At 43.0% G+C, this 71,558-nt stretch overlaps 1 protein-coding gene and 2 pseudogenes across 4 annotated transcripts, besides 6 other annotated features; 1 reads left to right on the plus strand and 2 right to left on the minus strand.

Annotated features, from left to right (window-relative positions):
* RNU6-643P (RNA, U6 small nuclear 643, pseudogene) lies at window positions 5,463-5,569 on the minus strand (annotated as a pseudogene).
* Window positions 7,882-8,439: an enhancer, noted in NCBI's record as "NANOG hESC enhancer chr6:41272623-41273180 (GRCh37/hg19 assembly coordinates)". NCBI's record gives its function as "activates a minimal SCP1, AML or CMV promoter by ChIP-STARR-seq in naive H9 embryonic stem cells {active_cell/tissue: H9 hESC(naive)}" and the evidence as "EXISTENCE:reporter gene assay evidence [ECO:0000049][PMID:30033119]".
* Window positions 8,907-10,106: an enhancer, noted in NCBI's record as "P300/CBP strongly-dependent group 1 enhancer chr6:41273648-41274847 (GRCh37/hg19 assembly coordinates)". NCBI's record gives its function as "activates an origin of replication core promoter dependent on BRD2, BRD4, P300/CBP, MED14 and CDK7 cofactors, with strong dependence on P300/CBP, by STARR-seq in HCT116 cells {active_cell/tissue: HCT116}" and the evidence as "EXISTENCE:reporter gene assay evidence [ECO:0000049][PMID:35650434]".
* On the minus strand, window positions 11,120-11,623 carry RPL32P15 (ribosomal protein L32 pseudogene 15; annotated as a pseudogene).
* Window positions 21,919-21,988: a silencer, noted in NCBI's record as "silent region_17176". NCBI's record gives its function as "represses an Ori minimal core promoter by ATAC-STARR-seq in GM12878 lymphoblastoid cells {active_cell/tissue: GM12878}" and the evidence as "EXISTENCE:reporter gene assay evidence [ECO:0000049][PMID:35858748]".
* Window positions 22,197-22,738: an enhancer, noted in NCBI's record as "H3K4me1 hESC enhancer chr6:41286938-41287479 (GRCh37/hg19 assembly coordinates)". NCBI's record gives its function as "activates a minimal SCP1, AML or CMV promoter by ChIP-STARR-seq in primed H9 embryonic stem cells {active_cell/tissue: H9 hESC(primed)}" and the evidence as "EXISTENCE:reporter gene assay evidence [ECO:0000049][PMID:30033119]".
* Window positions 37,223-37,352: an enhancer, noted in NCBI's record as "active region_24505". NCBI's record gives its function as "activates an Ori minimal core promoter by ATAC-STARR-seq in GM12878 lymphoblastoid cells {active_cell/tissue: GM12878}" and the evidence as "EXISTENCE:reporter gene assay evidence [ECO:0000049][PMID:35858748]".
* On the plus strand, window positions 38,605-53,886 carry NCR2 (natural cytotoxicity triggering receptor 2). 4 transcript variants are annotated; one of them, NM_001199509.2, is made up of 6 exons: window positions 38,605-38,925; window positions 39,084-39,425; window positions 44,791-44,926; window positions 44,997-45,146; window positions 45,915-46,021; window positions 53,675-53,886. In NM_001199509.2, exons 1-6 carry the CDS (start codon window positions 38,874-38,876, stop codon window positions 53,698-53,700), a joined length of 813 nt encoding a protein of 270 aa, NP_001186438.1. In that variant the 5' UTR covers window positions 38,605-38,873; the 3' UTR covers window positions 53,701-53,886. The 4 variants fall into 4 exon arrangements, with proteins under 4 accessions (NP_001186438.1, NP_001186439.1, NP_004819.2 ...); NM_001199510.2 differs by having other exon boundaries at window positions 45,033-45,146; NM_004828.4 differs by lacking the exon at window positions 45,915-46,021 and having other exon boundaries at window positions 45,033-45,146.
* Window positions 48,210-48,259: a silencer, noted in NCBI's record as "silent region_17177". NCBI's record gives its function as "represses an Ori minimal core promoter by ATAC-STARR-seq in GM12878 lymphoblastoid cells {active_cell/tissue: GM12878}" and the evidence as "EXISTENCE:reporter gene assay evidence [ECO:0000049][PMID:35858748]".
* Window positions 53,887-71,558: the final 17,672 nt, after the last annotated feature.

Genomic DNA, 71,558 nt, shown 5'->3' on the forward strand with positions numbered 1-71,558 from the left:
ACTTGGTGACAAGTGAGCTCTCACTCTGAGTTCACACAAGATCTGGTCATTTAAAAGTGTGTAGCACCTCCCCCAGTATCAGGGGAACCAGCCCCCAATATTTCAACGTAGATTCATTTCTATTTTCCCTAAGTGTTGGCCAGTCTGAGAAATAAAGAGAAAGAGTGCAAAGAGAGAAATTTTAGAGCTGGGCCTCCAGGGGTGTCATCACATATTGTTAGGACCATGATGATGACCCCAAGCCACAAAACCAGCAAGTTTTTATTAGGGATTTTAAAAGGGGAGGGGGTATATGAACAGGGAGTAGGTCACAAGGATCACATGGTTCAAAGGGCTATAAAGATCACAAGGCGAAGGCAAAATTAGAATTACTGATGCGGGTCTATGTCCCGCTGTGCACGCATTGTCTTGATAAACATCTTAACAGGAAACAGGGTTTGAGAGCAGAGAACCAGTCTGACTAGAATTTACCAGGCTGGAATTTCCCAATCCTAGTAAGCCTGAGGGTACTGCAGGAGACCAGGGTGTATTTCAGTCCTTATCTTAACCACATAAGACAGACACTCTCACAGCGGCCATCTATAGACCTCCCCCCAAGAATGCATTCCTTCCTCAGGGTATCAATTATTAATATTCCTTGCTGGGAAAAGAATTCAGCGATATTTCCCCTACTCGCATGTCTGTTTATAGGCTCCCTTCAAGAAGAAAAATATGGCTCTATTCTGCCCAACCCCACAGGCAGTCAGACCTTATGGTTATCTTCCCTTGTTCCCTGAAAATCACCATTATTCTGTTCTTTTTCAGGGTGCACTGATTTCATATTGTTCAAACACACATGTTCTACAATCAATTTGTACAATAGTGGTCCTGAGGTGACGTACATTCTCAGCTTACAAAGATAACAGGATTAAGAGATTAAAGTAAAGACAGGCATAAGAAATTATAAGAGTATTATTAGGGAAGTGATAAATGTCCATGAAATCTTCACAATTTATGTTCAGAGATTGCAGTAAAGACAGGCATAAGAAATTATAAAAGTATTAATTTTGGGAACTGATAAATGTCCATTAAATCTTCACATTTTATGTTCTTCTGCCTCGGCTCTAGCTGGTCCCTCTGTTCAGGGTCCCCGACTTCCCATAACACCCCACCATTCTCTCTTGCTTCTGCTTTCACCATGTGACATCCCTGTACCCCCTTTACCTTCTGCCATGATTGTAAGCTTCCTGAGACCTCCCCAGAATCAGATGTTAGCCCCATGCTTCCTGTGTAGCCTGCAGAAACATTAGCCAATTAAACCTCTTTTCTTTATAAATTATCCAGTCTCAGGTATTTCTTTATAGCAATGCAAGAATGACCTAATACATTGGCCACTACAAAAATGCACTTAAGTACATAGACCATTGACACTATTGAGCAGCCACACAAACAAATCTGCATAATAACCAGCTAACAATGTGATAACAAGATCAAATCCACACATATCAATATTAACTTTGAATGTAAAAGGGCTAAATATCCCAATTAAAAGTCACAGAGTGGCAAATTGGATAAAGAAGCAACACTCAATGGTATGCTATCTTCAAGAGACTTATCTCACACACAATGAGACCTATCAGCTCAAAGTAAAAAGATGGAGAAAAGGTACCAAGCAAACAGAAAACAGAAAAAGCAGAGGTTGCTATCTAATTTCAGACAAAACAGAACTTAAGCCAACAAAGATCAAAAAAGACAAAGAACATTACATAATGGTAAAAAGTTCAATTCAACAAGAAGACCTAACTATCCTAAATATATATGCATCCAGCACAGGAGCACTCAGATTCAAAAAGCAAATTCTTAGAGACTTACAAAGAAACTGAACTCGACACTTGACCAAATGAACCTAATAGACATTGACAGAACTCTCCACCCCAAAACAACAGTGTGTACATTCTTCCTACCTGTACATGGCACATATTTGAAGTCAACCACACAATCGACCAAAAAACAATCCTCAACAAATTCAAAGAAACCAAAATCACACCAACCACACTCTTGGACCACAGCACAAAAAAAATAGAAATCAATACTAAGAAAATTGCTCAAAACCATACATTTGCATGGAAATTAAATAACCTGTCCCCAGATAACTTTTGGATAAGCAACAAAATTAAGGTAGAAATCAAGAAGTTCTTTGAATCAATGAGAACAATGATACAACATACCAGAATCTCTGAGACATAGCTAAAGCAATGTTAAGAGGGAAGCTAATAGTACTAAACACCCACATCAAAAAGTTAGAAAGATCTCAAATTAGCAACCTGACATCACACTTAGAGGAAATAGAGAAACACGAGTAAACCAACCCCAAAGCTAGCAGAAGACAGGAAGTAACCAAAATCAGAGCTGAACTGAAGGAAAGTGAGTCACAAAAAAGATATAAAAGACCAATGAATCCAGAAGTTGGTTATTTGAAAGAATAAATCATATATATATATATATATATATATATATATATATATATATATACATTCTTAGCTAGATTAATAAAGAAAAAAGAGAAGATCCAAAAAACACAATCAGAAATGAAAAAGGGGACATTACCAGCAACCCCACAGAAATACAAAAAACCCTCAGGGACTACTATAAACACCTCTATGCACACAAGCTAGAAGACGTAGAAGAAATTAATACATTCCTGGAAACATACAACCTCCCAACATTGAACCTGGAAGAAATCGAATCCTTGAACAGAACAATATGTTCCTAAATTGAATCAGTAGCAAAAGGCCTACCAACCAGAAAAAGCCCAGAACCAGATGGATTCACAGACAAATTCTAAGAGATGTATTAATATAAAGAAGACTTGGTACCATTCCTACTGAAACTATTCCAAAATGTTGAGTAGGGACTTCTCCCTAACTCATACTATGAGGCCAGCATCATCCTGATACCAAAAGCTGGCAAAGGCACAACAATAAAGGGAAACTTCAGGCCAACATCCTTGACAAACATAGATGCAAAAATCCTCAACAACATACTGGTAAACCAAATCCAGCAGCACATCAAAAAGCTAATCCACCATGATCAAGTAGGCTTCATACCTGGGATGTAATGTTGGTTCAATATATGCAAATCAATAAATGTGATTTATCACATAAATAGAACTAAAAACAAAAACCGCATGATCCTCTCAGTAGACGCAGAATTTTGATAAAATTCAGCATCACTTTATGTTAAAAACCCTCAACAAACTCAGCATTGAAGGAATACCTCAAAATAATAGGGACCATCTATGACAAACCCACAGTTAACATCATACTGAATGGGCAAAAGCTTGAAGCATTCCCCTGGAGAACCAGAACAAGATAAGGATGCCCTCTCTCACCACTTCTATTCAACATAGTACTGGAAGTCCTAGCCAAAACAATCAGGCAAGAGAAAGAAATAAAAGTCATCCAAACAGGAATAAAGGAAGTCAAACTGTTTCTCTTCACAGATTATATGATTCTATGCCTAGAAAAACCCATAGTCTCTGCCCCAAAGCACTTTGATCTGATAAACAACTTTAGCAAAGTTTCAGGACAAAAAATCAATGTGCAAAAATCAGTATCATTTCTATACACCAACAATTTCCAAGCTGAGAGCCAAATCAAGGACATAATCCCATTGACAATAGCCACAAAAAGAATGAAATACCTATGAATACAGCTATCCTGGGAGGTGAAAGATCTCTACAAAAGAATTACAAAACACTGCTCAAAGAAATCAGAGATGACACAAATAAATGGAAAAACATTCCATGCTTATTAATAGGAAGAATCAATATTGTTAAAATGGCCACACTACCCAAAACAACTTACAGATTCAATGTTATTCCCAACAAACTACCAATAACATTTTTCACAGAATTAGAAAAAACTATTTTAAAATCCACATAGAACCAAAAGCTTGAATAGCCAAGACAATCCTAAGCAAAAAGATTAAAGCTGGAGGCATCACATTACGCCCCAACTTTGAACTATACTACAAGGCTACAGTAACCAAAACAGCATGGTGTTGGTACAAAAACAGACACATAGACAAATGGAAAATACAGAGTCCAGAAATAAGGCCACATACCTACAACCAACAGATCTTTGACAAAGTCGACAAAAACAAGCAATGGGAAAAATCCATTTGGCTAGCCAATTACCCTAGCATCATTTATTGCACCATTTATTTATTCAATAAGTTATACCGGCTTAATTGGCTAGCCATATGCAGAAGACTGAAACTGAGCTGCCTCCCTTACACCCTATACAAAAAATCAACTCAAGATGGATTAAAGACTTAAATGCAAAACCTAAAACTACAAAAACCCTGAAGATAACCTTGGAAATATCATTCTCAATATAGGACCCAGCAAAGACCCAGCATTTTCATGACAAAAATGCCAGAAGCAATTGCAACAAAAACAAAAGTTGACAAATGGGATCTCATTAAACTAAAGAGCTTCTGCCCAGCAAAAGAAACTATCAGCAGAATAAAGAGACAACCTACAGAATGTGAGAAAATATGTGCAAACCACGTACCTGACAAAGATTCAATATCCAGAATCTATAAGGAATTTAAACAAATTTACAAGCAAAAAACAAAGAGCCCCATAAAAAAGTGGGCAAAAGATATGAAAGTGATTACTTTTCAAAAGAAGACATACACATGACCAACAGGCATATGAAAAAACACTCAACATTACTAATCATTAGAGCAATGCAAATCAAAACCACAGTGAGACACCATCTCACACTAGTCAGAATGGCTATTATTAAAAACTCAAAAAATAAAAGATGCTGGAGAGGTTGCAGAGAAAAGAGAATGCTTATGCACTGCTGGTGGGAATGTAAATTAGTTCAGCCATCGTGGAAATGGTTTGGGGATTTCTCAAAGAACTTAAAATAGAATTACCATTCAACTCAGCAATCCCATTATTCGGTATATGCCCCTAAAAATATAAATCACTCTACCACAAAGATGCATGCACACATATGTTCACTGGAGCACTATTCACAATAGCAAAGACATGGAATCAATGCAAATGTCCATCAATGATAGGCTAGATAAAGAAAATGTCATGTATATACATCATGGAATACTATGCAGCCATAAAAAGAACAAGTTGATGTCCTTTGTAGCAACATGGATGGAGATGGAGCCCATCATCCTAAACAAACTAATGGAAAAACAGAAAACCAAATACCTCATGCTCTCACTTTTAAGTGGGAACTAAACATTGAGTACATATGGACACAAAGAAGGGAATAACAGATACCTGGGTACTGTGCTTATTACCTGGGTGATGAAATAATCTGTACACCAAATTCCTGTGGCATGCAATTTACCTATGTAACAAACCTGAACATGTATTTCTGAACCTAAATAAAAGTTACTTTTTAAAAAAGAAATATGGTAATAAAATTAAATCCTTACAGTTTAAAAATACATATATAAAATGCTTCACGAATTTGCATGTCATCTTTGCAAAGGGGCAATGCTAATCCTCTCTGTATCATTCCAATTTTAGTATATGTGCTGCCAAAGTATGCACAGGACTATTAAGTTGAGGTTATTAGGTCATGGGGATCTTCCCTTATGAATGGATTAATGCTGGTATTGGGGAACTGGATTAGTTATTGCAGGAGTGTGTTCCTGACAAAAGGATGGTGATATGGTTTGGCTCTGTGTCCCCACTCAAATCTCATGTTGAATTGTAATACCCAATGTTGTGGGAGAGACCTGGTGGGAGGTGGTTGGATCATGGCAGAGGATTTCCCCTTTGCTGTTCTCATGTTGGTGAGTGAGTTCTCATGAAATACGATGGTTTAAAAGTGTGTGGCACTTCCCCTTTCACTCACTCTGTCTCCTGTTGCCATGCGAAGACGTGCTTGTTTCTTCTTCACCCTTCTGCTACGATTTTAAGTTTCCGGAGGGCTCCCCAGCCATGCCTCCTGTTCAGCCTGCAGAACCAGAGCCAATTACACCTCTTTTTTCCATAAATTACCCAGTCTCCAGTATGTCTTTATAGCAATGTGACAATGAACTAATACAGATGGATTTGGTTATCTCTTCCTCTGGATAGGATGGTTCCTCTCAATCCTTCCTCTTTCTGCCATGGGATGATTCAGAAAGAAGGCCATGATCAGATGTGCCCCCTTAGTCTTGGACTTTTCACCCCCAAAACTATCAGCCAAATAAATTTCTTACCTTTATAAATTTTAAAAAGATTGTTAAAAGAAATTTTTTAAATAACTGAATAAATGGAAAAACACTCCTTGTTCATGGATTATAAGACTTAATATTGCTTAAATGGCAATATTCCCTAACTTGATCTACAGAGTAAATGCATTTCCTATCAAAATTCACTTAGTGTAGAGATTGACAACATGCACTGGCATTAATATAAAAATATAAATCAATGGAATAGAATTTATGGTCTAGAAATAAACCTATACATTTATGGTCAACTAATTTTTGATAGGGGTAACAAGTTAATTCAATGGGGAAAGGATAGTCTTTCAACAGTTGGTTTAGGACAACTACATGTGAACATGCAAAAGAGTAAACTTAGACACCTACTTCACAACATATATAAAATTAACTCAAAGTAGATCAAAGATCTAAATGTAAAAGCTAAAACTATAAAACTCTAGGACAAAAAATACAGGAGTAAATCTTTGTAACCTTGCATTAAGCAACAGTTTCTTAGATATGACACCTAAAGCAACCAAAGAAAGAAAAAGATAAATTGGACTTAATCAAAATTAAAAACTTTTGTGCTGCAAAATTTTACCATCATGAGAGTAAAAGGACAACGCAGAGAATAAAAGAAAATATTTATAAGTCGTATATCTGATAAAGGTCTGGTATCCAAAATATGAAAAAACTCTAACAAACCAACAATAAAAAGACAAATAACCTCATTTGAAAATGGGTTTCCCAAAGAAGTATACAAGTGACCAATAACCATCGTTCTTGAGTCATTCCTATTCAATGAATGTTTAAGGTAAATGTTTAATAACCAGCTCTTTAAAAGATTTCCTGATTTGTAGTGACTGCCAATTTCTGTGGTGTAAATACTCTCACATGGTTGATTTCAAGCTAGCAACATGGCATCACTGGATGTGGAGTTGGAAAGAGAGGCTTGCAAACAATTTTTGTGAGCCAGTGCAAGCTGGCTCCAGCACTTCACTTCTTATAATAATTTTAAATTTCATTTTGGTTATATAAACTCTTCCTGATGCCCATGTTTGTTGATTTTTAATTCAGGAGCATTCATGCTCTATTAGCTAACTAATCTTACTTGTTTTTTGTGACTAGTCCTTACTTCATAGTAGCATTTTGCCACTGAAAGATAGTGAAGTTGGCTCTGCAAGTCCAGATTATGAACTGAGTGGGGAAGAGTGAGCAGTGTACTTTGTAAGCCTTTCATGTCACTTCAGGTCTTTCATGTCACTTCAGGTCCACCTGAAGTGATGACTTAATGCATGTTAATAAGCAGGAATCGCCACTGAACAAACTCATTTTGCATTCACTATTCACAGCAATAGAAATTCTCGTAATGTAAGTGGAATATAACATAAATTTATAAGTGGACTTTCAAAATTGTTGGTTATTAACTTTGACACAACTGCAAATTGGTATTCAAGTTAATGGCAAAGACCAAACCAAACAAAACAAAAAATAGCATATACAATCTTCAAGTGCACTTTCAGTTGTATCCAATTCAACTTTAACTTTACTCTGTCATTTTCTATTGTATCTTGATATGAAAGCATATTAGTTAGATTTCTCCCTTTCATGAGCTTTTTTCTTGCTTGTCAAAAGCATTTTAAAAAATTTTCAAACAGTATATCATATATTACCTTGCCATCCTATATTTTGATTATACTTCTGTTGAAAATATGGTAACTTTAGGGCTGTTCACAAATCTTCAGCCACTTCTCATTCCTGCCCATTTCTTTGCACTGCCTTGCACCCTTTGCAGGTAGGTATGGCCTTGGGATTTGCTTTGGCCAGTGAATTCTGAGCAGAAATACATATCGCTTAGTGCGAGGCTTTAAGAAACATCACAGAATGCCCTGTGTTTCCTTTCTCTCTATGGTGGTTTTCGAAGTTTCTATCAGTGGGATCCCAAAGTGTCTTTGATGCGCAGAGCTTTAGTGGCCCATTTGCATCAGAATTGAGGTATAAGTGAGAAGTAAATTTTCGTTGGCCTAGCCATTGAGATAGGGTGAAGAGTGAGGGGGAAGGTTATTCTTGCAGCACAATCTAGCCCCGTCTAACAAGTACAATAATTAAATCTTGTTCAAATGTTTGATAAGATAATGCCCACAATAGATTTGTTTCATAGGTATGAATAAATTCATAGGTATGAAACTCACAGGAATGATATGAGAACTATGCATATTCTTTTTCATTCTTAGCCCAAATATCTTGGCATTTATTTTACATTGTATTTATCCAGAGTATTCTCCCTGTTAGTATTACCTAACAACATACCAGTAAACTGAAAAAAAAAAATTCTGTTCTAGCCTCAGGGAGAGATTAGGGAGGGTACCTAATAACTTTAGAGAGAATTCCATGTGATAAATGAAAGGGAGAGTATAGACAAGATTACAGCCAGTATAGCTGGGATTACAGCCATGTACCACCACGCCCAGCTAATTTTTGTATTTTTAGTAGAGACGGGGTTTCGCCATGTTGGCCAGGATGTTCTCCAACTCCTGACCTCATGTGATCCGCCCACCTCGGCCTCCCAAAGTGCTGATTACAGGCCTGAGCCACCACACCCAGCCAACAAGACCCAATTATACAGACATCAGCTACTTACACAATAATCAGTTCAATCATGGTACTTTTAAATTATGAAAGAATTCTATCATAAACCCTTAGCCATTTAAGTTTTGTAGGGGGAAAATGCCATTCATTCAACAGTAAGTGCACTATTACAAAAAAAAAAAAAAAAGAAAGCAAAGTTGCTTTTTTTTTTCGAGACAGAGTCTCACTCCGTCACCCAGGCTGGAGTGAGGTGGCAAGGTCTCGGCTCGCTGCAACCTCCGCCTTTTTGGCTCAAGCGATTCTCGTGCCTCAGCCTCCTGTGAGTAGCTGGGATTACAGGCGCTCCCCACCACACCCGGCTAATTTTTTGTGTGTTTTTAGTAGAGACGGGGTTTCACCACGTTGGCCAGGCTGGTCTTGAACTCCTGACCTCAAGCATTCCGCCCACCTCGGCATTCCAAAGTGCTGGGATTACAGGTGTGAGTCACCACGCCCGGCCTACACAAGGTTACTTTTTAAAGACAAAGGTAAACAAAAAATTAGTTTTAAAATTTCCAAAGTCAGATTTTTTTTTTTTTTTTTTTTTGTCCTAAAACAAAACCAACCAGCAAAACGCTCAGGTCGCAACCGTTTATAAATCCAAAGTCACCACCAGAGGGAGCAACTCACCTGGTTTATCTCTGATTTCGCTCCTGTAATTTCCTAAGGCCTGATTACCTGGGAGGAGATCTGCGGGGACAGTAGTTTTTAGACACCTTATGCTCAGATCTCAATATTCAAAAATTTTATCCTTGGAATACCTTCCACACTAAAATAATTTGTGCCTAAAATAATTTCCTTTTTTTCTTTCTTAAATAGCAGCTGGAGTTTGCAAAGAGCTCTTCCCACAGAAACCCAAGGTTGCCTTCCTGCCTACCCGAATCTTGGTGGACATACAGGGTTTATGATCTAGGGAAGCCCCAAGGATGTGAGATTCCTCTGTAAATGGGTCATAGGACTTGTTCTGATTCCGTTAGAATTAGCAGGCTGGTATAACAGAAAACTGCAGTAAAAGTGGTTTAAGCAAAAGAGTAGTTTGTTACCTCTCACTTAAAAGTTCAGTGATAGGCTCCTCAGGGCTGGCATTGAAGCATCAGGGACTTTGGCTCCTTCTGTCTGTCCCACCGTCTCAGTTCATGACTTCCAAAATGACTGCTGGAGCTCCAGTCATCACATTTGCTTTCCAGCAGCAAGAAAGTTTTCTCCTCACCACATCCTTAGCTTCAATGGGTCTTCACCTCCTCTCTGGGGGTGACAGGGCTTGTTATCCCTACCTTAGTGGTTTGATGCTTTTGTTTAATAGAGGATAAGAGTCTATTTTTCCACTCTCTTTCTCCATGTTTTCACCACTGAGGGACCATCTCTCATTGCTCAATCCACCTTCAGTCTTTCTCATAAGCACCTGGTGGAGGTCCCCGGGAAAGAGATTAAAAGTGACTGTGATCATTCCTTTTGTGTCCTGGGATCCCAGAAGTACTATACGGTCATGCTGGCCTGCACCTGACCTTTAACAATTTGTTAAAGTCTTAGCTGAATTGTTCTTGACACTTGTTTGGTATTCCATAGCTCTTCCTCCTTTCTGTGAGACAGGTGAGCTGGTGCTCATATCCCAACTCTCTTTGGAGTGGCCTTGGATTCTAGATGATTTGGGTGCCTTGCAACTGCAGCTCTCTAATAGGGTCAGGAAAAGTTATGGCTTTGCAGTTTACCTGGCTTTGTCTTCTTGTGCGAATGGGAGCTGCACTCATTTGAGCTTCCTACATCTGGTACATAAACTGAACTTCAGAGGCCGTATGTGATGATGTAGTGGCTGAGAATTTTCCGGAGGTTTGAAAAGTCATTAAACCACAAATACAGATCATCATAAACCAAGCAATATAAGCAAAAAACAAAAATCCTCATCGTGGCATATTGTAGAGAAATTGTAGAATACAAAGCAAAGAGGAAGCAGCCAATCATTTATGAAGAAATTTAAATAGCAGACTTGTCAACTGAAACAACACAAGCCAGAAGGTGGTGAAATCATATCACCAAAATGCTTAGGAAAAATCACTGTTAAACTAAAATTGTGTACCTGACAAAACTCTGAATAGTGAGAGTTGTATTAGGGTTAGGTTCATCTATAAAGAACAGAAAAACTCCAAATAACAGGGCTTAAAACTGCTTCAAGTAAAAATCCAGAGGTGTGTTGTCTAAGAACGAATGGGGTCCATGCTCCATGAAGTTCTCAGGGCCTCAGGTTTCCTCCAGCTCAAGATGTGGTTCTTTTTTTTTTTTTTTCCAGCTTTTCCAGTTTTATTTAAACACAAAACATGAACTGTGTACTCATTGTCTTCGCTGCACAGCTTGGCATTGGGGTTGGTGACTCTGATGGCCAGCTGAGCAGCTCTTTCCACAATGGCTTTGTGGTCCTTGGAGGAAACATTGTGAGCGATCTCAGCACAGTAAGATTTGCTGCGCATCAGCAGTACTTCCAGCTCCTTGACGTTGTGGACCAGGAAATTCCAGAAGCCACTTGGCAGCATGTGCTTTGTTTTTTTGTTGCCCCATAACCAACGTTGGGCATCAAGATCTGGCCCTTGAACCTTCTACGAACCCTGTTGTCAGTACCTCCGGGTTTCCGCCAGTTAGGCTTAATTTGACGTATGGGTCAGACTGGTGCCATATGAACTTCTTGGTTCGCTTTTTGATGATCTTGGGCTTCACAAGGGGCCTGAGGGCAGCCGTGATGCCGAGGAAGAGATGGCTGCCACCTCCATAGGCAGCACCGAGGAAGAGAGAGGGGCAAGATGTGGTTCTTCTACCACCAAGGCAATGTTCACAATTTAAATACGTCTTTTCTTTTAGGAAAAACAGTGGTCCTAGAAGATGAAAGTAATTTTTTTCTGGTAAAATAAAAATTTGGCCTATGTCAGCAATGTGACATGTTTCATGAAATGCTATTCATCTGAAGAATCCACGTGTCTGGAAGCCATGCCTCAAGTCTAGAATGACCAAGGCTTAAATTTACATCCAGTGGTGGTGGGAGTGGGACCAGGGCCTCTTCTCTCTTTTTCCTTTAGACTGTAGGACATCTGAAAGAATATCAAAGCAGTTGTCTACTAGTCTTCCCAGGCTTGGAGACACTGCTTCAGTCACCATCAGTTACTTCTATCATTCCAAAGTGTGCACTAAGAATTCCCCTCTATATGCTCCTAATTGTTTTGCTCCATATTTCACAGCTGCCCAAGCAAGTCATGCTCAGAGACCATTTGATTTCAGGAGCTTCTACTGCTCCCGGGACTGAGGACTGACTGCCCAGGGCTTTCCAGAGCCCCCACCACCAAGTCCATTCTGAGTTAAGGGTTAGGAATACTCTGAGCCATTGTTGTGATTGGTCTTCTCAGAGAGATCTCTGGACTGTCACCAGGCACCCTGAGGACACAGGAGAGAGTGACCAGAGTATTGATCACTGGTCATAGGAAGACGGATTTCCTCTTATTGTCCTTGTTCATGGACCCCTGGGCTGAAAGAAAGGAACAGAGACAGAGCAGGAAAGAGGAAGATCAGGAAGCAGGAACAGAGTCAGAGGAAAATTGCAGGCTTGATGGGAAGGGGCAGGCTTGGGGGGCTCTAGAGTTATTGATTTTTCAGCTTGATCAACTTTTACTTGTTAGGATGGAGTGACAATTTTCAAGCTCCTTACTTGCCAGACTGGGAGCTGGAAATCCTATTGTTTTTTACATGCATTTAACTTTAATCAAGTTACCATAACACCTCACTGACTCCAAAATAAGTTTCTATCTCAGCATGGCATTCTTTCTCCACGGACTGACCCACCCACCACTCAACCTTATCACTTCTTATGCTTTTCTAAGAAAATAGCATGGGACCTACAAAAGAGTAAAAAACTGTCAAGATTTTGAAGAATGCTCTATCCATTCCAGCCTTGCAGCCTCAAACATGCAAAAGTCAGCCACACGTGTTTGTTCTGTTGTGTGATTTAACCCTACATGTAGAAATGGAAATGGAAGAGAATATGACATGAGAAAACCAAAGGACATAGCAGTATTATATGTTCCTAAATGAAGCTGAGTTTATGTGTGTGTGTGCAGGAATGTGCCTTCACGTATAGCTCACAGGTATGCATGTGCATTTGTGTACCTATGTGTGTGCGTGTATGTGGGTTAGCATGCATGTGTATATGTGAGTGTGTCTGAGTATTCTTACCCCCAATGCTCCAAACATAACATTGATTAAAGTCCACAGTGAGTGAGCTGAGTTTGTGGGGTCCTCTGTAAAACAGAAGGAAAAATCCATTTTCAACGAGAGAGGGATGTTTGTGAGCTCCCCAAGAACACGCTGGTGGTCCTAGGGCAGCAGGATGGTAACCTCCAGGGTTCTTGACAACAACGGACCAGGGAAGCCAATAAAGGATCTGTCAGTGGTCTCCAGGGCCTGCAGGCAGTGCCTCTGGCAGGCCATGCTCTCTGGTCACTGGGAAGATGGACCCTTGAGAAGGTCACAGCCATCCTCTAGGCTCAGCTCCACCTTGGTGAGTGTCCCATAAGGTCAAGCCACCCTCACGGGATAGAATATGAGCTCTCCAAGCCAATTTCCAAGACCCTTGGGCTCTCCTTTTCTCAGGTACCTCCAGTCCCAGGAGTGGTGGGGGGAAGCAGCAGACCCCAGTATTCTGGCCTGGGAGTCACATAGCCTCTAGAGAGCTCACCAGAGCAGAGTAGTTTAGCAAAAGTCAACTTCCCATTCCCTTCAGGATCAGTTTGCCTATTGAGAAATGTTTCTGGGAAACCTATTTACCAAGTGGAATGGTTTCATACAAAATACTACGGGTATAGCTCTTCTAAAGATTTTTTCAATCCCTTAGGTATCTTTTTCTATTGGATATAATTTTAAGGAGTGCCCACAAATACATTTTGAACTAGTTTTTACTTATTTTTCTACTTACACTAAGTACTTATCCAACTTTTAGTATAACATATGCAAGTTATCAGACTTCATTAACCCTTGTTGAGTGGTCTAGCCTTTTTTGGGGTTAAAAAAATTATTTTCTGGGCCAGGTACAGTGAGTCATACCTGTATCCCAGCACTTTGGGAGGCCGAGGCAGGAGGATCACTTGAGCTCAGGAATTTGAGGCCAGCCTGGGCAACATAGGGAGACTCCATCTTTACAAAAAAAAAAATTAAAAATTAGTCAAGCAAGGTGACACATGCCTGTAGTCCCAGCTACTCAGGAGGCTGAGGTGGGAGGATCAGCTGAACCCAGAAAGTCAAGGCTGCAGTGAACTGTGATTGTGCCACTGCACTCCAGCCTGGGCAACAAAGCAAGACCCTGTCTCAAAAAATATATATTATTTTCTGTATGACATGGCTGTATTAAAAATAAATGAATAAAATGAGGAAAGAAATATATAGATTCATTTACACTTCTACCGTAGTTTTCATGACACCTAAATCACAGTGCCATTGCTGTGGAGTCCCTTGCTTGCATTTATAATCCAACTCGGCCTCTTATGAGCTGCCTGAGTTGAGTGATTTACAAAGCTTCTCTAAGTCTCCATTTCTCAGTTCTAAGTGTTTAGTGGCTCCCTCATTGGGTGTTTTGAAGATTAAATGAACTAACCCTTTCAAAGCACTTACAGCAGAGCCTGGTACACACTAAATAAATACTCAACTAATTCCAATTTAGGAAATACTTATTACCTACTGCTATACATCAAGCACTGTTCTAGGACTGGGGATATGGGAATACAAGGTAAACGAAGACCCTGTCCTCATAGAGCTTCCATTCTCATGGAAGGATGGAGACAAAAAAGTGAGCCATACGTCACATGGGGACAACTGCTACAGAGGGAAAGGGTGGTGGAGAGAGAGAAGGTGCACAGGGTTTGTGCTACAGCAACTCAGATAAGCTGGAACTGCATTTCTGAGGATCCACTTACCTCTATGGCTCTGTGTTGGGTTTGCAAGAGAAACTTTCATGAGATTTGGAAGGCAGAGGTGAAGTGGCAGGTGCGATGTTCTGAAGGTTAGTGTAGGTGCTAGGGTCTCTCAGGTGCATTGTTGCTCAACTCACCTTGTTGACATGGGCAGCACCTGCCTGTAGCTCCTCCTACTCAGCCTCCCTGAGTCCTGCCCAGCACATGTGCAGCTTTGCAGCCAAGCAGCAGAAAAGACAGAAATGAAGGCAGAGAGGCAGAGCTACAAGGTGCTCACAAATACCTATTTTCTTCTCTTCCTAGATGCTCAGGTAGACCCATCTTAGCCCATGCAGTGAGGGCAGAAGTGATGGGCACTGTTCCAGACCTGGCCTATAAACACACCCATGTGCCATACTTTCTCTTTTCTCATCCACTCCTGGAGGCAAAGAACTCTGAAGACCTGGAGGTCAGCAGAGCCACAGGACAGAAAGCCTGGGCCCCTGAATGGTCCTGCGGAGTCACCATCCATTAGACGAGTAAGAAATCAACTTTTACTCTCTGAGATTTGGAACTATACTGTTAAAGGAGCTAAGATTATCTTAGTTAAGATAGGCAGAAATCAAATAAATAGAGAAATATATGTGTGAAAGAGAGAAGAGGGAGTGAAGAAGAAACAAAATAAAATACTGCCCTTGAAAAAAAAAAAAAGAACAAGATATACAAATCTGTAGAAAGACTAATCAAGAGACAAGTTTAAAAGTGCAAAGAGAAAATAAAGAGAACAGGCCAGGCACATTGGCTCACGCCTGTAATCCCAGCACTTTGGGAGGCCGAGGTGGGTGGATCACTTGAGGTCAGGAATTTGAGACCAGCCTGGCCAACATGGTGAAACCCTGTCGCTACTAAAAACACAAAAAATCAGCCAGGCCTGGTGATGCACGCCTGCAATCCCAGCTACTCAGGAGGCTGAGGTGGGAGAATTGCTTGAACCCAAGAGACAGGGGAGGTTACAGTGAGCCAAGATTGCGCCACTGCACTCCAGCCTAGGCAACAGAGTGAGACTCTGTCTCAAAAGAAAAAAAGAAAAGAAAAGAGAACAAATGAGAAATACCTGAACACCCAAAAGAGACTTTCACAATAACAATACTATGAATAATCATACACTAATAAATTGAATAACTTAAATAAAATGGATACATTTCTGGAAGATATAAAATATTAAAATTGGTGTTGAGATTAAAAGCTTGACTAGAGCAACAACAATTCAAAAATCAACATCCAGTCATATAACCATCTCAGCTGCTAGAGAGGTGAGGGGAGGGCAACTTCAGGCACAGAAGAATTTTCAAGGTATAGATATTTCTTAATTCATACAATTTATTCCAGGAAATAGAAAAGAGGGGAGAAGCTGCTCATATAATTTCTGTGGCTAGAACAATATTAATACCAAAACCACACAAGGACCAAATAAGAATAATGGGTTATCAGCCCATTTTTATTTATGATCATAGATTCTGTAATCTAAGATCATCGTTCAGATTCTCAGGGAAAGATGGCAGATGGAACATACACCTTTATTTCTGTTCGCTCCTAAAACCCACAAAAATGAACATAAAGAAATGCAGGAAACATAGGAACGAGGGAAACTAGAAGGTAAAATAGCAAGAAAATTTGGGGAGCTGAAAAAAATATATAAGTAAGTGGGAAATGACTTAGAAGTGAGAAAACAGAACCTTTCATCAGAGTTGAGGAAGGCAGAAGTCAAGTCTTATTTACACAACAGTATTGCCAAGATGGCTGAGAAAGTGGAGGTGGTTTAGGGGAGTCCGATTAAGAAGAAATGGTAGAAAGTTGTTTAAGAAGCAATGAGGAACCCAGATCCCCTTGCCACTTTCTGTAGATGAGCGACCTTGACCCACCTTGGCAGACAACTGGGAATGAATGCCTTAGAGAGGTTGCAAAGAAGGCTGGGTTTCTGTGTGTGGTAGGGAAGGGGTGGGCAATAGGTATAGGTGAGGATGGTGACAATGTCCTGAAAACCATGGGATTATGTGAAGAACATGTACCAGAAGCTGAGAAACACTCCAGCCCTCTTCTCCTATTTGGATTCCAGAAAGTTGGCAGCCAGATCTTCTTCCTCCAGACAAGAGATGGGGTGAGTCTTCCCTGGGGATCCTGAGCAGCCCAAGAGAGAAGGCTGAATGATATTGACAAGGCACTTCCTCAAGCAAATGGCCAAGGAGTCACCCTCCTGTGAAACTCCCAGGGCACCAGCCCCACTGTGGGCTCACAGCATCCAATTATCTTTAGAATTTTGTTACCCAGGCCTGAGAAAAAGCTCTCAAGTGAAAGAGAAGAAAGAAACTAAACAGAGAATAGTGAAGGCAACTGGGAAGAAACAGAGACCACCTAAGGAACCATAAATAAAAACAGAAAACTTTTTCTCCAAGGGCTGTTTCCAAAACAGAGGGAGGCAGAGAGAGAATGAGAACAACAGAGAAATGGGAGAGAAAAAAAAAGAAAAAGACAACTGATCCAGGAGGTGAATGCTTGAATAAAAGGAGTTCTAGAAAGACAGAACATAGAAAACAGAGAGGGGAAAATCATGCATGAACTAATTCAAGAAATTTTCCTGTGAATTTCTAGATCGAAAAGGCCACTCACTGTGCGGAGCAAAGGGATGGAAATAGACACACTCCAAGGCTCATCCCTGTGACATTCCAGGACACCGAGAACAAAAAGAAAACGCTGATAAAGTGAAGACAACAGATCACATATTGCCATAGTTATCATAATTGCTCCTGACTTTTCAACAACAATAGGAGCAAGAAGGTAACATAGCAATGCCTTCAAAATCCTGAGGACAAATTGTTTCCAACTCAGAATTTTTTATATCAGTCAAACTGTCATGGTAAAACAGGCATTTTTAAATATAAAAGTTGTCAAAATGTATTTTCCATTCCCCCTTTCTCCCGTAGTTACTCAAGGATGGGTTCCACCAGTACAAAGGAGTAAACAAAGATCCAAGAATCAAGAAAACGTTGTAGAGGAGACAAAGAGAAGCCCCAGAAACATGAGGAAGAGACAGCTGTGTACCAACTGGTGGAGGCAGTGCATCCATACAGGGCAAAAAAAGGCTGCAGGCATGACTTTTTAGGAAGATGCTCAACAAAATACTTGCTGAGAAAAAAAAAAACAAAACTTAGAAATGCTGGTTCCAAAACATGTGCTTTTGTTTGTTTGTTTTTTCTTGTTCTGACTTTTAATTCATTACACCACTGCTCTCCAAGAAAAGGCTATCAATTATTCCCTTCCAACAATGCATAAGAATGACTTTTTCCCTACTTCTCCAGGACAGAATATAATTATCATTTATTTTAATCTTTTTTGAACTGTTAAAAAGATAAACTGAGGCACAGTAAAATTTTAAAGAGTTTTGGTGAGTTTTTTTTAGCATGAACAATTTATGAACTGAGCAGCTCCGAACCAGAAATAGTTTGGGAGCTCCACTGAGGAACACAAAGAGGAGACTTTTATAAGACAGACACAGAAGTAAAGCAAAGTATTTAATTGGTTACTGTTATACAATTGCTTTTTTTGGTCTCTCAACTTGGAAAGCCCCTCGTTATCTAAGTTTGTATAAATAGTAACTTCTGATTGGTTGAGCTTAAGTTCTGCTTTTAAAAATATATATATAGATATAGATATATATAGGCATTCACAAGAAATAGCTCAAGTTAAGTTTGGTTATGTTTGCAAATCAAGCAAGGTTTAGGTCACTTACAAATCATAACTTCTTTTGTCCCCTCTGGGATTCTTCAGGTCTGGTCTCCATTTTAATTTACTTTAACAATCCCACCGCGTTGGGTCACCCTCTCAGCAAGCTAAGAAGAAGGTGGTAGCATTCCTCTCAGTTACCACTAGTGAAATAGTCACTGGAACAAAGAGTCATGTAATCTTATCCTCAACAGTTGTATTGGGATATAAGATTACATGGCATCATTACCTGCATCATGGGCTTCAGTGGTAGGGTTGTTGAGTTCTTCAAGTCAATTAATGATGATGGCAATCATTTGATGTGTGAGTGCCTTCTGGAAAGCTTTGAAATCCTTGAGAGGATAAGATATAGTAGGATGGTAAACAAAATGACTACAGAGAGAATAATAGCCAAGGATTTTTAAATTCCCTGGAGCACAGATTCCCAGGAGCCAATATTTCACCAATAAAATAAATCAGTGGAGGAGGCAACACCTGTCTGATAAAAGACATATTTGTTCCTTAAGATCCTTTAAATTGGGCTCAACAATTTCTAATTTATTAATATAGAAACAATATTTTTTTTTACAAATAAGAGCCTCCTTGTTAAGTTGCTAAGGTATCAAGGACTTCTATTTTGGAGTACTATTGAGGTTAAATTGTTTATTTCAGATAGTATTGCTTGAAGGGAATTCAAGGTAGCATTCTATAAAAACAAAAGAAAAAAAAAAGGTTAACATTAGGAACAAATTATGATCTTAGTCTTTAAGTCCAGAGAGCAGCCTGTCAAGATTTCTAAATTTGAGTTTGAAGCATTTTTAGATGATGGAATGAGGATGGCAATTGCAACCTGATGGATTTTCCTGGCTTGCAGTTTGAATGTCTCTGGAAATATCATCAGGTGTTCCAGTGAATTCTCCAAGTGACCCACACAGCAGCAGCATGAAAATTTTCCATACATGGTCTGTTGTAGTAATTTTTCTGAATTTAAAGTCATCCAATTTCAGCTGGCAGGGCTTCGGAAAAAAGCAGTTTTAGTTTCTAGTGAAACTAGAAAATGTTAGGATTCAATCCAATTTACAAGGACATAACAAAGACCAGAATTTGATGATGGGTGCTATAGTTTTCTATTGAAATACAATCTTTTTTATGGTCATTCCAAATTTTTCCAAAAATAATCATGGTTAACTCTTCTTTTTGTGCAAAATCAGTAGTCTCATTAAACTTGATCTGATTATTTACATAAGTGCAACAAGAAAAGTGATTCTATGTATGCATATTTTTAAAATACATCATTTTGTCAAAGTTTTGATAATATCCAAGGGGCTTTATTGACTTTGTATAAGTCAATCTTAGTTATTTGTTCATTTTATTGTTTGTTTTACTATTTGTTAACAAGGAATCTCAGATTAGACCTTTAAAAACCTCTCTAGGCTAGGAGGCCAAGTTAAGGACTTACCCAATTATGTCTTGTTATAAGAACAGATTCTTATTGAACCTATGCAAATACCTATATTGCCATGAAAATAAGAATATTCAATAAGTGCTTCCAAATTATGGGGTGATCAGGTAGGGAGGAAAAAAACGTTTTCTTTTTGTTTACAAAAGTATATTTTATCAAATTGTTTTAAGTTATAGAAAAAAGTTTTCCTAAATCTAGAAAGCAAGACATTAAAGAACCAGCAATGTTTCAAACGAAAAGTTATAAAAATTATAATTATTCTCATCAGTTAATTTAGTCTCACATAATTAATTTTTGTTTTGCTTGATCTTGGGTTAGCAGATTTATAAATACATTACTTTTCCATTAGAGGTCTGGAAATTCTTACCTAGCCTTATAGTATGAGCTTAAAATTATCAGAAACCTGTACTCATCAGCCTTTATCATGAATCTCTTACAATTCTGTGTCATGCAACTGACAAGGGAGTTTGGTTGCTTTGGTAACATACGACATTTTAACATAATAATTAAAATTATGGATGATAACATTATACTAGTACATATCAGATTTCTAGGAATTTGACATAATTTCTGGAACACTCATCAATAACAAACATAACTTAAAGAAGGTTTAGCATCACCCATTATTTGACATTGCTTCTCATGCAATTTAACATATCAAATAAGCCTCACTAGTTTAACATGTCTGTTTTTACAAGAAGAGAAGATAAATTCTTTTGAGATATTCCAGGGACCCTTTTGGACACTCCCAAAGTTGGTTTGAGGTCAAAAAGACCTATATGGCATGGCCAGTTCTAGGGGTAAGGTTGTGTCCATGCCAGTGTGTGGCATATGGCGATGTTCAGCTAGCATGAGTCTGAATTAATTACCACACATAGGAGCCAGAGTAAAGTGTTCCCAGGCCATCTACCCCCAACCAATGTCCCCACTTATTACTGCAACCTCTTACATCTTCTATAACATGCTCCAAAAAGTACGCACAACAGTAATCCCCCAAATGCCAAATACCACATTATTTCACGTTGAACAGTCTTGTTAGTGCATGAGTTCGTGTGCAGCACACGTGGTATTGTACACAAATTATATTTCCCTTCTACACTGTAATGAACATGGAGTGTGATGTAAATAACCATGGAATACTGAGTTAAAGCTAGAATTTTATCTAAATTAGACCTGAGTTTGTCGTGCCCCCAGGTGCCTGACAGAACTAAACAGTGAGAACCCCAGAACCCTTTCCAATGGGGAACGTCAGAGGCACCACAGCCACGGACCCTCCACTCTCTCCTGCACTCATTGCACCTTGACTGTCTTCCTTGGTGCTTGCAGACGTTTGTCATAGTGGATTTTTTTAATCAGATCGTGAATTTTGGGCAAACTTTCTACAGTTCGTGGGAGTAAATGTTTGAATGGTTTGAGTTCAGACCGTGAGACAGATCTGCATTTTCCATTCTGAAGAGGTTACACATGAGCTAGCAGATGGGATCGAATTTCAATTATACGGAAACAAGGTAGAAAAGAAGGGACCTCAGGCAAACGAGTAAAAGCAAGTTTGCAACTTAGAGTTTACAGTGGCTGGTCACAGGAGTATCTGACCCTGGAATTCCCAAACTTCTCCGCACCTTAGAATTACCTGAGGAATATTTTTAAAATGCCAAAGCCCAGGCCACACCCGGACCAATTAAATTAGGCGCACTGGGGTGGAATCCGGCATCTGCATTTCTGAAGCTCCCTAGATGATCCCAGCATGCAGAGGAGTCTGAGAATGACTAGTCTAATTTCATTTCCACAATATGCTTGTGAAGCGGTCGCCACTATCCCCTGTGATTCCCTTAAGGTTCCCCCCAGTGAATTTGTGGCATCAGGAGCCCAGCCCAGCACTCCTTCCACTGCACGTGCCGCTGTCCTGGAGGACAGGAAGCAGAGCCAGGGTGCTGCGTACGTGGCTCTTCAGAGGGCTCTTCAGTGTGCCTCCAAGGGCGCACAGCCGAGTTGAGCCGTCTGATTACGCTCCGGGGTGATGGACAGGCTGCCCCTGCCCCCTGCTGGCCAGAGGCTGCTATTGCAGCCAGCGTGCACACGCGTGCGCGCATCTTCAGCCACCTGCAGTTTCTCTGATTCTTCCCTGGTCTCCTCTCTGCAGTGTCGCCAGAACACCTTCGCACACTCTATTCTTTGTGGCCCTTCTGACTTTCTCTTTGCCGTGTGACAGGGGAGTCCTCCCTAACCAGCAGACAGTGAAGGTGGAGTCCACGTTTCTCGGCCTCCACGCATAGCGAGTCTCAGACCCCGCAAGGCTGCAGACAGTGCTGTGTAAGTGGGCCTTCAGTCCTGTGGGGAGCCCAGGTTGAATCCCCAGGAATAGAAGCTCCAGAGGAAGGTCCCCAATCAGTCCGTGGTCCCCAATCCTGAGAAGGGTTGCCTTTTCTGGGAGGAGCCTGGGTCTCATCGCTATGCGGGAACAGGGCTCTGGGAGGTGTCCAGGAAATGTGAGACCGGAAGTCGCCGTCAGGGAACGGAGTAGTCTGTGGCCCTGTTAGAGGAAACAGCCCTGGGGGGTCCCCAATTGCTTCTAGAATCTATTCTGTTTACTCTTCTAGGGAATACCTGTAACTTCTTTCCTTGGAACCAAGATTTAGCACATGAGAAGAATCTGGAAGAAGCTGAGCCCACAAGGGTCCCAGGAGGGCATTCTACCTGCCCACTGACCGTCTCAGCATGCTACACCCTCGAGGGAACTCAGGTTCCCTGTCTGTAAAATGCAGATTCTCTCCTATGAAATCTCTGAGGTGAATAGCTCTGGATAAACTTCAGTGGCCTTCTTTTAGATGTTTTTTGTTTTTGTTTTTTGTGGGTTTTTTTTCCCCTTGGGTCTTCCTGCCTGGGGCCCTCTGCCCTGGGTCTCCTGCAGAGGTTCCCACCAGCTCAGGAAAACACTCAAGGGTGAGTGTCTCAGAGCTCAATAGGCCTGAGTTCCTTTCCCAATACCTCCTACCACTCCCTGGACATACACACTAGCACATACATGCACACATGTGTGTGCAATCAAGCTAATCAGAGTGGGGCCTTGATTGAGTCAGAGCTCTTTGCACTCCTCCACATGTCCTCTACAGTGTAGCACTAATTCTGTGTCCTCCGGGGTCAGGGCCAGGTGCAGCAGGTGCAACCCACATTGCAGGTGAAACCTGTGAGTGAAGGAGCCTGGTGGGGGCTCTTGCTGTCATCTAGGTGGAAGGAGATGAAGATCAGGCAGAGGAGGCCGAAAAAGATCTGGAGGGTTTGGTGACAAAGGAAAAGATCTGGAGGGTCTGTGACAATGGATTTGAAAGTTCTTTGTCACTTTCAAGTTCTACACAAATTTGGGACAGACATCATATGATTCTAGCACCATTGTCTCAGATTTCATAGCTGTCAAAATTTTACAATATTCTACAAGAAGCAAATAAAATTACCTTGCATCTTTAAGTTTAGAATTTTTCTTTATATTTTTTTTCCATTTTGATCATTGTTAGGTTTGAGCCCCAGCCGAGGTCCAAGGGAGCAGGTGGACAGGAGGGCAGGGAGCTGGAAGAATACTCAAGAGACAGCAGGTAGATGAGACATGGCTTTATTCAGCAGCTCACTCACACTGTCGGTGCTGCATTTATGCACCTCACAAACAATAGTGGCTCCAAGCCAGGCGATGAGCCTCTCCATGTTATGGCTACATAGCTGTGTTTACATTATACACCAGACTGTGTGCCTGTGCTACAGTCCCGCTGAGTCATGCGGGATGTTTACCTCAGCCTATGCCTATGTGGCTGCAGCTCAGCCATGTTCCTTACAATCATCATAAGGGTTTAAAGCATTGTTTGGGGAAACCCAGGCAATCTTTTTTTTTTTTTTTAGACAAAATCTCACTCTGTCACCCAGGCTAGAGTGCAGTGGTACAATCTCAGCTCACTGCAACCTCTGCCTTGTGGGTTCAAGTGATTCTCCCGCCTCAGCCTCCCAAGTAGCTGGGATTACAGGCATGCACCACCATGCCCAGCTAATTTTTGTATTTTTAGTAGAGACGGGGTTTCACCATGTTGATCAGGCTGGTCTCGAACCTCTGACCTCTGGTGATCCACCCGCCTCGGCCTCCCAAAGTGCTGGGATTACAGGTGTGAGCCACTGCGCCCAGCCCCAGGTAATCATTTTTTGAGCTGAACTTGCCCTTTACTTTGACTCTGCAAGTGTGCTACACTTGTAGCTCCTTGGCAATGAGGTTGTGAAAACAAGTCCAACACACACAGGATAAGGATCCATCATTCTTGCATATTTAGCTTAATACCAGGTGAGGCTCTCCACTCCTCTCTCATGCTCATTTCCCTCTCCAGGCTGCCATCTGCTAAGGTATGCGGTCCCCTCTAGGCCCAGGTCACGGAGCCCGTGCTTCACCTGCTGGTGTCTCCCCTCACCCAGCCTCCAGACCCCACCAGGCCAGCCGTGACTGTCACCACCTGATCATCTTCACTCTTAGACACAAGAAAAAACTTCCAGGTTTTGCATTTCAGGAGTTATGACTTTGGGATCTCTATCCCTTGCTTAAGAAACCCATGAATTTATTTTTTATAATTTTTACCATGCCAGTGTGGGTGGGAGAGTAAAATTCCCCACCTCCCAAGGACATGTTTCAGGAAATAAGGAAACGATACCAGCTATTATCAGATCCTGACATTTCACTGGGGCCCTGGCCTGATCTTGGGGACAGGAGACAGGTGCACACCAGCCCAGGCCTTAAGTCCACTCTTCTTACTTCATTCAACTCCTCTCTTTCTTCTCCTCCAGCTCAGAGAATCTTTATTTGGTCTAGGGTGTTGAGGGTAAGACTAGAAGAGCTGTTTCGGTTCGCACACATATGGGAAAATTTCTACTCAATGTGTTGAGCTACAATTTACTTAAATACATATATCCATATATCAATCATCATTATCAAGATACAGAATGTTTGCATTACACCAGGAAGTTCTTTCACATGCCTTTACAATTAATACACTTCTCCCAAATGTCTTTCAACACGTGAACAGATAAACAGATAGCAGCACATCACACGATGGTATATTACTCAGCAGTAAAAAGGAATGGTCTATGATACACCAACAACATGAATTAATCTCCAAAACCTTAGACCAAGCAAAAGATGACACATATAAAATAATCTGCACTGTATGATTCCATGTATATGAAAATTTGTTACAGGCAAAGATCTTCTCCAGTGTTTTCGTTTGTTTGTTTTGTTTTGTTTTGTGTTTGTGTGTTTGTTTGTTTTGAGACGCTGTCTCGCACAGTCGCCCAGGCTGGAGTGCAATGGCGCAGCTCACTGCAACCTCTGCCTCCCGGGCTCATATGATACTCTTGCCTCAGCCTCCTGAGTAGCTGGGATTACAGGCGCACACCACCACACCGGGCTAATTTTTTGTATTTTTAGTAGAGATGGGGTTTCACTATGTTGGCCAGGCTGGTCTTGAACTTCTGACCTCATGATCCGCCCGCCTCAGCCTCTCAAAGTGCTGGGATTACAGGCTTGAGCCACCATGCTCGGCCATCCAGTGTTTTTATCTAAAAGTTTTCTAGTTTGAACTTTCACATTTATGACTATAATTCATTTAGAATTAAGTTTTCTGTATGGATAACTAGTTGTCCTAGCACCACTTGTTGAAAACACTTTGCTTTTGTCCGTTGAATTGCTTTGGTGGCTTTGTTAAAAATCAGTTGCCCGTATATGTGTGGGTCTATTTCTGGACTATCTAATCTGTTCTATTTATTTAACTGTCTGTCCTTACTACAGTAGCACACTGTCTTCATTACTGTAATTTTATAGTAAGTCCTGAAATCAGAGGTGAGTTATCCAGCTTTGTACTTCTTTTTCCCATTGTTTTGGCTACTCTGTGCCCTGTGCATGTAAGTTTCAGAGTCCTCTTGTCAATTTCAACAAAAATGCCTACTAGGTTTGTGTCTGTGACGTAACCTAGTATTGAGTTTATACATCAGTTTGACAAGAATTAACATCTTAACAATATTGAGTCTCCTAGTTCAGGAACATGGTATTTCTCTCCATTTATTTAGATTTTCTTTAATTTATCTTATCTTCCTGGTGTAATGCAAACATTCTATATCTTGATAATGATGATTGATACGTGGATATATGTATTTAAGTAAATTGTAGCTCAAAATTAAGTAGAAATTTTCTTATATGTGTGTGAACCGACAGAAACAGCTCTTCTAGTCTTACCCTTAACACCCTAGACTAAATAAAGATTTTAATTTAATTTATCTCATCAATATTTTATAGTTTTGAATGTATAGGTCTTGCACATATTTTGTTAAATTCATCCCTAAGCATTTAATGGTTTAGGATGTTGTTTTAGGTGTCATTTTAAAAGTTTTCATTTGTCTATGGTACACTGCAATTATATAGATAGTCCATTTGAGTTTTCTATATTGACCTTGTACCCTGAAACACTGCTAAATTTCAGTATTGGCTGTTATAGCTTTTTGTGTAGATCGCTTAGGATTTAATGTGTATACAATCATGTTGTCTATGAATAAAGACAATGTTCCTTCTTCTTTACAATATGTATGCCCTTTGTTTCCCTTTATTGCCTTATCAAGTAATTAAATCTCCAGAACAATATTAAAGAAAAGTGCTGAGAGAGATAGCCCTGCCTTTTCTCCTAACTTAGATGGAAATGATGGGGTCTTTCATCATAAAAGGTAACTCTGACTATAGGTATTTTGCAGATACCCTTTATTAGGAAAAGGAAGTTCCTTTATTTTCCTAGTTTGCTTATAGTTCTAATTTTTCTAATGTTTTCCTACATTTTTTGATATGACCTTATATTTTGTTTTCTTTTTAATATCATGAATTACACTGATTGATTTTTCAAATGTTAATCCAACCTGGAGTTCCTGGGATAAACCCCATCTGGCCATGTGTATTACCTTTTTTATATACTGCTAAATTCAGTACACGAATACTGTGTTCAGGATGTTCATGAGGGACATTGGTCTATCATTTTCCTTTCTTCTAATTCCTTTTCCTGCCTTTTGTATCAGGCTGATTTGAGCCTTATAAAATGAATTGAGATATGTTTCTAGTTTTCTTAAAGAGTTTAAGTTCAATATTAGCTTTTTCTTAAATATTTATGGCATTTTGTCTTGCTAAAGACTATATTTCTCTTGAAGTTGGAGGCCAAGATGACTTCACTGGTAAATTCTATCAAATATTTCTATGTCTGAAATGGTTATTTTTGTTATAATGGATTATCGTTTATTCGAAATGTTTAACTTAAAATTGACTATCACATTACTCTATTTCTGCATAGGGTTTACTTTTATTATAAGTTTATTAGGTTTTCTTTACCTGCTTATTAATTTTCTGTCTCCTGTCTGCCTTCTCCATCCTACCAAACACCCTTCTCTGAATATGAATATAAGCTCCAAGAGTGAAGGAAACGTGCCCGAGCTCTCCATCTATTCCCTGTGTCTGGAATGGCAGACTCAATAAGCATTTGTTGAATGAATTGTAGGAATGAATGAAGAAACTCCTTTTGTTCTCTTGGTTTTCAGCTAATATGCTTGAGTTTTCGGAAGCTGGAAGAAACAAGGCATGGATTCTCCTCTAGAACCATGGGGACTGTGCAGCCCTGCCAACACCTTGATCACAGACTTCTGGCCTCCAGGCTATGATAGGATAAACTTCTGCTAAGGCACCCAGTTTGTGATCATTTGTCACAGTAGACTTGGAAAACGAATACACCAACTAATTAATATTTCGATTATTATGTAATTATAGAAATATATTAATTCATAGGTTTTCTCATATACTTTATTTTTGTAATTTCCACTAGTTTTTCATTCCTAAAAATATATAGATGCATTCCTTTTACAAATATTTTTCTAGCAGCATATTTATTAATTACATTTGATTTACATTTTTTCACCTTTCTGGATGGACATTCTTACTCTTCAGTATTTGTTCATGTTATATATTTTATACGTGCACATACTAAAATATAAATATGTTCTTGTAAAATATTTAACATTTTATGCATGTTTTAATTTATGCTAATTACATTGATATAAATTTATTAATTTATATTACAACTAAATACATACATATCATAAATGAAAATTATTAGAAATAATAGGAGAGATTGTTAATTTAGATATATATAAGATTCATACACAAAAATTAGTTGCATACATATGAACAAACAACAAGCAATTACAAAATATTATTTGATAAAGACACCACTTTTGGTCACCTTTTAAACCAGAATGCAATAATTATTTAAACTTTGGACTTGTCCCAGTACTTACTACCACCATTTGTCGGCCCTTTAAAAAAATGTAACTACCAGTGGATTGAAGTAAATATTCAAATTATTTCTTTCCAAGAAGGACATTAGTTTCTATCATGTGTAACACCATCTGGTTGTCTTCACAGAGGAAGGATAATAGTGAGACTTAAGAGCCTTGGATGATGCTGCTCCTTGTTCTCTGTAGAAATTGATTTGTTGTCTTCTGATGTTTGGTGTTGCAGCAGAAAGCTCTGAAGCCAATGAGACTTAAAGGAAATAACTTTCTTTTCTCTCCTGTCCTGCACATGGTAGGATTTGTCCTAGATAAATGTGGCGGGTATTGCTATCGCAGAACATCTGTTTCCCCTTTATCTCTGGACAAACAGAAGACTTGTGCTTTTCAGCTCCTTGATGATCTGCTTGGCTAATAAAATATGAGTGGAAGTGACAGTCGCACTTCCAGGGGAACAATTTAAGGACCAGTGCTCAAATTTCCAGCACTCTCTTCCCCTTCCGTGACAATCAGGCAAGCAGGCATTGATGTGCAAGTCCATAAAAGCAATGCACCTCAAATCCTGAGCCAACCCACAGAGGACAGGACCTCTACCCTAGAGAGTCATCCAGTCATGTGGTGGGCTTCCCAGGACTCAGGGAAAAACTTTATGTGAACTCACTGAATGGGGATTGTTTATTATTCAGATGGCCTGTGCTGGAAGACACAATTTGCATCTCAAATTAGTAAGAGCTTCACATATGTCATCCTTCATTTCAGAAAATCTTCCTTCCATTAAGCCTATATTTGTTGCTTGTGTTTACATTCTTCCGGCCACTCCTTCAGAAACACCCTTACATATAGGCTGCCTCTCCATTCTTTATCATCTTACCTCTCTAGGGTCAGCAAACTTTTTCTGTAAAGGGCAAAACAGTGAATACGTCATCGCCTCTGCCACTGTGGCATGGCGCCTTTCACAGAGTACACGGAATGAAGAAGCATGTCTACAATAAAACTTTATTTACAAAATCAGATGTCAGGCTGGATTTGGCTCCAGGGCTATAGTTTACCGAACCCTGCTGTAAAAGGAGGAAATCAACAAAGAGAGCGTTAGATATGGGATCAGGAGAGAGCACTTTCAACACGGGATAAAAGCTATGGGAGTTATCAAGGAGATGGCGAAGGGGTATCTCAGAAAGGGATATTTCAGCTGTGCTGAAAGCATAGAGGAAAATTAGTCCAGATTGCGGCGGGAAGACATTAGACCACATGGGGCTGTGCTGGAGGAATAAAACCAGTCAAGAACTGATATGTATGAATATGTTGACACAAAATTTACATTGTTGATGTAGAGTTTGGAAAGGAATGAATGATGGCACATAAAATATAAAGCAAATTTTATAAATAAGGCAATTAATAATTTCACAGAAATAAAAAGTAGTATCAAAAAGAAAATGTAATCATAATAAACCACATGACTAGGGCTAAGAAAAATATTTACATTGTCATGAAATATAAAATCTAAGTATTAATTGTACTGGTAAATGTATCTGACTGCATTGGGAGGCTAAAGGTAGGGGGAAAGGCACAGGTGTGAGTGGCATGAAAGAGGAACAAGCCTCACCTCCCGTATTATGTGTCTAATGGAGAATAGCTAAAGCTGTAAAACAAACAAGTATCAACATAAGGATACAAATGAAAAATACTTTAAATTGCCTCCAAGAAAAGGGAATTGGGATGTAGTGTTGAAGCATAGAACTGCTGCATTTTTGTTAGTATGCACTTACAGCATACAATTTTTGAAGATGTGTATCTGCATTATTTTGATGAGATGTTAATACTTGAAAGAATACTGCAACGATGGCCAATATACACTTTTTTAATTCCTAGATTAGAATTTCTTAGTCAGAGCTGATTTCTTTTCTAAAATGGGTTTTGATTCATCTCGCCACACTGTCTTTCAGAAAGGTGGTGTCAATTGCTTTTACCCAGCAGAATAAGCAATCACCTTTTCCCTAAAATCTCCCAACTCTGGTTATCATCATTTATTTCAACTTTTGTCAATCTGATGAGAAGAGTGGTTTTGCACTTATTTTAATAATATCCGTTTTGAATACAATTTAACATTTTCATTAATATTTCTTCTACAGAAAAGTGCCTGTTCCTAGACTCATCCCCTTTTTCAATTGAAATGTTCATTTTCTCTTATTGTTTAAAGGACTTGCTTGTCTTTATATGAAATTTAATAACCCTTTATATGTCAAATAGGGAGAAAACATTCACAGTTGTGATTTGTTTTTAAATTTCACTTATTGTATTATTCTATAACATCCAAGTTTTAGTTTGCATGTAGTATGATCTATTATTTTTCCCTGTATAGTTTGTGGCATTGGGATCATAAAGAGAAAGCTCTATTCCACCAAAAAATTAGATAAATTTTACTTTTCTTTTCTTTCAGATCTTCTGTGTACTGCTATTTTATGTATACATATGTATAATCAAAAGTCAAGCAAACTTGATTTTGTGGGTGTTGATTATTAATGACAGACATTAATTGGGGAGATAGCATATAAAAGGCACTTCTATAAATATTGTGAAGTGTTTACTCATTTATTCCCAGAACAATTATATTAGGGGTTCACTAATACCCATTCAAGAAAGAAGGAAACTGAGACTTTTAGAGGTTTAGCAGTTTGCTTAAAAATGTCAGAGCCCCAAAGAGGCAGAGCAGGAACCCAAACAGTGTGTGTATCTCAAGAGTCCAAGGTCTTTACAACACTAGTTTGTGAGTTAGATGCCTTGAAATCTACAACTCAGGGTGTGCACGTGTGGGGCTGATATTCCACTAAAGAACAGACCGTCCTCTTCTGCTGTGAGGACAATTTCAGGAACCAGAAGAAATACGAGTCTGACATGTCCCACTTGCTGCCTAGATCTTATTTTTCAATTGTCGAGACCCCTTTAAGGATAAATCACATTAAAGATATTGTAGTTCTCTTAATAGATCTATACAGTGCTGAAACAAATATTTTTACAATAAAAATAAGCTAGAATTCTTTTACTTTTAGCAATAGTAACTCATGTCTATTACGCACCAAGCTTTTACATACAATATCTCGTGTGATGCTCACAAGGATTCTGTGGGACAGATGCTGTGTCTCCATATTGCAAATGATGGGATTGAGATTCACTTCAGCCTGCGTCCTAGGTGCACTCCTAATGGCTCTGGGTAGATGGGCTGGATGAATTGGCCTAAGATGAATGTACCTTGCCACACAGGCACTGGTCTGCCCTGGAGTCCCCATGACAAATGCTTGGAGGCAGCCCCTACCTTGGATCCCACAAACAGCAATGACAAGGGCCGCTGGAAAGCACAGGATGCGTCTGAAGGCAGCTGGACAAGCCCAGACTCAGGTCAGTGGCCCTAGAGGGTCTTGGGGAAATGTCCCCAGGGGCTGAACAGAGCCTGGCAATGACCCTTCTGCTCCACTGTGGGACCCTTTCTGCAGACTTGCCTGCAGCCCCAGGACCTTGGCTGTGCCAGAACCCAACAGACTGTTGATCACTCCTTTACTAGCTCCCCTAGCAGTCTTCAGCAGCTCTTCTCCTGCCCACATTGCCTAGTGGCAAGTTTGTTTAATTACCCTCTCTGCAGGCTCATCTCCTGTATATTGTGTTCTCACTTATTCCCTTACACTTTCATTTCCAAGTGTATTGCCTCAGAGTCTTTCGGAGAAGCCCCTTACCTTAGGCACAGGAAAGCCATGGTTCATGACCTGTCCTGGGGCCACCACCCACATGCCCCACCAATGTTGGCCCCAGGATCCAAAGTCACTGGGTCCTCTGCTTTGCCCATTTTTTTCATTCCACCTCCCTTTTTGGCCAGGCACAGTGGCTCACGCCTGTAATCTCAGCACTTTGGGAGGCCAAGTGGGCAGATCACTTGAAGTCAGGAGTTCAAGACCAGTCTGGCCAACATGGTGAAACCCCGTCTCTACCAAAAATACAAAAATTAGCCAGGTGTGGTGGCGGGCGCCTCTAATCCCAGCTTCTCAGGAGGCTGAAGCAGGAGAATCATTTGAACCCAGGAGGCGGAGGTTGCGGTGAACCGAGATCGTGTCACTGAACTCCCACCTGGGCAACAGAGCGAGACTCCATCTCAAAAAATAAAAATAAAACGCTTTTTAATACAATATTTTAAATATTATATTCATTACACAATCAACATATATATGTATATATATATAAAGACTTTTTATTAAAAACAAACATTGCAGATGTTGGTCGAAGTGTACAAAGTTTCAGTTAGACAGGATGAATAAGTTCTGGAGATCTATTATACAGCGTGGTGACTACAGTTAATAATAATATATTGTGTACTTGTAAAGTACTAAGAGAGGGCCAGGCACGGTGGCTCACACCTGTAATCCCAGCACTTTGGGAGGCTGAGGCGGGCGGATCATGAGGTCAGGAGATCGAGACCCTCCCGGCTAACACAGTGAAACCCCGTTTCTACTAAAAATACAAAAACAAAACTGCTAAAAATACAAAAACAAAATTAGCCAGGCATGGTGGCAGGCCCTGTAGTCCAAGCTACTCAGGAGGCTGAGGCGGGAGAATGGTGTGAACCCGGGAGGCAGAGCTTGCAGTGAGCTGAGATCACGCCACTGCACTCCAGCCTGAGCGACAGAGCGAGACTCCGTCTCAAAAAAAAAAAAAAAGGACTAAGAGAGTAGATCTTAAATGTTTACACCACAAAAAAAGATAAGTATGTGAGGTGATGGATATGTTAAATCAGCGTGATTTAATCATTCCACCATGTATACATATATCCAAGCATCTTGTAATACACTAAAAATATACAATTTTTATTGGTCAGTTATACCTTACTAAAGCTGGGTAAAGGAACAAACATTGCAACAGACTACAGATAAAGTTCCCTTCACCACTTCTTCCCCAACATTCATCATAGTTATTGCCCCAAAAGACTGCTATTATTAGTTTGATGTATAGCTTTTCACAAACAGAAAATTTCTGTGTTTGTACAGATAAGAGGTTTATGTGCACAGACAAACCATTTTGAGTTCAGTTTACTGTATATAAGTGGGATTATACCATACATGTCATTCTGCAGCAATTATTAAATTTAACAAGATGTTTGGAGATCTAGCTACATTTGCACACAAGCTGTATTCTTTTTTAACCTTTACATGGTGCTGTATAGAAGACGTGGACCAGAAGTTATGTTATTAATTCCCCTGTGGAGATCATTATTATAAACAATCAGTGATGAGCGTCTTTGTAAATCTCCTTTTGTGCCTGTGTGTGTATTTCTCAAGGATGGGTGAATCCTTGAAATGGAATTGACAAGTCAAGGAATGCACATATTAAACATCTTAGATCCTTATTATTTGCATTCAGAAATGCTGAACAGTTTCTATTCCCACTTTGAACATAACACCCACTTCTCCACACCCTTGCCAAGAGAGTAGGACAAGCTTTTAAAATATTTGTCAAATTAATGAATAAATATTGCAATTTGTTTTAATCTGTAAATATCTGATGAATAAGGAGATAAGACATTCTTGCAAATATCTCTGAGAATGTTTATTTCAATTATTGAAAGTTGCTCATCCATTTCATGAATTATTGACATTAATTCTAAATTCAGGTGTTCTGTGTGCTTGTATTGATGGTTTACCTTCATGCTATTAATTTTTCTCAAATGTATGAGATACTTGATTGTCAAATAGTATTAATGCATAGATGAATTGAGGGAATATTCTCATGTTGGTATTTTGAGCTGTTGAGGCTTCTACTTCTGACATTCTAATTTTTCTTATTTTGTTTTTAACACTCGGAAATCAAACGTATCGGTGGCCACTTTTCTTGTTTAACTTGGATTTATCTTTTTTTTATTTATTTATTTTCTTCCATTTACAAAGATAGGGGGCTGGAAGAGAGAATGCCAGGGGGTCCAGTGGGCCACACCGACCCTTTCTTCCCTCCATGTTCCCCGTTAGAATCTAAGCACAGAAGGAAGAAGGCCTACTTTTCCAGACAGTAGGGCCTTCTCTTGGCTTGCAGAAGTGCATTTGAAATGGAGGTGGCAGAGATGGGATACCACACCGGGCCAGGCCTTGTGGAACCTGCAATGCATTCCCTGCAGAGTGATCTCCAGTAGGCTTCGGAGAGAGTAAGGGCTGGGGCCCTGTCAAGATGCTGCACAGGGAGAATTCCCCCAGGAGCTGTCCACAGGAGCCCCTGAGAAGGTGGAGGCTGAAGGGAGGAGTCAGCTAAGGGCAGATGTGCAGATACGTGTTTGAGCTGGGCAGCCTGAACTTGGCAGAACAGAGCGGGGACAGAGGGGAGCCGGAGCTGGCCGTGGTGGTGACTGAGTGATTTAGGGAAATTAAAGCAAGAGGGGAGATCATGGAGGAGGAAGATTCTCAGGTTGGGCAAAGAGGCTGAACTGGGTTTGGTCTCCCCTGTTTGGGGCGTTGGATCAGATGCACAGGGAGTGTTCCAGAGGGGCTGGGGACAGCAATGTGGGAGGGTCCCACCACAGCAGGGATTTAGGTACTGGTAGGTGTCTTCTGCAGGCACTGGATGGCCCCTTCCTTACTCATTATCTCAGCTGTCCCAGAGTGGCAAGAGCTGAGCATCGCCCCTCGGCCTGTGCTGAGCTGAAGCCTTCAGAGACCTCCATAGCTGCTGCCCCCAGGGTGTTCGTGAAGTGTGTGCACCGCCTGGCCCTGCTCCTCTCCAGGACTGCCCTTCTCCAGCTCTGTCACCCCCTAACTTGGGGCTGGTTTCTATGGAGCAGAGTGGTCTGCTGAAGGAGGGAGTGCTGAAGGAGGGAGTGAGTGTCTGTGTGAGTGTGGGTGCACTTGGGTGAGGGCCTGAGAGTTTAAAGGCAAGGATCTTGATTGGCCTGTAATAAGCAAATGAGCAAACAGAGATGACGGCCAAAGGATATTGAAATCGATGTTAAACATAATTTTCTAACCCTACCCCTGATTTTTGTCTCATCTTCTGAGGCTGACCACCTTTACCAGCACAGCTGTCCCCACTGTGCTCCATTTCGCTCCTCCTCTCTGGCCCCAGGCCAAACCCAGCCATACTCCCCCTGCTCCAGCCTGCAGCTCGGGAGCACATGAAGGGCTGACAGCACCAGGCAGCACAGAGACCGGGGCCCTGGGGGCGGCTGAACGGGGTGAGGGGGTTGGAGGATGGGGTTGGTTCCATGGAGTAAGGAAGGAGAAGAAGCAGGGAGAACCCAGCTGGGGAGATGGCTGCTTCCTGCACTCCCTGAGCCCAGGCCTCCCGCAGGGTGCTTAGGGTGGAAGCCTGGTTCTGTGCCTGACCCACCCTGAACTTCCTGTGAGGGAGCTGTGCGCCCAGACTGCAGCCTTGTGTGGGCAGTAGCTCAGGTCCCTCTGACCTCTCTGGCAGGGAAAAAGCTGCTCTGAGACCAGATGCTTTGAACCTGGCATCCTGGGACCAGGAAGGGCCATTGTTATGGGACCATTGTCATGGGAGCAGGAATAACCCTGTCAGGGCAATTGATGACTGAAGGATCCTGCTGGAGCTGGGGCAGAGAGCCATTGGGGTCAGAGGTATAAGCAGACTTGTTGGGGTTCAGGGAGAAGACTCCTTGGATCTGCAAAAGGCAAGCCTGGATGAAGAGTAAGGAAGTGCCCATGGAGAATCTCTGAGCCCAGGAGGAGCACCAGGTCAGGAGAGAGGAGGCCTGGGTGCTAGTCCTGGTTTGGCCCTGAAATAGCTGAGTGACTGTGGAAAGGCTACTTGCCTTCTCTGGACCTCATCTCCCTCAGTTGTGAAATCAGCACTGAGAGAAATTCCCTTTTGTCCCTGCTACTTCTGGTTCTATCATGGGGGAAATTTACAGCTACCCCTTCACCCCTGCCCAGCCTAGCTTAGCCCTGTGCTGCGTTTTGGGGATCACCTCCAGACCTCTACGGCTCCCTGCTTTCCCCATTTCTGCATCAGAGGCCAGCCCTCCCTTCCCATGGACCTACCCAGGCTCGGAGCCACTGTTGCAGGCTAGACTGGGCCTTGCTAGAAAAGCAAGTACATGAAGTCTCCAGCTCTCCCAGCTCCTTCTCTGGGTTCCTGTGAGTGTGTGTGACAATGAGTTTGGGAGAGGAGGTTGCTGAGGTTCCCAAGTTCTCTGAGGGACCTTCTCAGAGGGTGGGCAGGGAACCCAGAATCCCCCAGAACCCCAGGCTCTTTGACAGGACTTTGCTGTGCCCTGCTCTGATCGTGCCAAGGGGGAGGCACTATCCCTAGCTCTTCAAGAGACTTCTGAAAGGGCCCCAGATCCCACCACAGCTACCTGCCCCAGTCCCTCCTGCAGAAATTCAACTTGTGACAAGGGCTGTTGTGGGTCCCCAGGGAGCAGGGCCAGTCCCAGCCTGGATGAGGGGCTGCCTAAGCCCAGGCTTCCCTGCCCCCAGGTCCCAGATGCCAGAGGAAGCTGAGCGTGCAGATGGTTCCAGCAGGGGCCTCCCCCTAGGGTGCTCAAGGCCCCAAGTCTATGTGGAGGGTGCCCACCCCACTCACACAGGTGGGGAAGCCACAACACAGAGAGAGGGGCAGATTCCCCGCTTTGAGAGCTCCTGTCCCCTGGGGAGAGACGACACACTCTGACACAGCAGAGAACGATACAGAGCTGGCTGCAGGCTGAAGAGACACACAGCTAGTGGCACATAGCAAGGGGTGCTCTTGTAAGCTACAAGAAGGAGCTGTCACTTAGAGTCAGCAGGGGTCAGAGAAGGGGAAAGTCAGCATGGGAACACAGTTGCTGACACACACACACACACACACACACACACACACACACACACGGTGACGTGCCTCGGTGCCATCTGAGGACAGGGCCGCCTTCCTCCCCCTCGGGAGGATGCCCCCACCCTGATTTGGTATGTAATTATGTTCAGGGAGAAGCTGGGCCCCACTGTCGGCGAGGAAACCCCCTAAAAGCTCACCTCCGCCTGTGTGTGCAATTCAGTGGGAGCCTCTTTCTCACCCCTGGTTTCCTGTCATGTCTGTGGGTCGCATTTCAACCAGACCAGCCGGAAGGCTCCAGACCGAAGTCAGGAGGCCTGTTCTGGTCCTGTGTGACTCTGAGCAGGTGGCTGACCATATCTGGGCCTCAGTTCTCACATCTGTGAAAAAGAGAAGTAATGTCTCCCTCGCGAACCTGCTGAGGGTCTTGAGAAAGTGTGCATGAGAATGCTTTGTAAATAATGCTTGTGTGAGTGAGTGGCGGGCATCGCTCCCTGAGCTGTCTTCTAGCTCTGGAGCTCCAGCCTGCTTTCCCACCTTGGGCCCTTGGGCGCCAACATCTGATAGCCCTACTGTGTCCTCCTTTTGCATACCCCTCTGCCTTTCCCATTCTCAGTCTCTGCATACTCCTACTGTAAGGAGAAGGGCAGTGTACTGAGATGGAGTGGAGAGCAGGAGTCCAGGGGCAGGCAAAGCAGTGGACTTGGAATCGAGTCCACTTGACAAGTTCCAATTCCCGTCTCAGTTATTACCTCTGTTCACAGAGCTCCCGGCAGCAGATCGCCAGTCCAGCAGAGCCCCCAGTGGTGCAACTGCAATTACACACAGTGTCTCTACCAGTCCTAAGATATATTAGCTCGTTCTCTTTGTAAATTGCATCGTATTTTAAAACTGAATCTTCAAAGTGCTGACATTAACTAAAGAAAAATATGCTAGAGTCTTTCATCTGTTTATGTTTTAATTAAACAATATTTCTCCAGGGTCCTTAAGTGGCAGAGGTCCAGGATGCAGAGATGAGGCCAGGTCCTGGTTCCTGGGCTCCCTCTACCCCACCCCACTGATGCATCCCATGCTCCGTGTGCTCTTCCCACCCTCCCCTCCCCGACCTTTGCCAGGGACCCTCCCTAGCCTCCCTTGCTGGTTTTGAATCTCCACCTCCTCTCCCCTCTCCTTTCCCGCACCCACGAAACTCCCAGAGTGGAAGCACATCACTGACCCACCATGGAGGCCTGGGCATGACGTCCCTGGCCATCCTGTGACCAGTGAGGCTTGGGGCTTGTGATCAGGGTTCCAAGTGCCCCTGAGTTTGTCATCCACCCTCAGCCTGCCTTTCCCTGGAAAGGGCGGCAAAGCTAGGGCCCTGCAAAGAAGAGAGGCAGCACACAGAGGGAGCAAGGGGGAAGCAGTCCATAACTCGCCCACAGTTTCCTCCTGGCCTTTTCAGCTCCTCCCTCAGGGGTAGGTCATGGTGGGGAGGGGCAGCTGGGCACAGGGGAGAGCAGGCATCTTCTACAGAGGCCTGGGAAGCTGTGTGCCAGACAGCGCCGAGCCCACCAGACCCAGACTCACCTACAGCTGGAGATCCCCACTTCCCTGTGCCCACAGAATCTGCCCTTTGCAGTCTCCCATCTCCCCAACCCAGGCCTCAGCCTGTCTCATTTTTCTATCAGACGTGCTGGAAGAGCAGCAGAATCAGGCCCAGCTCCCAATTCCCTCTCCCCAGTCTTCTCCAGGTGTCCCCTCCCATGAGCGCACAGGAAAAGGACCACATGGCCTGGCGAGCCCTACACCCACTGCTACTGCTGCTGCTGCTGTTCCCAGGTGAGGGGGAGGAGGAGCCCAGGGAGCAGAGGAGATGGGTGTGGTGGGGACTGTCAGGACAGCAGGGTCAGGGAGCAGGTGGCTCTGTGGCCAGAGGCCTGCTGTGAGGCAGGTTGTGCGCGTGGCCTTGACCTATGCGTTACTTCATCATTCTCCAGGCTCTCAGGCACAATCCAAGGCTCAGGTACTTCAAAGTGTGGCAGGGCAGACGCTAACCGTGAGATGCCAGTACCCGCCCACGGGCAGTCTCTACGAGAAGAAAGGCTGGTGTAAGGAGGCTTCAGCACTTGTGTGCATCAGGTTAGTCACCAGCTCCAAGCCCAGGACGATGGCTTGGACCTCTCGATTCACAATCTGGGACGACCCTGATGCTGGCTTCTTCACTGTCACCATGACTGATCTGAGAGAGGAAGACTCAGGACATTACTGGTGTAGAATCTACCGCCCTTCTGACAACTCTGTCTCTAAGTCCGTCAGATTCTATCTGGTGGTATCTCCAGGTGAGCTCTTTCCCTAGGGTCCTCAGAGGGGTGCCCCTCACCCCCTTTTGGTGCCTCCATCACCCCTGGTTTCCCAATCGTGGAAGCCACCCATGCCCACGCCCCAGTCTCCTGGGAAGGCTGTTGGGAACAGGTGCAGGGGGAACTCATATGTGCACAAGAGCAGCCATCTCACAGTCTGCATGACTCCCAAGCCTGCAGCCTGGGCCTCCTGAGAGATGCTGAAACAGACCCGGTGAGCATGCTGACCAGTCAGCCTATATGACCCTGCTACAGGAGGGCAGGACCACCCGGCATCTTTGGTACATAGTAGGTGCCCAGGAAAGGTGCATCCACTGGCTGCCCCCACCATGTAGAGCCAGTGGTATCTGGGTAGTCTAGATACCAAGATACTATGGGTATCCCTCATAGTCCAGATCGGGGACTAAGAATGAGTGAAAAAAACTAAGAATGAGTGAAAAAAAATCAAAAGAAAAACAATATTTTGTGACATACAGGAAATTCAAATTTCAGTGCCTATAAGTGGAGTTATTTTTTGGAACACAGCCATGCCCACTCAATTACCTATTGTCTGTGGCCCTTTTCATGCTGTGACAGCAAAATTGAGCAGCTGTGACAGAGACCACATGGCTCATCCCTGACCCTTTACAGAAAGTGTGCCAAACTCCTGCTCAGAGCAGAGCTACCCACAGTTCCTGTGGAAGAGGACCTTCTAAAAAAAAATCTGCAATTCACATGAGTAATTTTTTTTGTAAAATACAGTAAAAAAAAATTACTAGAAAAATAAGAAAAAGATATATAAAGTACAAGCCCAACATTTATTAAATTTGACAAACATAAAATTACATTTTAATGAATACAATCAGAACAAATATCACATAGGGAAAAATTTATAAAAACTGTATACATTGTTCATTTGAAAGTGTGCCTAAAGGTGATTGATGTAGTGGCTTAACGGTATACCCATAACGTTTTGTCATTCCTCAGTTAAAACTAAGTACAAAGCTAGAAGGGAAATTGCAGTTCTCCATATTAAATGCCAATATGCACCCTTCAAACAAACACCCTGTCTTTCCGTTTTTAAGGATTATAATGTGACAAATGAGCACTTTTCTTACTTGGTAACTTTCCTAATCTGAGAACTATTTATGACACCACATCACTTAGGAGATAATGTATAAAGAAATTGTGTTGATTTTTTTTAAAATAATACTCACAGTAGAAGCCCAGAAAACTGGTCTCACGGAGGTATAATGTCAGAAATAGAAGAAATTTTAAAGCAATTCCGACAAGCTCAACAGTTTTATATTTAACTTTTACAAAAGGAAGCAAGCGATGCTGTAATTTCAAAATGCATCTTCAATCCTTTATCAGTAGCCAGTTCCAAAACTTTATCCTAAAACTTATAGTTTAAATTATCTTTCGATGGGAAAATATGGATTCTAGATCTATGAATTTCCTCTGCATATATCTTCTTCTGACAAAAAAACGAAATTCAAAACATGCTATCAAATTATTAATGTTTTCCCATGAGCACTTGTGAAGATATGCAATATCAATATTATCACTTATTTTGTTGATAAATGTTATTAAATTAAGAACATGTCATAACAATTCATAGAAATGGTTCTTCTGACTTTTATGTTTGCACTTAGACTTTACTTGCCATTGAAAAACATGTCGCTTTACTTCCTTGCATGGAAATATTAACTTCAGAACTACAGTATAAACAAGTCTGATGGTACAATTCACATTTGTACTAAACTGGCTTCTTGTCTTAATTAGGAATTCTTCCTATAGATGAAACATGCTCAACAAAACTTTAAATTTGGCATGCAACAGTAGCTGTTTATGATCTGTTTCCATATTACCACATAATAAAGAGAATGATTTCAAATTTAATATATTCACCTTATAAAATTCACAATTCTGTCCATGTTGGTCAGCACAACGTTCAGTTAAGCTGCTTTTTTTTCATAGTAAAACTCTCTCAATGAAGGAAGCAGTGCATTAATTTAAAATCTAGCCCAAGACTTCTTAACCTGGATGACATTTTCCTGTCATTGCAACTGCAGCCATCAGAACATACTCTTACATAAAACTTAACCCCAAACCACATTTTGATAATATAACCTTCATAGTTTTATACATTCAGAGCTAGTTGTGTTTGTGACAATTAAGCTAAAAGATACAGAATTCCTTCATATCATTGTGTTCAAATTGCATATACTAAAAGAATAGCTATGTTAGCAATATTTGTACATTTTTTCAAATTGCCATGAAAAATACTTTGCTAGCTTTATTTGTTCTAGGAGATGGTCATCCATCTTGTTATCCAATTCCTGAATATGTTGACCTAAGGCGTCAAGGGAAAATGATATCAAGCTCCCTTCTTTGCTATAAATTACCCAATGTCGTAAAGCAAACGTTGTTCAGTAATGTTTTGGCAATTGTAGATGGATTGTTGGTCTTTGCAGTACAAAATGTTACTTTACAAGAAGCCACAAAGTCTAGAGCTTATATGTGAAGTATGGATTCCTTTCAAGAGCTTTTCAATCCAATACTCTTTTTTCTCCTAAAAACAGTTTGTTGTGAACTTGTGTTTTTCCGTTTTATATGTATATGCCACTTGTTTTTTTGTTTTGTTTTATTTCGTTTTGAGGCGGAGTCTCGCTCTGTCTGGAGTGCAGTGGTGCAATCTCGGCTCACTGCAACCTCCACCTCCAGGGTTCAAGCGATTCTCCTGCCTCAGCCTCCGGTGTAGCTGGGACTACAGGCGCCTGCCACCACACCCGGCTAATTTTTGTATTTTTAGTAGAGATGGGGTTTCACCATATTGGTCAGCCTGGTCTTGAACTCGTGACCTCAGGTGATCCGCCTGACTCGGCCTCCCAAAGTGCTGGGATTACAGGCTTGAGCCACCATGCCCAGACTATGCCACTTGTTTTTGTTGTTGTTGTTATTGTTGTTGTTTTGAGACAGAGTCTCACTCAGTCACCCAGGCTGCAGTGCAGTGGTGTGATCTCGGCTCACTGCAAGCTCCGCCTCCTGGGTTCACACCTTCTCCTGCCTCAGCCTCCCAAGTAGCTGGGACTACAGGTGCCCGCCACCATGCCCGGCTAATTTTTTTATATTTTTACTAGAGATGGGGTTTCACCATGTTAGCCAGGATGGTCTCGATCTCCTGACCTCATGATCCGCCCTCCTCGGCCTCCCAAAGTGCTGGGATTACAGGCGTGAGCCACTGCACCTGACCCAACTCAAGGTCTTCAACCTTAATCACATCTGCAAATTTCCCTTTGCCATGGAAGGCAATGTCCTCACAGGTACCTGGGATTAGGGAGTAGACATTTTGGGGTACCCGTATTCTGCCTACCACAATGAGAGATTCTACTTTCAAACAAAACCAGCACAAACTCTTTGGAATAACTGCAGAAGGAAAAAATTTATTTAGAATCAGTTCTACCATCTTCATCTGGCTTACTGTCACTGCCACATTCAGGAAAGATGTTTTTTTTCAGTGATTTTTGTTTTGCTATCTGTTCATTAGAATGCTAATTAGGTAATCACTATTCTACTCTAACTTAGCTAATCATGTTACACTCTAAATTTTGTTTAAAAAAAGTTTGATTAAAAATTAAAATGATTGTAAAAATAATAAATCATAAAATTATACATCTTTCGAGATGTTTATACACTTTTGGGCTATAGCTAACAACTTTATTTATTTATTTATTTATTTATTTATTGTGAGACAGAGTCTCACTCTGTCACCCAGGCTGGAGTGCGGTGGCGCGATCTCGGCTCACTGCAACCTCCACCTCCCAGGTTCAACCCATTCCCATGCCTCAGCCTCCCAAGTAGCTGGGATTACAGGCGCCTGCTACCACGCCTGGCTAATTTTTTGTATTTTAGTAGAGACGTGGTCTCACCATGTTGGCCAGGCTGGTCTCAAACTCCTGACCTCAAGTGATCCACCTGCCTCGGCCTCCAAAACTGCCGGGATTACAGGCGTGAGCCACCACGCCTGGCCGCTAACAAGTAATTTTAAAGTATCACACACTGTAACATGGCTCTGGCATAGGTTACTAGCACACAGCTCACTCCATATTCGACCCTCCATGCTAATTTGACAACACCCAAGCTGGTCTATATCCTGTTCAATGAGATGAGACGAGTTAACTAATCACGGGCTTGGATCTTGAGGCAGTATCAAATTGATATAAACGTTTTGAAACCCCTACTCCCAATTTTTATACTTCCCTTGTTGTGGAAGGGTTACAGACAATTTGTAGACCAGCACCAGGCCATAGATGACACATTCAATAGCACATGTCTAGGATTTTACCAGAGTGTCCCAAACACCTCTCCCAGGCTGAGCACAGGGTTATCCTGGCCAGCATCCTAGACAGCCTCAGAGAGTGTTCTATGGGACAGGATCGTGCCCACAGGTCCATAGGCCTGTGACTCTCTCCAGGGAGGACCTTCCAGGGCAGTCTCTGGGACGAGGAATGACTCAGCCTCAGGCACCCTCTCCTCCAGGCCCCTCCCAGCCCTTTCCCCTTCTTTCCCCTTCTCCCCACCTCCTGGACTCCAGTTAGGTATGTAGACCTAGTCTGCTAGGTCGAGACACTGATAATCCCCACTTCCTCTCCCAGCCTTGGTTCCAACCCTACTTTCTTTTCCTTCGCCACCCCACCACCCGCCAACAGCCAATGCCTTTTCGACCTCAACAGTCCCCATCACTTTTCCAGAGACAGCCATTCCCCACCTCCACCAAGGGCTCTAAGCACAGGTGGGTCTGGATCTTCCTGGGAAGGTGAACAGCAGGAGTGGTGCGCAGCCGGTTCACAGAGTCCCAGAGTCAAGAGGGGCTGTGAAAGGCATTCCCTAGGCTGCTGAGACTTGGGGTCCAGGGCTGTGCAGCAGAACTGGGAGGGGCAGGGATCTGAAAACTACCCTTCAAATTCCCCACAAGAGGCTCCCTTCCCAAGTCCCAGAGGCATGAGAAAGAGAATGGAGGGCAGAGAGCCGAAGGGGCCCGAAGCATCATGGCCATGTCCACCCTTAGGAGGCTCGGATGGGTGCCCATCCAAAGACTCGAGTGCCTCCTGAGTCCTCTTCCAGTGCTCCTCCTAGACTCAAGGATACAACTGCAGGGGCCCAGTAGAGCCCAGGCCACAGGTGTGTCTAATTCTGAGCCAGAGGACTTCACAGTTCAGTCCCCACCCCTCAAATTAGTTTTCTTCTCTGGGCGCATGGGCTCTGTTCCCAGTCTGGTCCAACTCCCCCATCCAGCTCTCCTGCCGGCAGGCACAAGTGAGGTCTCCCACTCACTAACCACGCTCTTTCTCCTCCCTGGCAGCCTCTGCCTCCACACAGACCTCCTGGACTCCCCGCGACCTGGTCTCTTCACAGACCCAGACCCAGAGCTGTGTGCCTCCCACTGCAGGAGCCAGACAAGCCCCTGAGTCTCCATCTACCATCCCTGTCCCTTCACAGTGAGTTTCGGGGTGCCCGTAGCCACACAGGCCTGGGCGGGGGCTGGCAGATGGAGACTTGCCTCCCCAGCCCGTCCTCTCCCCTTCCTGTCCCTCTGCCTTCCAGGCCACAGAACTCCACGCTCCGCCCTGGCCCTGCAGCCCCCATTGCCCTGGTGCCTGTGTTCTGTGGACTCCTCGTAGCCAAGAGCCTGGTGCTGTCAGCCCTGCTCGTCTGGTGGTGAGTGTGGTGTGGGTTGAACTCGGGGAAAATGGAACAGGGAACAGCTTCTGCCCAGGATAGAGGGTCAGAGGGGAATCGGCCAGAGAACAGAGGTGGAAATTATAATCGGCAGAGCTCTCCAAATTAAAGCCCTCATGGAGTCCATCCATCTGACATGTCACACAGGCTCACCTTTGTCCTTCAGCTGCAAACTTGCAGGAATCTCATCCATGTTTCTCTGTCTCTGTGTTTTCTCCTCTCTCTCTCCCTCTCTCTCTCTTTCTTCCCCCTGCTCCCTTTTCCTCCCTTTCTCTCTCCATTCCTCCCCCTCCCTCTTTCCCATTCCACCCCCTTCCTCTCTCCCTGTCTCTCTACCCCTCCCTCCTCTCCTCTTCTTCCCTCTACCTTTCTCCTTCTCTCCTTCCCTCTCCCCTGTCCTTCCACTCCCCCATCCCTCCATCAGAAACACAGACCTACACAGCTGGAAAGTCCCTCCCACTACCTGCCCTTCCAGGCAAGCCCAAGTCCAGGGACTCCCTAAAGCCACCATCCCAGGACTCTGCCTCATTCTAGTCCTGAGGGAGAGAGGGTAGACACAGGAGGGAAACAGCCCCCAGGGAGAAGGGGACACATGGGAAAAAACCATAGGTGGGGCTGAGTGAAAGGTGCAGGGACAACTCAGTCAGGCCAGGAGCCGGCTTGCTGGAGGAGGGGCAGGCTTGGGGAAAGGGACAGGGTGTGAGAACGGATTCAAGTCACTTCATGTATTTCTCCCCTCATCTCAAGGGTTTTAAGGAATCGGCACATGCAGCATCAAGGGAGGTCTCTGCTGCACCCAGCTCAGCCCAGGCCCCAGGCCCATAGACACTTCCCACTGAGCCACAGGGCACCAGGTGGGCGGCCAGTCTCCAACAAGGCTGGGCTCCCAGCAGCTCCTCCCTGACTTCTGACCTCTGCTGTTATCCGCAAAGAAAAGGCCAGGACTTGATCCAAGGCCTTTAGCCACGCTCTCCCTGCAGAGCTGCAGAACCCAGGCCCTCTACTTGCTCACCCTCAGTTTGCACTGCGGCCAGCACCCCGTTGTGGGAGCAAAGCCCAGCGCCTGCAGCATCTTTCTACCAAACCTGAGTCACTGATGACATTCCCTCTTCCCTGCCTCCTCCTCCTATCTATAGCCCCTGATAAAAGAAAAACGTGAGGCCTGGAACGCTGGTGGCTGACACCTGTAATACCACCACTGTGGGAGGCCAAGGCTAAAGGATGGCTTGAAGCCAAGAGTTCCCAGTTGCAGTGAGCCATGATCACGCCACTGCACTCCAGCCTGAGCCACGGAGTGAGACCTTGTCTCTAAAACAGAAAAGAAGAAAAGAAACACTTTAGACAAAATAAATTTAACAGAGTTTATCTGAGCAAAGAACGATTTGCAAATTGGGCAGCCCTCAGAACCAGAAGAGGTTTAGAGAACTCTGCTCTGCAACCTGGGCAGTTGTAGAGAGAAAAAAAGACTGAAGAAAGCGGAAACAAGGAACAAAAAGAAATTGGTCATTTCAAAGTTACCTTCTTGGTAAAAGGTTAAAGCAGAGGGGATTTCCCTACCATACCGGCTAAAACTGACCTGTTCAGGGATTTGGCTGTTACCTCTCTCTCCTAATTTCTCGGAAGGTGAGATAAACAACTTGGTTTTGGCTTGGTGGTGTGGAACCTTAGCACCAGTGACCCCATTTTGGTTTGGGCTGTTGGGCCTAGTGCAGGAGCTCAGTCTAAATCAATGGCCTCTTATTACTCTGATTTAACACCCCAAATCCAGACGCCTGGGTCACCCCAACGTTTCCCTCTCCCTCTGCCCTTGCTCAGCCACACTCTGCCAAGGCCTCTCCTATTGTGCCTCCTCCCCCTTTCCAAGCCCCTTCACCTCACACTGGCACTCGGACCACTGTGTCAGCCACCTAACAGGGGGTCCTGTCTTCAGTCCCCGCCTCCTAGATTGTTCCCCTGATATGTCCCTTCCCAACAATACCTCTGTGCATTTCTGCCACCCAGGAATTGAAGTCCAGTGTCGTTACTGGGGTCCCAATAATGCTTTGCCTAGATCAGCCACCCCTGTAGCACAGCACCCCACTGTGCTGTCCTTACCACCACCAACATGGCTGCAGCCTCCACAAGGAAGTGAACCTTTCTTTTTTCCTGCACAAGCTGGTCAAGAGGCGCCTCAACTCGCCACATTCAAGATCACTCCGTGCCTTGCCCCAGGCCTGTCACCCCCACAGTGCTGTTGTCTCTTTCTGACGCTTACAATCCCGATGTTGGACCTACCAGACTGAGACTGACGTGATTATCTTTTCTCTCCTGTTTGTCATCTATTTTTCTTTATTCCTACTTTCTGAGAAAGTTCCCCAAGGTTACATTCTATTCAAATGTTTTCAATGTACACGATCACATTTTTCATTTCTAAACGGTCCATTTGTTCTCCGAATGTTCCTTTTTATAGCACAGCATGTTTTATTTTGGCAAGCCACATTTTCTCTGGAAATATTAAAGTTTTAACTTTTGAACTTTTCCGAAGCTTTCCATATTTTCTATGTCCTCCAAGTGCCCATCATATCTTTTATTTTCTCCTTTCATTGACCTCTGTCTTTCTTCAGAGCTTTCTGGAAACCTTTGCCGCTTCTCGGCCACCCACTTGCTTAGAAGCCCCATGCGGGCCGCGGGGTGCTGTGGGCTCCAGGCGGATTGGGCGGGAGTATGGCTCCATTTTTTCTCTTTCACAGCTCTGTTTCTCTAGAAAGGACTCTTAGCTGTCCTTCCTGGGAGTGTAAGTCTAGACCCAGGGTTCTAGGCACCAACTGGAACAGAGCAAAGGGGTCTCGCTGCCCAATGTCTGTTCCCACCCAGGCCCCCACTGCACACTCTCTCTCTGTGGCGCCCTGTGCCCTGAGCAGAGCATCTCTGTGTCACCCTCATCAGAGACTTACCTCAAGCTCTCTGCAGCTGTTGAGAGAGAGGAAAGACAGAGGATGTGGGCAGCTAACCTACTCTCAGTCTCACGGAAGCCAGAGAATCTAGGAGTCTAAGTGATTCTTAAAGTTCCAACCTGTTCTCTGGTTTCCAGCACCCACTTCAACCCTGCCTTAAGAGATACCTGCACCTCCCATTTCTCCAACTTTCTGGGGTTCCAAGGTAAAAATGACTTCCCTCTTATTCCCCCACTCCCACCAGCTCTCTCTGATCTGTGAAGTCATCTGATTTTACCCACCTTCAAAACATGTATGGAGCTCTCTGTTTATCTTTGAGGATGGGTTTATGCCATTTTTATCCAGTTATTGCTGCTTTCACCTTCTTGGCAAGAGTGAGGAGGGACCCCAGATTTTCCATCAAAACACCCCTCCCCAGCACCCGCCACCAAGGGCAGGAGCAAGTGAGATCCCAGGTCTCCACTTGCTCCTGTAAAGACTCCTGGCCCCCTCCCCTTCCCCCAAGGTCAGCACTCAGACTCCAGTACAGCCTCTTGGTGCCTTATTATATCCCTGTTCACTCTAGTTGCCATAAGATGCCCAGGATGCCCTGGTCCTCCCTCATCACCCAGAATCCCAACTCAGTAAGACCTTGTAAATCCATGACATTAGCCCCAATTCCCACTCGTCCCAAATCCCATAACCTTTCCACCCTGCACCTGAAGTGCGCAGTCATCAGCACAAGCTCCTGTATGCTCAGCTTCTCTGAACGTCACCGCGGTACTCTCCCTGACATCTGCCTGTTCTCCGAGGACAATGCTTTCTCCGCAGTTCTCTTGCGGGGGGAGGGAGGCGGTTTGTTCTCCTTTGCCTCATGCTCCTGAGCCCAAGGGTGGGGTCAGTGTCCTCTGTGCCCCTCACAGCCCCTTCCTATCTTCTGATCCTCCCTAAAGCACTCCACAAGTAGCTTTCTGCCATTAGGCTGTATCACTGTGGGTGACCACCCATCATCACTGCAGATTCTGTACAATCTGGGGCACGGCTCTTTATTCCTCATGGGTCTCAACCCCAGGCTCAGCGTCACTCTGACTGCTCCCGCCATAATTCTTTGTGATCTTGGGCCCACGTAGACAAGATCTACATGAATGATTCTTCCAAATCTCTGGCATCACAGTTCCTTGGCCTCCTATCCCCAGTGGTCTCGTCCTCTTCCCTATTTCAGCCACCATTGCAGATGGTCAGTAAGCGCCAATAGCCCCCCTCTTAATCTCATTCCCACCACCCCCTACCTCAGTCCTGCTAACCTGATCCCAGTATTGCTTCAACACCACAGGGACCCATGATCCATTGATCCTGCCACCCGCCCCTTTCCGCCATCTCACCCATGCTTTCCTTTCCCTTAGATTCCATGATCCAACCTCAAATCAGTCTTTGGCACACAGCCTCCCCTTCTGTGCTCCTCTCCCCTTTTATTGAACTCCTCTGGGAAAACTGTAACCCTGGTTGAACCTAGCTTCCTGCTTACTCTGTGCCTGTGTCCAGCCAAGATGAATGTGGCTGTGGCTGACAAAATACAATCTATCATCCCGAAATGTCTCACTGTCAGCACGTGACCTTGAGAGTGGAGTGGCTCTGCTCCATTCTAGACCCACATCATTCTCTGTCCTCCCTCTCCACATGCTCAGCTGGTGTGCCCACATCCTAACTCACTGAAAAGAGAGAGAAAGAGGGGGAAAGAGAGAAAGAGAGGGAGGGAGGGAGGGAGGGAGGGACAGAATGAGAGGAAGAGAAAAAGAGGAGGGAAGAAGGAAAGAAGGAAAAGGGAGGGAGGGAAGGAAGGAGAAAAAAGAAAGTCCACTTGATCCCACCACACCTACCAATCATCTGCCTCTCTTCTTCCTCTCACTCTCCCTACTCTTATCTCAAGCCAATCACTTTCCTTCAGCTCCAAATACCATCTTCTCTTGTCTACACAAGAATATTCCAGCCGAGCATGGAGGTGCGTACTTGTGGTCCCAGCTACTTGGGAGGCTGAGGCAGGAGGATTGCTTGAGCCTGAGAGGTGGAGGCTGCAGTGAACTATGATCGTGCCACTGCACTCCAGCCTAGGTGACAGAGCAAGACCCTGTCTAAAATAGAAAAAGGAATATTCATCCAGGAGCCACCCCTCTCTCCTGCATCATCTTCCCGGGTTGTATGTCATGACCATCAGAATCTAAATGGGCTCTAATATATTAAACCCTCCCCACCTACAGCCCTCCAGCTACTGCTCCATTATCTTATTGTCCTCTGCAGCAAGGGCCCATGAAAGGACTGGCTGCACCATCAGCCTCCAAAATTCTCTTTTCTTCTCTCTTGAAGCCACTCCAGTCAGGCCTTTGACTATGCCACTCCTTGAAACACCTCCAGTGAGTTGTGCACTGTGAAATCCAGCAGCCAATGCTGAAATCTCCTCACCCTGGGAAGAGGAGCACCCTAGGCATGGCCTCCCACTTCTGCCTTCTTGAGATGCTTTCTTCCAGGGCTTCCAGGAAAAAAGAACTCTTGTGACTTTCTCCTGACTCATTTGATGTTGCATAATAAATTAGCCCCAAAACGTAGTAGCTTAAAACAACAAATGATACATATTCATTAGGTCACAGGTTTTTTGGGGGGATGGGGGTGTGATCAGAAATTTGGGAACAACTTAGTTGGGTGTTCCTGGCTCAGAACCTCTCTGGTGTCGCAGTCAGGATGTCAGCAAGAAGTGCGGTGGTAGGGAGGCTTGATGGAGGGCCGTGCCCAAGACGGTGCATCCTCATGTGGTTGCTCGCACAGGCCTCAGTGCTTTGCCATGTGAGCCTTTCTTCACGGCAAGGGAACTAACTTCCCAAGTGTGACTGATCCAAGAGAGGGTGCGGAAGGAGGAAGTCATAGTGCCATTAATAACCTAGTCTCTGAAATCACAAACCGTTGCTTCTGCCATATTCTACTCATCGGAAGCCAGTCATTGGGTCCAGCCCAATGGGATTCGCCTCCAACCCTTGAAGGAAGGTATATTAAAGAATTCGTGCCTGTATTTTAAAACCACCACAGTACTTGCTCTGGCCACAAATTATTTACATTCCTCCCACATGCAAAAATACACTCAGTCCCACCAAAGGTCTCCCAAAGTCTCATCCCATTATGGCGTCAGGATGAGGTCCAGGAACTCATCATTTAAACCAGGTCCAGGTGTGGAGGAAATTCCTCAGGTGTAATTCCTCAAATACAATTCTCAGTATGAAGACCTGTGAGCTAGAGACAAGTTATCTGCCACACACACAACCCCAATGTCCAATGCAGTACAGTCATAGGAAAACCACTACAGATATTTTTGTTCAAAAGAGGTGGAAGGGGGAGACAAAAAAAAAAGTCACTGGTCCTTAGAAAATCAGAACTTTAGCTGGGAAAATGTTGGAAATTCCTTGATTCAGACACTGCTCAACTCCTACCTAGAAATAATTCTCAGTGGTCGTGGCTCCTTCCTCTGTGCTCGAGTATGTCTTCTGAGCCACCCTTCTCTTTCCATGAAAGGCAGCCCATATTTACAGCTTCGTAACTTCCTCAGGCTGCTTCCTGCCAGTTTAATTTGGGGGATACAAAGTGAGATCCCAGATTTTATGCTATTTCTGTTCCTTTCAGTCCAATCTGGCAGTGTTTTGTGACTGTCATTCTCTTAAAAAAAATGTGGATCTCCTGTAAAACTTATTGTGACTCACTCCATTAGACAAAGACCATACCCACAAATTTCTCCAAGAGAAGATCTCTTCCACACCATGTGCTTCTGACAAGAAAGTGAGGATAATGTCTTTATACTTCTTAGAAGATCTAATGTTCGACTGAAAAATCTATGAAGCACGCACCCTTAAATTCATGAAAGGGCCTTTTGCCTGAGACACTATGTGAAATAATAATTATTATACATTATTGAAATCATTATAATTTTATATAAATTATTATAGTTTATTATATTTTTAATATATTTTATAAATTTTTTATATTTTTATTTTTTATATTTTATTTATATATTTTATATTAATTTTTATTAATAATTTTAAATAAATTATAATTTTATATATTATGCATATATTATCATGTATATAATTTTCATATATATATATATTTCTTTGACCCTAGTTCCTGACACAGAGCTCCTGAGACCCTTATAAATGGGAGTGCTAAGATAATCTTTTGTTCTCATATTTGGTCTTTGACCTCTGCTCCTGACACAGAGCTCCTAAGACCTTTCTAATCTCCTGAGTGATAGGAGTGTCTAACACAGAGGTCCTACCTCCCTTGGAATTTCCTGGCATCTTTTCCTCTAAAGAGGTGACTCTTAGTGTGCTCTTGGATGGGGGCTGGTCACCAGAAGGATCAATCCATGATTGAAAGCTTGGAACTTTCACCCCACCTCCCATACCCCAGGGAGGGGAGGGGGCTGAAGACTGCATTAATCATCAATCAAGCTGACATGATGAAGTCTCTGTAAAAATCACAAAAGTAAGGTTCAGGAGCTTCTGAGTTGGTGAACACATTCATGTGCTGGGAGGTATGGTGCACCCCAGCTCCACAGAGACCAGAAGCTCCTGCCCTCCAGCCCTTCCATACCTGAAAACAATTTGGTTTTTCCTACTAAACACACAACTTTCTGAGGTCTTAACAAAGGATTTTACAGCATAGCCTTGGTTTCATCTTTAGACCACATATTCCTGAACGTGCCCTGGATTTGATTTTAGCATCATTTACTGTCTGGAGGCTGAGAATTTTTTAAGTCATCAAGTCCCAGCTCCCTCATGTTGAATAATCCTGCCTAGAGTTTACCTCTCACCTCTCTCATTTCACAATGAGCCACAAGAAGAAACCAGGTAGCACTTTCAAGAGTTTGCCTGGAAATCCTAGCTGTACAACCCAGCTCATGAGGGACATTTTCTACTTTCCACATTACTGCAGATGACAGTGTTGCTAAACTTTCTGCCATTGTGTAACAAAGAACCCCCTTCCTTTTTACCAACTAAATGATGCTGGAAAAGTTTCTTAAGGTCTCTACCCCGAGTCTTCTTATTGGTAAAAACAGAACTGATAACACACATATTACCAAGCTATTTGGATTTCTAAGTAGGGTGATGTATTCAAAAAGCACCAGACAAAAGGAGAACACCCAACAAAGGCTGAGTTTTAGAGGGAGTGAGGTGTAGAAGAAAGCAGACTCAACTGTGACACAGCAGAGACCATCTGCCTTTCCAGAGCTTACTGCAGCTGAAAAGACAGATAATAGTGTGTGGGCAGAGGGTGAACCTGGAGACTTGAAGGAAACAGGCCCCTCTTCTTGGTGGACAGTAGAGGAAAATAAAGGAAAAAATCAGGGTGAGGAAACTGACCAAACTGGGCTCAAAATCCATGCATGCTCACTGACACTTTTCTGGCAGCAGTGGCCAGGAGCAGACTTCATCCTTGTGAGGTGGGTATGGCAACCAACCCTGCGAGTAGTGGGATGGGGAAGGGGTTGCCTCTGCACCTATGTGCAATTATGTGGCAGTCTCTGACCACCTTCCTGGTTTCCTGCTCTGATTGCAGGGGGGACATATGGTGGAAAACCATGATGGAGCTCAGGAGCCTGGATACCCAAAAAGCCACCTGCCACCTTCAACAGGTCACGGACCTTCCCTGGACCTCAGTTTCCTCACCTGTAGAGAGAGAAATATTATATCACACTGTTGCAAGGACTAAGATAAGCGATGATGATGATGAACACACTTTGTGAATAATAAAATTATCTGAATGTTTTATTCCTGTTGTTTCCTAAGTTTCCTTCAAACTCTGTCTGCATCCGCACATTTGATCTCTAGGGGACCAGCTTCTCTAGTTTGCCCTCTTTCCTCCATCATAACCCTTTCTTATCTTCAGTTCACCTGATGTCCCCTGTACGTCTGGGAGCTGCCTTAGATGCTGTTATAATCAGGGAAGGGCACTGTACACAAGCCCAGTGAGTAGAAAGGCTGTGGGCGAGCAAGGCTTGGAAACAAGACCTGGGTTTGTTTTCTCAGCTCAGCCCTGTATGAACTCGGACAGATAGGTCACTGCCCCTCTCTGAACGTCCGTTTCTTTCTCTAGAAAATGAAGGGGGTGGAGATGAGTTCTGAAACCCCTTCCCCATGAGGATAAGTCAATAAGCATGAACTCAACACCTGCCTGTGCCCAGCTCAGGGACCAAGCACCACAGGACACAAACAAAAGGAGCCAGCCTGGGAACACAGTTGTGAGTCCATAGGTGGCGGGGCCCCTGTGCAAGATTCCAGCACAGGCTGAGGGAAGGGGACAGTGGAGGGGGAGCAAAGCTGAAAATATGTGGCTGGAGAGGGATAGAAAAGCAGGACACTAGTGGGTACCAGACAGTGGGGGAAGGAGCCCAACAAGGATGAGGAACTTTGCTGTGAAGTCATGTTAGTCAGGATGCCATGACCTTCCATGAGCCCGAAAGAGGGCACACAGTCCCAGGAAGGAGGCGAAACCCTGCCCCATCTCTACTCACCCCTAAGGTTCTGGGAGCTTCCTGGTATCCAGGGAAAATTTAGGCTCCCAGGGTCTGCGGTCTTTTTCTTGGAAACCCCAGTCTCCGGCTTCCTGTTTCCAGTTTCGCCTTCCTTCCTGGGCTCCTCTGGGTACCAGGCTCCATACCCTGCCAAAGGCTAGAAAGTCTGCGGACAGCCGGCCGGGCGTGGTGGCTCATGCCTGTAATCCCAGCACTTTGGGAGGCCGAGGCAGGCAGATCACCTGAGGTTGGGCGTTCGAGACCAGCCTGACCAACATGGAGAAACCCTGTCTCTACTAAAAATGCAAAATTAGCCGGGCGTGGTGGCACATGCCTGTAATCCCAGCTACTAGGGAGGCTGAGGCAGCAGAATTGCTTGAACCTGGGAGGTGGAGGTTGCAGTGAGCCGAGATCGCGCCATTGCACTCCAGCCTGGGAAACAAGAGAGAAACTCTGTCTCAAAAAAAGAAAAAAGAAAGTCTGGCGACAGCCAAGGTTTCAGACAGACCAGAGTTTCTGCTTATGGTTGAAGTGCTGAACTTGTTGGGTCTAAATGTGAATATGCACTGAGTAGTAGAGTCTATTAAGAAACTATTTTTAATTGCATTGGCTGTGATCATATTAATTTGCTAAGCAGCAAGAGCTCTTGTTTTAGAAATGTATGATAAATTATTTAAGGGTGGAATGTCAGGATATCTGCAATTTATTTAAAAATACTTCCACATAAAAAAAAATACCGTGAGTTAAAAATACAGAAGTGGAGTGGAGCACCTGGCCCCTGAGCTCTGATGATGACAGGGCCTGCTATAGGCCCATCCTGTTCCTCCATGGAAATTAGACAAATGACCCATCTTGCAGAGAGATCACAAAAAGGCACACACACCCCCACCCCCAGCCCCGGGCCTACTGATTACAAAAATGCACCCTAGCCAATACCTGGTAGAATTCCAACCCTGCTGGCCCAAACACCCAGGGACTTCCTGTGGTTATGGGATAACAGCCAACACAGCCACCATCGAAGCAGAGTCCACAGTCTCAGCGAGGTGCTCAAATCTTGGTGCAGCCCTGAACTTGACATTGGTCAGCAGATCTCCACAACAGCTGCACCTAGAGTTGCACACACCACACCAGCTTTCCTGGTGTTTTTCTCTTTTCTTTGTACATTATATGTAAACATCATTTTTCCAATTCTAAGAATCCCGACATTCAATAAAGGGAAATATGTTAGATTCTTGTATCTACTATTTTTTCCCCAACCAACCTTTCTCAAGCATTAGTAGGTAAGAGAGCAGGAGCAAGTGGTCCAGCCATGCTTCCAGGGCTGAGGCTTTCCTCTCTCCTCCTCCTGACTCCCCTCCTCCTGAACAAATCCTATTCCCTCCCAGCACCCTCTCTGAGGATTCCTCGGTCACCACCCCAAGAGCTCAAGGAGAAGCGGCTTGGTTGGGAGGACCCTCTCCTCTGCCTCTTGCTGCTAATGGCACCTGCACCTAGTTTGCAGGTGCCCTCAGCTTCAGATGGGGGACTGGGGAGGAGGACAAGAAAGAAGGCTGGAGAGGGAAGTGGGGCAGGAAGAAGTGACCTTGCAGCCAGAGGACCAGCAGGAGGCTGATCCCAGGGGTGGGTATACATGTGGCCGCTTCCCCTTCCCCAGCCCTCCAGGGCTCCCAGATCTGATGCTCCTGAGGAGAAAAATCTGAGCCTGAGGAACTGAGGGAAGGGAACAGGAAGGGCCTCTGTGGGGAAGGGAGAGCATCTCAGCCAATCACCGTGACCTGCCAGTTACCTGACCAGGCACAAAGCTTAACTATGTCCTTCCCATATTTGACCTGGGACAACACCCTTTCGTCTGGCTTTGCTGCCCTCCCCAAACTGGGCTGCAAGAAAGGAGCTCAGGCACAGTGGTGGGAAACAGTGTTCCCTGCAGCTGTCAGTATTTCCAAAGTTGTCACCAAGTGTCCCCAGGTGAGCTCCTCCCCTGAGGAAATGGCCTCCCCAAGCTTCTGGGAGAAATGCCATCACCTGCCCCCTAGAGAAGGACGGGCCCTCCATATAAACAGCTCCCCCATACAGAGCCAGGAAGGAGGACTGACTGATTTTTCTGCCTAAAACACAATCCTGTGTATGACGAAAGATACTACAAACAATGTTTTTTAAAATGTAAACGGAGGCCAGGCGCAGTGGCTCACGCCTGTAATCCCAGCACTTTGGGAGGCCAAGAGGGGCGGATCATGAGGTCAGGAGTTCAAGACCAGCCTGGCCAACATAGTGAAACCCTGTCTCTACTAAAAATACAAAAATTAGCTGGGCGTGGTGGTGCATGCCTGTAATCCCAGCTACTTGGGAGGCTGAGGCAAGAGACTTGCTTGAACCTGGGAGGCGGAGGTTGCAATGAGCTGAGATCATGCCACTGCTCTCCAGCCTGGTGATAGAGTGGGACTCCATCTCAAAAAAAAAGACAAAAAAGTAAAGCGAGATTTTAAAAATAATATATATGTTATACAAAGATTAATATCCAAACTATAAAAGGAACTTGTGAAATCAATAAGCAAAGGGCAACAACTCAATAGAAGAAACAGAAAAGGATAGAATTGCAATCCAAAGAAACGCCCCATGGAAAATTAATACATGGAAGGCAAGATCAATTTTATCAGTAAGTGGGAAAATGCAAATTAAAACAACAATGGAGGGATCATTTTTCACCTATTAAATTAATACAAATTTAAAAGATTGGTTATTCCCAGCAGTGACGATGTTGTGAGAAAATTGGCATCTCAAAGGATGTCGGTGGGAATATAAATTAGTCTATCCTTTTAGGAAATCAATTAGTCCAGATTTATCAAAATATTAGATGTATATCCACTTTCCACAGACAATTCCATTTTTAGTGTCTGCATGAGAGAATAAATCATGTGTGCACAAAGAGGCATATGTAAAAGGTTATTTGCTGCAACATTTTATATAATAGTGAAACTTAGAAACAAATCAAATGGCTACAAATAGGAAAGGAAGGAAATAAATGAGGCTACATCTCTAGCCTAGGGCACTAAACAGCAGGTTAGAAAGGAGGCAGATATGTGTGTTCTAAATGCACAGAGCAGATTGACTAAACAATTTAGCTCAAAAAAATCAAGCTGCTGAGTGACACACATCACAGTACCTCATTTATATCAGCAAAATTGAAGATAAAGCTATATCCCCAGTGATACGGTTTGGATCTGTGTCCTCACCAAATCTCATGTCTAATTGTAGTCCCCAGTGTTGGCGGTGGGGCTTGGTGGTACGTGAGTGGATCATGGGGGTGAATTTCTCGTGAACAGTTTAGCACCGTCCTCTTGGTACTGTCCTCGAGATAGTGAGTGAGTTCTCATGAGATCTGGTTGTTTAAAACCATTTGTTCTCACTCATAGGTGGGAATTGAACAATAAGAACACCTGGACACAGGGTGGGGAACATCACACACCGGGGCCTGTCATGGGGTCAGGGGACGGGGGAGGGATAGCATTAGGAGATATACCTAATGTAAATGATGAGTTAATGGGTGCAGCACACCAACATGACACATGTGTACATGTGTAACAAACCTGCACATTGTGCACATGTACCCTAGAACTTAAAGTATAATTAAAAAGAAAAGAATTCAGTCCCCCTTTGTCTTCTGCCCTGATTGGAAATTTCCTGAGGCCTCCCCAGAAGTAGAAGCTGCTATGCTTCCTGTACAGCCTGCAGAATCATGAGCCAATTAAACCTCTTTTTAAATTACCCAGTCTCTGGTATTTATAGCAACGCAAGAATGGACTAATATACCTAGACACAATGTATGTGTGCATGTATGCATGTGTGTGTATGCATGCATGTGTGTGAATGTGTGTGTGTAATAACAGGAAAGAATGTGTGCAAGAATTGCCTCAAGATGCTACCATGGGTAATGTCTGGGTAGGGGCAGGTGACTGGGATGGAACAGGGAGTGTGAAGGGGGGCTTTCGCATTTTACCCTGTATTCTACCATATTGTTTGAATGTTTTTACAATAAAATGTACTTGGGTGTTTTAAAAAGTAGACATGTTTTAATGACTGTTGAAGTGAGTGAAGAATATGGAAGTCAGAGGTCACAGCAGCCCTGCCCCTGGGACAGCCATTGAAGGGTGTGTGCGTGTCATCCTGATCAAGTCCCCTGGGGATAGGCTACTTTCAGTGTCCTCACTGGAGACTCAGCTTCTGTGTGGTGTGTGCTGTCTGGCTTCATTACACTTTACTCCCTTGTTCTGTCCTCTCAATAGTCTAGCAAACCTAACACTACCAATGAAGCCCTACTCCATGTCCTGCCCCTGGCTTCCCACTTACCATACCAGCCCAGCAAATACGTTTATGTCCCCCACAAAAGCCCATACACAAATGTTTACAGTGCCCTTACTCATAATCACCACCAACCAGAAACAACCCACAGGTCCTTCAACTGGTGAAAGGATCAACAGACTGTGGTACATCCATGCAACAGAACGTGACTCAGCAATGCAAAAGAACAAAGTACCCACACACACGACACACCTGATAAATCTCAAATGCATTAGGAAAGAAGCGAGACTCAGAAGGCTGCACACTGCATGATTACATATGTATGACATTCTGGAATAGGCAAAACTGTCAGCACAGAAACCACTGATCAGTGGTTTTCAGGGACTGGGGGGATCTGGGGTGGTGATAAGATGGTTCTGTGTCTGGATTGTGTTGATGGTTATGCAACTGTAACCATCTCTGTCCACTCCACCTGTGGGATCTGATCTGGACCCAGAGGTTGTTCAAGCCAGTGCCTTCCTTACTTCTGTTCTTCCCATCTTTATTCCTTCTTTCCTCTTCTGCTTCCTCTTTGCTCTTCAGCAGTGGAAAGCTCCTTCAAATGGAATCCTATACATGCCTTGTAGATGTGCCTGTTCAAGTGACACTGTTCTTGATGAAGAAGGGTAAGGGTCCTCTTTCAACAGAAGTTTGTCCCCATGCTTTCATTCAACAGATGAAGAAATTGAGGCCTGAGAGGAAAGGGGCTCCCTGTCCACATCCATGTTCTGTGCTCCTAATCATCCTCCATGCTGCTTTCAGAGACCATTCCAGGGTAGGCTAAGAGGGGCCATCACGGTGAACAGCTTATTCTGAGCACTCTAGAGTCGTCTAAATCTGCAGTCTGGTCATGGGGTAACAACATAGCAACAGACTTGGGAGATAACATGTCCTTTCCAACACCTGCCCCTGTATCCTTTTTTATACCTTCTTGTCCAGAACAGGTTCATGAGGCCATGTGTCCAGTAGAGGGGACTAGTTTTTCCAGATTAACTGTCAGCTTTGCCATGCTATAGCCACCGCCTTAATAAGGTTCACCTTTCAGCCTCTTGTGCAACTTTCTCAGAGCACGAATGTGTCTTCAGTGTTTGGGAATCGCACTTCTAGGAATTTATCTTACAGATACAAACACACATGTGCAATAACATCTGTAGATTGATATTTGTTACAGCATTGTTTGTAATTTCAAAAGACTGAAAACAACCTAAATGACCAAGCTATTGAACATCCATTCAATAGAATACTTTGCATTTTCACAGGATGAAGAAGCTCCCTATGTACTGATATGTGCCGATCAGCAAGACATCTTGTATTTTGTAAGGTACGGATTTCTGTCTATAATATGCTAACTTTTGTGCTTTAAGAAATATGAAAATTGATTAATATTGATATGCATTTTTTAAATTCTGGAGAAAACAATAAACTAATAACAATGGTTGCTGGGATAAGCAAAAGGTAGATGGGGAAAAGTGGGATAGACATTTTCACTTTCTGGATGTGTTTTTATTTTGAAAATAATAAAGTTATTCAAAATTAAATTAAAAAGAAATAATTGTAGGAGAGCTTCTACTTCTGGGAAGATGGAGTAGATGTCCTTTTTCCTATTCTTCTTACTATGTACTATATATATATATAATATATATATTATATATATAATATATATATTATATATATAATATATATATTATATATATATATTATATATATATAATATATATATATTATATATATATATTAAACATGAGACAACTCTGAAAGGTGGAGAGAAGAAAGAGGACCAACAAGGAACAACACTGCAGTGAGTTCCCTGGATTTTCTTTTTACCTTGTATATCCTAGACTGGATACTAGAAAAACTACAACCCGGAAACACCAACCGACACAGTAAAAAAAAAAAAAAAAGCCCTAAGAAATGCCCGCTTTCTCTAACCAAAGGACCAGGAAAGAAGCAGGCAGGGCAAGACAGAAAACTTTTAGATACAATTGCTCTACTCTAGCCAACACAACAGAAAAAAACTGCAGCCTCACCTCACCTACACCAGCAAAGGCTGAGTAGGGAGCCCAGACTTCTACCCCAGGCTGTAGTAAGGCACTCCCACTCCCACGCTGGAGTGGAGCCACAGAAGGCCAAGTGGGAGGCCAGGACTTTCAATCACCCAGGGTCAGCAGAGACCACACAGGAAGCCTGGACTCCACCCCTACCAGCAGTCAGAGGGTGCCCCTCACCATCCCCACTGGGGTGGTGTCAAAGGAGGACTGGCAGAGCATCAAAACTTTCATCACTGTTCAGTTTTTTGTTTTTTTTTTTTTGAGATGGAGTCTCGCTCTGTCGCCCAGGCTGGAGTGCAGTAGCACAATCTCTGCTCACTGAAAGCTCTGCCTCCCGGGTTCACGCCATTCTCCTGCCTCAGCCTCCCGAGTAGCTGGGACTACAGGTGCCCGCCACCATGCCCAGCTAATTTTTTGTATTTTTAATAGAGACGGGGTTTCACTGTGTTAGCCAGGATGGTCTCAATCTCCTGACCTCATGATCCACCCGCCTCAGCCTCCCAAAGTGCTGGGATTACAGGTGTGAGCCATGGCGCCCGGCCATCACTGTTCAGTTTTTAACAAGGCCACCCCACCCAGCAGTTGCAGTAGAAGCACCCCTTCCCCTTCCAGCCAGGGTGGAATCAGTGAAGGCCTGACCGCCACTTCCATTCAGCAGTTACAAGGAGCACCTTCTCGGCAATCCCCCCACCCCCCGCCCGCCCCCATAGGCATCAACAGAGACCAGGAGGACAACCTGGACCCCTGCCTGGCAGTAACAAGGTGTCATCCCACTTTTACCCACAAGATCTGTGCCAGAGAAGGCTTGCTACCACACATGATTTAAATAAGATCCACAGTTATAACACAATACTGAAATGTCCAGGTATCAAATAAGAAAATTACTCATCATACCAAAACCCAGAAAGATCTCAAAATGAATGAGGAAAGATACTCAACAGACACCAATGCTGGGATGCATACATATTATAATGCTTCAACAAATAATTAGAAACACATTAGAAACAAATTTTAAAAAATAGAAAGTCTCAGCCAAAAAAAAAAGAAGGTCTCAGAAAAGAAATAAAAGATACAAAAAAGAACAAAATGGAAACTCTAAAGTGTACAATAGTTGAGATGAATTCAATGGATGGGCTCATCAGCAGAATGGAGAAAACAGAGAAAAGAATCAGTAAACTTAAATATGGTGCAATAGAAGTTACCTAAACTGAACCATGGAGAGAAAATAAATGGAAAAAAAAAACATGAACAGAACCATGTGGGACTATAACAAAAAATCCAATATTTATGTCACTAGAGACACAGGAGAGGGGGAAGAGGTTGGGGCTGAAAAAGTATTCAGAGAAACATTGGGTGAAAGACACAAACCTTCAGATTCTAGAAGGTGTATAAATCCCAAACAGGATAAAACAAACAAACAAACAAAAATCCATCTTAAGCTATATCAAAAACACAACACTTTTCAAGTGCTAAAAGAAAAGAACTATCAACCCAAAATTTAGTTTTAGAAATTCCTCCAGGTATGAGGGGAAAATAAAGACATCTTCAGATGAAGAGAAAAACTAATTTGTTATCAGCAGACCCACTTTTTAAAAAAACTTATTGGGCACTGGAGCAAAGGTCACTTTTCTTATGCATCACCAAAGAGGTTGGAGGCACTATGCCCCTGCCATAGGGATCTGTGGAACATTGAACTTGAGAGTGACAATTTAGGGTATTGGGCAAGAGAAATTTCTAAGCAGCAAAGTGTTCAAGAAATGGCCTGGCTGCTTCTAACAACCTATGCTCATATACGTGAGCAAAGAAATGACATAAAACTGGAACTTATATTTAAAGGGAAAGCGGAGTGTAAAAGTTTGAAAAATCTGCAGCCCAGCCATGTGGTAGAAAAGAAATGCTCATTTTCAGGGGAGAAATTCAAACAGGGTGCAGAAATTTGCATAAGTAAAGAAAAGCCAATTGCTAATAGCCAAGACAGTGGGGAAAAGACCTTGAAGGCATTTCAGAGACCTTCACCACAATCCCTCCCATCACAGGCCCAGAAGCCTAGAAAGACAGAATGGTTTCATGGGCCAGACCCAGGACCCTGCTGCCCTGCACAGCCTCAGGACACTACTCCCTGCAACCTGGCCACTCCAGCTCCAGCCTTGGCTCAAAGGAGCGCTTGTAAAGCTTGGGCTGCTGCTTCAGAGGGTGCAAGCCATAAGCCTTGGTGGCTTCCACTTGGTGTTAATCGTGTGGGTGCACAGAGTGCAAGAGTTTAGGCTTGGGAGCCTCTACCTAGATTTCAGAGGATGTATGGAAAAGCCTGGATGTGTAGGCACAAAGCCTGATGCAGGAGTGGAGCCCTCATGGAGACCTCTTCCAGGTCAGTGTGGAGGGCAAATATGGGGTTGGAACCTCTACACAGAGTCCCCACTGGGACACTGCTTTATGGAGCTGTGAGAAGAAGGCCACTGTTCTCCAGACCCCAGAATGGTAGATTCACCGACAGCTTACACCTTGCACCTGGAAAAGCCACAGGCACTCAATGTCGGCCCTTGGGAGCAGCCAAGGGGGCTGAACCCTGCTGAGCCACAGGGGCAGAGTTGCCCAAGGCCTTGGGATCCCACCCTTTTCATCAGTGTGGCCTGGATGTGAGACATGGAGTCAAATGAGATTATTTTGGAGCTTTAAGATTTAATGACTATCCTGCTGGGTTTCAGACTTGTATGGAACCCATAGCCCCTTTCTTTTGGCCAATTTCTTTCCTTTTCTGGGGGGAGGATGGCAATGATTACCCAATGCCTATATTCCATTATATCTTGGGAATAACTAACTTATTTTTTATTTTACAGGCTCACAGATGAAAGGGACTTGCCTTGTCTCAAATGAAACTTCGGACTTCACACTTTTGAGTTAATGCTGGAATGAGTTAAGACTTTGGGGGACTGTTGAGAGGGATGATTGCATTTTGTAATGTGAGAAGGACATGAAATTTGGAAGGGTCAGGGGTGGAATGATATAGTTTGAATCTGTGTCCACACCTAATCTTAAATCAAATCACAATCTCTAGTGTTGAAGATGGGGCCTGGTGGGAGGTGACTGGATCATGGGGAAGGAGTTCTCATGAATGGTTTAGCACCATTATCTTGGTGTTGTTCTCATGATAGAGTTCTCACAAGACCTGTTTGTTTAAAAGTGTGTAGCACCTCCCACCTTGCTCTCTTTTGGTCCTGCTCCTGCTTTGCCTTCTGTAATGAGTAAAAGCTCCCCGAGGCCTCCCCAGAAGCAGACGCTGCCATGCTTCCTGTACAACCTGCAGAACTGTGAGCCAATTAAATCTCCTTTCTTTATAAATTACCCAGTCTCAGGTATTTCTTTATAGCAATGCAAGAATGGACTAATACATTTATATAATCATAAAAGGGTCAATCTACCAAGAAGACATAGCAATCCATAATGTGTATGCACCAAAAACACAGAACTGAAAAATACATGAAGCAAAAATTGATGGAACTGACAACAGAAAACAATGAATCACTAATTATAGTTGGAAACTTCAATACTCTCTGTCAAAAACTGATAGAACAACTAGACAGAAAACCATCAAGGCTATAGAAGAATTCAAGAACAACATCAACCAATTTTTATAGAACACTCCACCCAATTATAGCAGAATACACAACTTTTCAAGCATTTGCAGAACATATACCAAGATTGGCCATACCCTGGGCCATAAAGTAAAACTGTAACAAATTTTTAAAAAATTGCAACCGTATAATGTATGTTTTCTGACCACAGTGGAATTAAATTAAAAACCAATAACAGAAATGTGACCATAAAATCTTCAAATACTTGGAAACTAAATAATACACTTTAAATAAGCCATGGGTGAAAAAGAAAGTTCCAAGGGAAATTTAAAAATACTTTGAAGCAAATGAAAATTAAAACATAACATGTCAAAATGTGTGGGAAGCAGTTAAAGCCGTACTGAGAGGGAAATTTATAGCACCAAAATGCTTTCATTTTCTAAAAATAAAACTTTCAAGTCAATAATATAGGCTTGTACCCCAGTCTAAGTCAAACATAGAGGAAAGAAAAGCAAAATAAACCCAGAGCAAGCAGAAAGAAGAAAATAATAAAGATAAAAGCAGAAATCAATGAAACTGAAAATAGGAAAAACAATATAGAAAATAAATGAAATGAAAAGCTGGTTCTTTTAAAAGACGATAAAATTGACAAGCCTCTGACGTAGAAAAAAAGAGAAAATACACAACTTCCTAATATCAGGAACAAAGGCAGGGATATCATGACAGTCCCTGCAGACATCAAAAGGATAATAAGGGAATACTATGAACAACCTAACCCTAAATTTGAAAATTTAGAGAAAATACAATCTAATCCCTCAAAAAGCATAGCCCACTACAACTCACCCAATATGAAGTAGATAATTTGAATACTCCTATAACTACTTGGAAAATTAAATATGTAATTAAAAAGAAATCTCCAGGCCCAGGTGGTTTTACTTGAGAATTGTACCAAACTTTTAAAAAGGAATTAACAACAGGCCAGGTGCAGTGGCTCATGCCTGTAATACCAACTCCTTGGGAGGCCAAGGCAGGAGGATCCCTTGAGACCAGGAGTTTGAGACCAGCCTGGGCAACATGGTGAACCCCTGTCTCTACAAAAAATACAAAAATTAGCCAAGCATGGTGGCACATGCCTGTAATCCCAGTACTCAGAAGGCTGAGGTGGGAAGATCGCTTGAGCCTGGAAGTCAAGGCTGCAGTTAGCTATGATTGCTCCACTGCACTCCAGCCTGGGCGACAGAGTGAGACCCTGTCTCAAAGCAAAAAATTAAATAAATAAATAAAAATAACACCAATTCTACACAGTCTCTTCCAGAAAATAGAAGAAAAAAGTCAGTAGTGCGTTGATACCAAGACCAAAGACAGTATAACAAAAGAAAACTACAGACTCATATTCCTCATAAATATGGATACAAGCACTCTTAATTGAATATTAACAAATATAATTCGACAATATGTAGAAATAGTTATATACTATGACCAAGTAGAGTTAATTCTGGATTCAAAGCTGGTTCAATATTTGAAAAGCTATCAGTGTAATCCACTATATTAACAGGGTAAAGAAGAAAAATCACATGATCATATCAATTGGTACAGAAAAAAGCATTTGGCAAATTCAATACTCATTTATGATACTCTCAGAAAACTAGAAATAAAGGGGAATTTCCTCAAATTGACATAGAACATCTGTAAAAAATCTACAACTAACATACTTAGGGAAAAACTGAATGTTTCTCACTAAGATCAGGAACAAGTCAAGGTTGTCCATTCTTCTTCCTTTTTAGATGGAGTCTCACTCTGTTGTCCAGGCTGGAGTGCAGTGGTGCCATCTCAGCTCACCGCAACCTCTGAGTCTTGGGTTCAAGCGATTCTCCTGCCTCAGCCTCCCAAGTAGCTGGGATTATGAGCACCTGCCACCACATCCAGCTAATTTTTGTATTTTTAGTAGAGATGGGGTTTCACCATGTTGGCCAGGCTTGTCTTGAACTCCTGGCCTCAAAGTGATCTGCTCGCCTCAGCCTCCCAAAGTGCTGGGATTACAGGCGTGACCCACCACACCTGGCCAACGTTGTTCATTCTTATCACTACTATTCAACCATAACACTGGAAGTTCTAGCCAGTGCAATTAAGCAAGAAAAGGAAATAAAAGGCATACACATTAGAAAAGAAGAAATTAAATGTCCCTATTTGCAGGTGACATGATGTTCAATGTAAAAAATCTCAAGGAATCTACAAAAAAAGACCTTCTAAAACTAATAAGTGCGTTCAGCAAGGCCATAGACTATAAGATGAACATATAAAAATCAATTATATTTCTACATACTAGCAATAAGCACATGAAACCAAAACTTAAAATACAATCCTATTTACAATCAGTCACAAAAGATGAGCCACTTAGGTATAAATCTAACAACAAATATATAGCATGTGAAAATTACAGAATGCTAATGAAAGAAATTAAAGAAGATTTAAATAAATGGAGCACTCATGGATTGGAAGACTTAACATAGTAAAGATGTCAGTTCTCCCCGAATTGATATACAGGTTTGATGCAATTCCCTTTTTTTTTTTGAGATGGAGTCTCACTCTGTGGCCCAGGCTGGAGTGCAGTGGCATGATCTCGACTCACTGCAACCTCCGCCTCCTGGATTCAAGTGATTCTCCTGCCTCAGCCTCCTGAGTATCTGGGACTACAGGCATGCACCATCATGCCCGACTAATTTTTTTGTATTTTTAGTAGAGAAGGGTTTCACCTCATTGGTCAGGCTGGTCTTGAACTCCTGACCTCAAGTGATCCACCCGCCTCGGCTCCCAAAGTGCTGGGATTACAGGCATGAGCCACTGTGCCCGGCCAGGTTTGATGACATTCCTATCAAATCCCTGCAAGATTTGTTTGCAGACATAGACAAGATTATTCTTTAACTTACATGGAAAGGCAAAGGAAAAAGATAAAAGAAAAGATAAAACAATTCTGAAAAAGGAGAATTAGAGTGAGAGGTATCAATCTACCCAGTTTCAAGACCTATATCACATACCAGCAGGAATCAAAGCTGTGTAGTATTGATGGAGGGAAATGGAACAGAATAGAGAACCCAAAAATAGACCCATACAAGTGTGGCCAACTCATTTTTGGCAAACATGCAAAAGCAATTCAGTGGAGGAAGGATAGCCTTTTCAACAATGCTGGAGCAATTGAATATCCATAAGAAAAAAAAAAAACCTATGATTTAAATCTCACACCTTATATAAAAATTAACTCAAAATGGAATATAGATTTAAATGTAAAACATAAAACTATAAAAGTTTAGAAGGTAACATAGGAGAAAATATTTAGGACCTGGTGTTTCGTGATAAGCTCTTAGACACAACACCAAAGGCAGATCCATCAAAGGAAAAAAATCAATAAATTGGACTTAATCAAAGTTTAAAACTTTTACTTTGCAAAAATCCCTATTAAGAGGATGAAAGGAGAAGCTATAGACTGGGAGAAAATATTTGCACAATGCAGATCTCACAAAGGACTCAAATTCCCAATATAAAAATGACTCTCAAAACCCAACAGTAAAAAAAAACAAATAATCCAATTAGAAAATAGGCAAATGACATGAAAAGACTTTTCACCAATGGCAAATAAGTACATGGAAAGATATCCATACTACTAGCCATTAGGGAAATGCAAAGTAGGACCATGATGAGATATTAGCACATATCTGTCAGAATGGCTAAAATAAAAAATAGTGATGAGACTAAATGCTGGTGACAATGAAGAGCAACTGGATCACTCACACACTACTGGTGGGAGTGTACATGGTAAGCCACTCTGGAAAATAGTTTAAGAATTTATTTTTTAATAAAAATTGTGTATATTTAAGGTGTATAACATGATGGCTTGATATACATAGTAAAACTGATTACTACAATCAAGCTAATGAATATTTTCATTACCTTACATAGTTATCGTTTTCACATGTGTGTGATGAGAATGCTTAAAAGCTACTCTCTTGGCAAATTTCAGATATAAAATACAGTATTTTTAAATATAGTTCCCCTTCTGTACATTAGATTTCTGGAATTTATTCATCCTACCTAACAAACTTTGTACCCTTTGACCAACATCTTCCCATTTCTCCCCACTCCCCATGCCTGATAACCACCATTCTCCTCTTGCTTCTATGAATTTGGCTTTTTCACATTCGACATATAAGTGAGATCATGCAGTAGTGGTCTTTCTGTGCCTGGCTTATTTCATTTGGCATAATGTCCTCCAAGTTTATTCATGTTTTTGCAAATAACAGGATTTCCTTCTTTTTAAAGGGTAACTATGATTCCATTGTGTATATGTACATTTTCTTTATCCATTCATCTGTTGGTGGATATTTAGGTTGATTCCATATCTTGGCTATGATAAATAGTGTTGTAATAAACATGGAGACGTACATATCTCTTCAACATACTGATTTCATTTCCTGTGGGTATATAGCATGAAGAGATATTGCTGGATCACATGGTAATTCTATCTTTAACTTTTTGAGGCACCTCCATACTGTTTTCCATAACGGCTATACCAATTTACATTACTACCAACAGTGTATAAGAGTTTCGTATTTTTTACATCCGTAAGTTTGGCAGTTACTTTAAAAAAACAAACTAAACTTACGCTTACCATAAGAAACACCAATTGCTCTCCTGGGCATTTATCCCAGAGAAATAAAAACTTATGTACACGTAAAAACCTGTAAATGAACGTTCATAGCAGCTTTATTTATAACAGCCAAAATCTGGAAACAACCCAGATGTCTCTCAACAGATAAACAGTTAAACTGCAGTACATCCATAGACTACATGGCAATAAAAGAGAATGAACAATTGATACATGCAATAACCTGAATGGATCTTAAGGAATTTGTGCTGCATGAAAAAGTCTTAAAAGATGACATACAAGGCCGGGTGCGGCAGCTTACACCTGTAATCCCAGCACTTTGGGAGACCAAGGGGGGCGGATCACGAGGTCAAGAGATTGAGACCAGCCTGGCCAACATGGTGAACCCCATCTCTACTAAAAATACAAAAATTAGCCAGGTGTGGTGGCGTGTGCCTGTAACCCCAGCTACTTGGGGGGCTGAGACAGGAGAATCGCTTGAACCCGGGAGATGGAGGTTGCACTGAGCCAAGATCACACCATTGCACCCCAGCCTGGGTGACAAGAGCAAAACTCCATCTCAAAAAAAAAAAAAAACAAAAACAAAAAAAGCCATACTCTGTGATTTCTTCTATATCACATTCTCAAAATGACAAAATCACAGAAATGGGAAACACATTAACGGTGGCCTGGGGCTAAGAATGTTGAGAGAGGGAGGACTGGGCATGACCACCAAGGGATGGCAGGGAAGAGGTCTTTGGGGTGATGAAATGGTTCTGTGTCTTGATTACTGCGGGGGCTACAAGAGTCCACACGTGGGTGAAAGTTACCTGGGACCTCTCTGTACTACCCTTGAACTTCCTATATGCTATAGTTTCAATGTTTGTTTCCTCCTAATCTCATGTTGAAATTTAATCCCCAGTGTGATGGTGTTGGGAGTTGGAACCTATTGGGGGGTGTTTGGGTCATGGGGGTCCTTTGATTCATGGATTCTTCATTAATACATGCATGCCCTTGGAGGAGTGAGTACTTAACTCTATTAGTCCCCGAAAGCGCCGATTGTTAAAAGAGTCCAGCACCTCCCTCCTTGTCTTGCTTCCCCTCTCACCATGTGATCTCTGGAAACACTGGCTCCCCTTTGCCTTCTGCCATGAATGGAAGCAGCCTAAGGCTTTCACCAGATGCCCAATCTTCCAGCCAGCAGAATTGTGAGCCAAATAAATCTTTTTTCTTTATAAAGTACCCAGTCCCACGTATTCCTTTACAGCAACACCAAATGGATTGGGACACTATGAATCTATAATTATTTAAAAGTTAACAGCTTTAAAAATTGATTGTCAAAGTCATTTTGTGTCTGTCTTTTTTACTTTTAAAATATGAATCCATCACGCTAAATGGGGGCTCCTCTGGCTCCTCACAGGGCATTCAGCGTTTGGTGGGGGCAATGACCCTGGGTTTATGCGGACACAATTCCAGGATGTTCTGCAGCCAGATCTTTCCCGAAGTTTCACATCTCTCTTCCAGGACACCTGCTGTCTCTAGAAGGAGCATCCCTCTGGAGAAGGAAGGAGAGAAGGCAGAAAGTGGCCGCAGCCTAGTGGGAAGGAGACCAGTGACAGCTGCATCCCAGCCCACTAGGGAGCAGCAGAGGATGGAGAATGGTTCTCAGCTCTGCACTGGAGTGGGTGGAATCTCAGGCAGGAGAAGGGGAGGGGCTCTGCCCAGAGACCTTTCCCCAGCCTGACCACTGCAGGTGCAAAAGCAGCTTGAGCATTTCCAATGCCTGATAAAGAGGGAGCCCAGCTGGGCTCAGTGGCTCAAGCCACTAATCCTGGCACTTTGGGAGGCTGAGACTGGAGAATTGCTTAAGGCCAGGAATTAGGATTCAAGACCAGCCCAAGCAACATAGCGAGATTCCATCTCTACAGAGATTTTGAAAATTAGCTGGGTATGGTGGTGCACACCTGTAGTCCTACTTAGAAGGATGAGGTGGGACCATCACTTGAACCCAGGAGTTTGAGGCTTCAATGAGCCATGATTGTGTCACTGCACTCCTCTAAATTAATTAATGAAAATGAAACACGAAGGAAAGAGCCCTATGCCAAGCAGAGGTCTCCTGACCTTGGGATTAAAGATGGAGAAGAACTGAGGTCGACTCAGTGTGGTCACCCATTCCATGCTCTTCGTTTGTTCTGTCTGAGTATCTGAGGTCGCAGGAGTGCCCCACTCAGAACAAAGCACCTTGTTCTTCACCTTCAGGGATAAGATTGCTCAAGGAGCCTGAATCCCAGAGAAAGGACAGAGACCTCTAACTCCCCATCCATGCAACATGCAT

Source organism: Homo sapiens, chromosome 6 (assembly GCF_000001405.40).
Source record: "Homo sapiens chromosome 6, GRCh38.p14 Primary Assembly".
In the NCBI taxonomy this organism is placed as follows: Eukaryota; Metazoa; Chordata; class Mammalia; order Primates; family Hominidae; genus Homo; species Homo sapiens.

Coding starts and splice junctions, on each gene's coding strand:
- NCR2 (NM_004828.4), top strand. CDS start 38,874: ATGGCCTGGCGAGCCCTACACCCACTGCTACTGCTGCTGCTGCTGTTC. Junction 38,926..39,083: donor GCTGCTGCTGCTGTTCCCAG/GTGAGGGGGAGG, acceptor ATCATTCTCCAG/GCTCTCAGGCACAATCCAAG. Junction 44,927..45,032: donor ACCATCCCTGTCCCTTCACA/GTGAGTTTCGGG, acceptor TCTGCCTTCCAG/GCCACAGAACTCCACGCTCC.